The 72,089-nt window shown below is 35.0% G+C and overlaps 2 protein-coding genes across 2 annotated transcripts in view; both read right to left on the minus strand.

The window, feature by feature from the left end:
- Window positions 1-43,769: 43,769 nt before the first annotated feature.
- On the minus strand, window positions 43,770-47,977 carry LOC141485469 (uncharacterized). Its single transcript, XM_074182247.1, has 2 exons — window positions 44,584-47,977; window positions 43,770-44,520 (listed from the first exon to the last, which is right to left on the minus strand). The coding sequence occupies exons 1-2, from the start codon at window positions 44,733-44,735 to the stop codon at window positions 43,773-43,775; spliced, it is 900 nt and encodes a 299-aa protein (XP_074038348.1). The 5' UTR covers window positions 44,736-47,977; the 3' UTR covers window positions 43,770-43,772.
- Window positions 47,978-67,435: 19,458 nt separating this feature from the next.
- The window catches only part of CysRS (cysteine--tRNA ligase, cytoplasmic), a 19,219-nt gene continuing 14,565 nt past the window's right edge, over window positions 67,436-72,089 (minus strand). The window contains exons 11-12 of the mRNA XM_074181927.1: window positions 67,762-67,973; window positions 67,436-67,706 (exon numbers count right to left, since the gene is read on the minus strand). Coding sequence (XP_074038028.1) covers window positions 67,569-67,706; window positions 67,762-67,973 — 350 coding nt within the window. The 3' untranslated portion in view covers window positions 67,436-67,568. The remainder of the gene's footprint in view (window positions 67,707-67,761; window positions 67,974-72,089) is intronic.

Genomic DNA, 72,089 nt, shown 5'->3' on the forward strand with positions numbered 1-72,089 from the left:
AATGATGTGGTGTGGTCATTGGTTGATGATCTATTTAAAAAAAATCTGTTTAAAATCTGTGTTTCCGTTAATCAGCTGTCGCCCCCATACGAACAACAGCTATCAGAAGTTGAGAAACTTGTGCGAGCTAAGGACTAACGAGGTCTTACCTTTCAACGTGTGATTCCTAACACGGTTGCAGAATCATTCCAGCTTCAACCAGATAAATTCTCTCGAGAAAAATATCTGGTCGAGGCGGACATCGAACCCACGTCCTTCCTTGGTTGATGATGCCGCCTTCCTCTTCCGAATGTATCGAAGCTTGGAGTACAGAGCCTGACCAGCGCAACTTTAGCATTTTATCTATTGTAAAGGTCCTGGTCCCTCTACTTTGGTTCTCTTTGTGAATATTACTATGGATCAGCTCATGTCAAGCCCTTCTTTCTTGGTTCACACATGGAAGTACCAAAATTAATTCAAGTACCAGTTACTCTCTTATGAAAATAGTTATATCCTATTATAAATACGTATGAGGTAAGACGTTTAAATCAGAAGTGTTATACGAACCACATAACTCTCGCTTCAAAAATATTTTAGAGATTTTACGTCCTGTTGAGAGAAACATAATTTTTTGAGACAGTTAATCACCTCTCCATAGCATATCGGAAGGTAGGAATCTCATAAACCGGAAAAGCAGTTTTAAACAAAAACAAGAATCAGAAAAATAGCGGTGACAAACATTTTTTATGTTCTGGTATCGAAAAATGTAATTCATAATCCATTATATCCCACATTCACAAAGTTCAAGAACTCCCTCCTCGTGACTTTCCACCACATATCAACTGTTACTATTGGTATCCTCAATGCCTTGTACAGAATCCACTGTTTCGAAATCAATTTTCACAATAATCATCCCTGCATCAAGCAATACAGGAATATCACTTTACCAAGAACGGTCCTCTTAGCATCCAAGCGCGAGAAATGTCGGATTGAACTTTCAATAACCGTTAGTGAAGTTACGGAAAGCTCAATATTAATATTACCGACTTTGGGAAGTCTATAAATCTTGGATTACTAGACACCTACCCAAAATGAACTAGAATTAAAAACTTGAATAACAACCCAAATAGATACACAATAATTTTCCAAAAAGTGGGCAAACATCCCTTGTAATTTTAAACGTATTTTTATCTGGTATTCCTTTTATTACTTTTTTTCGAAAATTTGCATTCAAAATGATTTTTTGCTGATAAAAATAGTTATTTAATAAAATTGTTATTTTTTACGAAAAACAGCGAAAACTTCAAAACAAAATATCTGTGAAAAGTTACCTTTTGACAAAAATATCATTTTTACAGGAAAATGGCGGGGAAATATATTTTATTGCTACAAAATATTATACGAAGAAAAATAGAAACCTATAGCGCCCTTTTGAAGTAGGAGCAAAACTAATATCAAATTTGAATTTCTCTCATGTCCAAAAAACTTCAATTCATGAGTGAATATTGACATTACTTTAAAAATTATACAAAAAAACGACAATGACTAATTTTACATTGAATTGATAGATGTAAATAGGAAATCATTATAAAAAATGAGAATTCAAACTTTATATGTTTTTATATACCTAATTTTTTTTTCAAAATACCTAAGGAATCGTCCTGTGTTATTTCGAAACGTCCATTCTTCCCTTTTTGTACCTATATTAAGTTAGATACCAAACAACTTTTTAATATTGAATTACCTAATAATATACCTAATATATATATATATATATATATATATATATATATATATATATATATATATATATATATATATATGTATATATATATGTATATATATATATATATATATATATATACATATATTCATATATTCATAACATATATTCTCGATTTTGTTTGCATTTTGTATTTTTATGAACTTCCATTTTCTTTCATATCTTATAATATACACTAATTTGACACACAGCTATTTTTTTCTTAAGTAAATTAATTTCAATTTCATAATAATTCCAGCTGGATTCTCGCATGGGTAATCACGTTTTAATCCATATTTATATTTTTATACATCTTCAGAACAAAAGCATTTAGTCTACATAATGTGAGATATAAAAATTTTTCTCAAGTTAAATAACTCATCCGAAGCGAAAAAGTCCTAATAAGATTAAAAGCGAAGTGAAAAAATTTAAGAAGGCGCAAAGAAAGCCTAGCTTGTGCGACGTAATTAATTAGGGAGACATTAAGTAATCCATTACGAAAATGTTAACCGGTAAAGTGCAGTGCTTTCAGAATTAAATCCACTGTTCTACAAAAAGGACCGTGAAATACCGGAATGGCAGCTCTGGAAACATTAAGTCCTCAAAAACCGCACCCTCTATTCAATCCAGGCGTTTTATGTAATTTCAAATATATTCCACCTTTCAGTTAGAATCTCTTTTTAGTGGAAAATAATGTCAGTCTCGCGACTAACTCATGATATAATCAACGATTTCAATGGAAACGATTCCGAAAACAGTAGAAAATATTTATTTTTTTCTATACCCGTACTCTAACAATACACTTATACGACCATAATCCGTTTCATAATGATATCCATTATGATACAGATTTTTCATAACGATACAGATTATCAACCAATAGAAACCCATAATTTTTCAATCAAGAATCCTCTTCCTTTGTTTGTCCTAGATTCTAACCTAAGTAACTAATTGCTTTATTTGTCAAAATCAGTTTTCATATTACCTACCTATATTATCAAAATGTCTGAAAACAGCGATATAGAAGGAATATCATCGACTCCAATATTTTTAAATGATCAGATTAATTACAGTTGTTATATTCAATACAAACATAATTAGATTCTTTACAGTTTTCATATATCCATGATAATACCATTAAGTTTGTGTTTTTTTAAAAAAATATGAGTTAATTACTGTAAATGTGTTCAATACAAATATAATATTTATAGTATTTCATTATTTATCGGGTTTAGAAAAAATAGCGTATGCAACTCTCATGTAATGGTTATTAATACACTCGCATATACCATACAAAACTCGCCTTCGGCTCGTTTCGTATCCCGGTTAATGCTCGTGTCTTAATAACCATCATTATATGATCGTTGCATAATATACTGGTTGCATATATGGCTGGCCACTCCAACGATATTTCTAACTGCTTTTTTCTGGGGTTTGAGTACTCTATCGACTTCCTGGGATACTCCCCGTACTATGATTCCATATGTCACTACAGACTGAAAGTGTGCAAAATATATTATCATCAATATAGATTTTTCAACGGTCTTCCTGAGTTGGTACAGGAGATAACACTTTGGAGCTAGTTTTTTGCACACTTCATTTATATGGGAAGTCCATGTACAGCGTTCATTCACATGTAGCCCAAGGAACTTCATAGAAGGTGCTTGAGTGATAGATATGTCGTTGGATTTTAGCAACAAGCTGTGGTCGAGTTTATTATTTGAGTGACTAAATCTTATGAACGTTGTCCTCTCCATGTTGTCTGCATACATTATACAACTTTCATTAGAAATGTCATTCACGTATATCAGATATAACAAAGGACCTAAATCATTTATTGTTTTCAACGAAGTGTGATTGTTTGCTTGAATATTCTGCATCCTGTTTTGTCAGATAACTGTTTAGCCAATCATATACCTCTCCTCTGAAATCGTACAGTTCTAGTTTTTTTAAAAAAAATCATGGTTGACAAGATCGAATATCTTGCTTGGATACAAAAAGGTGCAAACCACTTTATTAACTTTGTCTAACTTCTCCGAAAGTCATTTTACAAGCGTCACCATTGCATTTGAGGTTGATTTGCCTTTTTGGAACCCATATTGATTCGAGTTCGTTAAATCAAACCTATCCATAAATTCTGTTATTTCATTGGCAACATATTTTTTAAAAACCTTAGCAAAGGGACTCAATAGCGCAATTGGTTTGAAATTTTGAACATCTGTGACTCTTCCCGATTTGTAAATCGGAATAATTTTTGCCACTTTGAGGCATGATAAAAAAGTACCTTCTTTAAGAGAACAATTTGCATACTTTTTTATTAAATTTGTTGTTATATGATCATCTCCCTGTAAGTGGGAGATCTTTAGATTTAGGATAATGTTTAATATTTCTGATTTAGTTGGTGGAATCAAGAAGAATGTTTCAGGTAATCTATTTTTCAGCGTTTCATTGTTATATTCGTTGTTGAAGAAGGGTTTCTTTCTTGTAGTTGGTTTACCTATTTTCCAAGCTGCTTTTGTTCTATTTTTTGACGTATTTATTAAGTGAGTGTTATAATTAAATTTGGCTTTTTCGATTATGTTTCCAGTTTATCTTTCGCTTTAGAGGAAAGGCAGTTTCAATGTAAAAAATTATATTTCTGGAAAAAAATTCAAATTTGTCACTTACATTATCTAGAGATGAATAAAGATCTTCCCACGTTTCTTTCTCCAACAACTAGATGAAGTTTACAATATTATTTTCATTCTGTAGGTCTCTATAGTATATTTCATTGGCTGTGTGTATGTGTTCTGAGAAGTGCATCGACAGTTTGAACAAAATGATTACTGAAGTGATTGTTAATTACTCTGGCATCGGTTACCTTATATAGGGCCATTGTCATTAGCACATATGTTGTCCAAATATGCCTTGTCTCTAATTGGATCTATGATTAACTTATTAAAACAGTATGACTCGAGCAAATCTCCTAATAAAGTCAAGTTTACAGATTCCACAAGAAAATTCACATTAAAATCACCACAAATCAGTACCTTATGTTTGTTAAACTTTTTAGTAATTGTTTGTAGTATTATATATACCTCTCATTTTGTTGCGAAAATATCAAATTTGCTTTTTGCTGTTCTATTACAACTATTATAATAACACTGGGTATTTGGTTAATTTGCATAATTGAGGTTATATTCGTAATTAGTAGGATATGGCTTTTAACATATTTGCTTGAGTTGTATTAAAAATAGTTTTTTAAACTTGTAGTTACTCCGGAAATTTTATGAATATTTACTATTCTAAGTTCAGTTCAGAAATGATTCTTCGGTGTGAACAACGCAACTTGCATAGTTGCCACTTACAAAGTTATAAATTTTTTCATTGATCCAATCGTTGTGTCTCTGAAATGTATTCCTCTTTCTCAGCTCTATAGTCAACTTAAATCTTTTTTAATTGATTTTAATATTTTTTCCTAATTTCTAGTTAATTTAGGTAACTTTCTGAATTCATTTGAAATTCTGTTGAAGACTCACGAGTTCGCCTCCGTTACAAAAAAATCATTCATGTCTTGTTTTTATTTTTAGTTTATTGGTAAATCGAAGAAAAAGCCAGTTCTTTTATGACTATGTCCATTTTTTACCTCAAAATTAGGATGTCCAAATCTGGCGCTCCTGTCAACCTTGAAAATAACTCAAAGTTATAATACACTACTAAACAATCGTGAATTACTTTATGACTGTTCTGTCATAATTCGAAATGGCACAGAAGCTCTGAATTATATCGAATTTCCGAATATTGGTTCGCCACTTCGCAACGGTAACCTAGTAATTTATAGTCCTCAGCCTACCGGGCACACCTCACCATCTTTTCGACGTTTTTATACTTTTTCCGTGTTTGCCTTTCAACAGCTGTTTTAAATATTTGAATACGAATAATCCTAAATGACCTGCATTTCAGTCAGTTCCGTTATGTTCGTGCATTTTGGCCCATCTGTGATCCATTTAAATAATGCAGTTTTCAGAGAAATGAATTATCATCAGTCCCCTATATTGTAGGAAATACTACGTATTTTTACTGTTTTCTATTGTTTTGTGTGAATTAATGATCTGTGAGAAATCAAGGCAGTGGTGTTCATCTAAAACGATGCCTTATCCTTTCAAAACATAAACAATTCACTACATGGTGTTCTTGTATTAAAGGACTCCAAAAAAATTCGCGATGGCATGTGTTTATCTTTTAAGGATAGTGTAGTGTACCTAATTCAAAATTTAAAATAATGGTCACATATAATGTGGTCATAGAAAAGCTATTTAGACGGATACGATATTACAAAATAAATTCAAGTGGCTTTTCAAACAGACACGCGTGATAAAGAAAGGTTACAAATGCGTTGGTTTTGTTTTACATAGTGTTTGATTGTAAAACTGTAAGAAAGCTCCATAACGTTTCATAACAACCAACAAAAGAGATCAAATCTCCTTGTTTTTCTTGTTTTTTCTTCATTTGTACAGAGTGTTCCGACCAAACATTGCAGCATCCGAATTGAAATGCATGCCACTACAAAAACTTACATTGAAATTTAATTGTAAAAAATGCAGGAACTATGAATATGTTTAAAGTTTGCAATACATTATAAAAGATAAGAAAGAAATGATAAATGATAAGGATGAAATTATAAAAATGTTACAAGATAAACTCAACAACTACGAAACAGAAGGTACCCATACCACAGTATCTACTTACTCCGAGGCTATACAACGAAGCTTCAACACATTTTCTACCACAACTCTGAAAAATGTTCCTGATATAATAATGAAACCTGAGACTACCCTAGATACGGAAAAAACTAAGGAGGAAATAATAAATAAAATCAATCCATCCAATTTAAAAATTGGCATTAGAAGTATGAAATCCCTGACATCTGACCCAATTGTTATCAAATGCAGATACAAGATAGAATCTGAAATTCTGGAAAAGGAAGTTAAAAATAAAACGAAGAATAGGTATAATATTGAAACATCAAAAATTAAGAAACCAAGGATTAAAATACCAATGTGTCAACAAAATCTATCGAAAGAAGAACTTGAAACCTCAATTTTACAACAAAACGAAGCCCTAAACGAAAACAAGACAACATTTATTAAAAAAGGAAGAGATAACCAGTCAACAATCTATGGAGAATGCTCACCTGCGACTGAAATAGATATTTATCGATTGGGAACGCTATTCAGTTTTTGAAGATCTTACAGTTCCTCGCTGTTTCCAGATAAGGGGTCTATCATAAATAACAAAATTGTCCTAATAAACTGATCTGTCCTTAATGTAACGGAGAGCATGAACAAAAATACTGTCCAAAAATAAAAAAAAAATCAGTCAATTGTATCAAATCTAATGATAAGTACAAACTGAAAAATAATGTTAATCATCATTAGACAGACATTAATTGTCCAACTCTACAGTTCCGTATCAACCTGACAAAAAAGTAAAATTGACTACAGTAGTTAATAGTAATAGTGGATCAAGATACTATCTTAGAAAATTTAAGATTACTAGAACAAGACCATCTGGGCGTATACGTAGAACATGAAAATTTTGTATTATCAAAACATATACTGCTCAACATTACACACTTTAATATCTGAAGTGCTAACAAAAACTTTGATGAGTTCAAGGAACTCATTGAAACATATAATTTAACTTGTAACGTTTTTGTTTCAAGTGAATGCTTTAGAAATGTATCTTTGAATAACCTCAATATACCAGGTTATGCAACAATACATAATGATGGTGATTTTAATAGAAACGATGATGTTTTGATTTTAATCAAATCAAACCTTAACTACAATATTTCCGATCACAAATTGACTATATGTGGTGTCTCACTAAGTGTCAAAAATTGAACAATTAATAATGTATCCTGTAAAATAATTGCCCTATACCGGGCTAACCCAACTAACCTGGTCTCGTTTATCAATGAACTTGGTTTATATCTGGACCAAAACCAGACCAACAAAAGGGATGTTTTTATTGGTGACATTAATATTAATTTATTGAATGAAAACGATATTTACGTAAATAAATATCTTCCTGTGGAATATATGGATTTATGCCATACATACTGAATCCTACAAGAATTACTCCTGAAACTAAATCATGCGTTGATCAAATTTTCCTTAAAAAACCTACCAATGACAAAAAATTTATTTATACTTCATATATTCTTTAGTACAACATTATAGATCATTATCCAGTATCACTAAATGTTGAGTACAATTTCGAAAAAACAAAAAAAGCTGAAAACTGAGAAAACTTTACACCAAAAATCGACTTTAAAAAATTAGGGAACCTATTAAAAAATGAGACTTGGGATTGAGTGAAAGGGACCCTCAACTCGGAACTGATCTCTTCTTAAATACATTTAATAATGCTATTGAAAACTCTACAAGTATACAATTATGGCACAAACAACACATAAAAATAAAACCATGAATAACTAAAGGCTTAATTGTATCAATTAGAAACAGGGACAAATTGAAGAATCAACTAAACAAACACTTCACATACGAATTGGAACAAGAATACAAAACTTATTGAAATAAACTAAATAAACTACCAAATAAAAAAAACTATTATTTTAAACATATTAAAAACAGTAAAATAAATCTTTAAAAAACCGTATCAACTAAAATCAGAATCTACCAATGAGAAAAACAATAACAAAAATATCTTACAGATTGCTGATGAAAATGGTGTTATATTTAGTGATAACAAATTAATGGCAAACTATTGTAATACTTATTTCAGTAATGTCGGCTTAAAAATGGTTGAAGATATTGATACTACATTAACAATGAATGAAAATATTGAAATAAATTTCAATTCCATGTTTTTCAACCAAATCTTCTATAATCACACCAATCCATTAGTAATTACAGACCTATCAGCATAATAAACAGTTTTGATAAGATCTTTGAGAAATGTCAAAAAACTCGATTAGTAGAATTTCTGGACAAAAAATAAAATAATACATGATTATCAGTATGGTTTTCGTGCTGATATAGCTACTACTAATGCTATGTATAATGTTGTGAGGAATATAACACAGGGACTTGATAAAAACCAAAAATGTATTGCAGTGTTTCTAGATTTGGCAAAGGTATCTGACAATGTTGATCATGAAATACTTCTTAACGTATTGGAGCGCTTTGGTGTGCGTGGGGCAATGTTGGATGTCTTTCGCAATTATTTGACTGATCAGGAACGATACATTAAGTGAAACCATGACCATAAGAACAGATGTCCTCTAAAGAACCGTTCTTTGTTTGAAAGTAAAAGCAAGAATTATATCATACGCTTAGATACGGTTGTTATTTTCAACAAAAATACATGATCTGAAACCAAAAATTCTGTCCAGTCAAGCATGGAAATGATTCACAAATGGTTGAGTATGTATCGTCTTTCATGAATCGCTAGTAAAACCCACTATCTTGCTTTCTCTATAACATTAGCAAACATACCTAATTTATCTTACATTAAAGTTCCAGGTATGGAGGAGAAAATCAAAGAAATGAAGGAGGTCAACTATTTGGGCATAATTATTGACAATAATTTGAAATGGAACAATCATGTTGACTATCTGACGAAAAAAGTGAGGAAGCTAATATATAAATTTCACCAGCTACAAAAGTTTATATAGAAAAATATACTCATATCAATTTACAAATCTCTAGCTGAATCACTTTTTCGTTATAGTATTCTGGTGTGTGGAGCAATGTATAGGAGTCCCTTGCAAAAACTGAACGTAATACAGAGCTATATTCTGAAAATAATCTTGAAGAAAGAAAGATCATATCACACTAATCTTATATATTCAGAAGATCTTAGTAATATTCGAACATTATACTTTCATAGTTTATGTATGTATATCTTCAAAAACAAAATAATATTTAATTATGTTCCCACAGTTTATATTACTAGAAGTACGACAAACAAATTACTCCCCACTCCCAAATTCAATAAAAATATTTTTCATCGCTTTTTAACTTACACACTACCAAAAATTTGTAATATTCTACCCCTAAGGATAGAACGTATTGAAAATTATAAAACCTTCTCTATAGAATCAAAAAAATTCATCTTCGAAAATTACTTTGAATTTATCAAAATATTATAACATCAATAGATACACTGCCACTAAATTGTTTCCTCACTCTCTGTACACAACTGTAATTATATATTAATTTGTTTTGCTTTGTAGCATAACACAAGTGTCAAGTCACTTAGATGCTATTTTATATACAATATTTAGATTATGTACTGCAATCACTGTCTTTATATCTGTCTCATCATTAGTGTTTTATTTTTATTTAGTTTGTATTTTGTGTATCAACTAAATAAAATAAAATTTTAATTTTTTTTTTTAAATTCAGAGTAAGTGAATTTTATATCGTAATTATAAATTTCAACTTGAAACTGGGAATGGCTCTGTCAAATTTTACAGTTGTGAATGGAATACTTACTAAATTTATTTTACAGAATTATTACTAAATTGCTAACGAGTTAATCCAAAATCGTAATATGGGACTTTCACTATTAGTGACTTTCAAAACAAAAATCCATTTAGAACAAATAATGCACAAATTGAAGCCGTATGGGCATTCCTTCATCTCCCCAATGGTATTTTTTGTATCAGAAGAACATTGATGGGTCAGTTCTATTGATTCAGTCACAAATGATGCCTTTACCTGGGGTAATGAAATAATCTGATATTACAACAAATCATCTCTTCTTCATTGGGCACATGCATTCACTGGATATGATATTATCCGCTTTTTGAAATAAAAAAGAAGAACATTCAACAACATTCGTGAGTTATATGTCAGTTTGAAGAGAGTCGAGAGTCCTAGGGTGAAATTTTCACCTCTCATACACTTTACATATGACGTATGATCAGGGCCGTAGAGAAAAGAAAAACTAGGGGGGAAAGGAATCCAAATTTTCCCAACCCCACCAGCAAAATTTCCCAACTTTTGAAAAAATTAAAGCCAAGGAATTAGTTACTACTATAATATATCAATTTTCTTACTCAGCTATCCAAAGATTGGCTGAATGCTTATGCCCGTTAGGGTATGCACAAACAAAAATAAATTTTTGGTTATTATAAAAATTATAATGGGAATTATGTTACTTTGGACCAAGGTCCTTGGACTTCCACCATATCCACCATGTATAGGAATATTCAATACAAATGAAAGGAAACAATACTTAAATGATATTGTGCTTATTGTTTTCTTCTATTATTTTTTCTATCTTCACGGCCCGAAATTTCCCAACCTTTCCAAGTCGAATAAACAGCGAAAAGTTGGGAATTTTGTAAAATTGTCACTTCAAAATTTGTGGACTGTTCAACTGTTCTCTTACTTGAGAGAAATTAAACATTTTTGAAGTTTTCAAACAACTCAAAATTTCAAAGTATGGGATCTCCAAGTTATGCATGTTGGGAAATCCCAACCTTCTCCCGGTTCTTTCCCTTTTCTTATTACCTCTCCCTTTCTTTTCTCTCATTTTTATTTTTTACATTTTCATTAATTTTTTTACTTATTTGTTTCCATCTTCACGGCCCAAAATTTCCAAGTCGAAAAAGCAGGGGGGAAGGCTACCCCCATCCCCCCATGACGACGGCCCTGCGTATGATAATAATCCAAAGGTACTACTTTATAGCATACCAACAGGGATCAAAGCTACAGTCAAAATTTTTCTCGTAGTAAGTATACGAAGTTTAATCTGTATGTTTAAAATCTGTTTTTTCCGTTAATCAGCTTTCACCTTTCACCCCCATATGAACGACAACTCTCGGAAGTAGAGAAACTTGTGCGAGCTAAGGACTAACGAGGTCTTACCTTTTAACGTGTGATTCCTAACACAACGAAAATGAAATTATATTCATCGATAACCCTTTATGATTCGGGAATTTTTACATGACATACTACTGCTATTACACAACAACTATCTGATAAAGCAAGATACTCTGCTGAAGCATAATACTTCAAAATGTCTGAAGTGTAAAGATCAACTAGTTTCAGCTTGAACTGAATAGTTGAAGCTTGTGCTATTGAGTTTATTCCAGCAAAAACTTAATTTGGTGTGAATGAAGGACAACAAATGCTTGAATATAAGTATATTAATGAAAACCAATTTCAAAATGGCCCAGTTCATGAATACGATCTGATTATTGTGTCGACTATCTCACATACAAATTGTCCATATTGTCAACTGAAACGAATTTCGATTGGATTTCCCAACCTGTACATAATTAATTACAACTGAATATCAGTTTCGTTATGAAACCATCCCAATATTATGACGAATATATGGATGCTCAGTGATCAGGATCAGTGTACGATTGATGTATATTGAAGAGATCACAAGGGCGACGATATATCTCCTCACGAAGACGACATCTATAGAATCGACAGAGATTTCAATCATCGAATATCAGAGATAAACGTGGCTCTCCAAAGCGGTCAGCTGCAAAGTCAAGAGTTGACAACGACCGCTGACGAGATTCGTTTTCCGTTTTTCATTGTAGCTCTCACTTTGATTTGTACAAATCAAAACACAACAAGACCACACATTCAATATATTAAACAAAAGCATACACATTCCTAGAGAAGATCTAACACAAAGAAGAGTACCTAATGCAGTACAAATACAGGCAAATTTACCTAAAGTACCTGAAATACCTGAGTTGAGACGTTCTGACCGTATAAAAAGGCAGACGACAGGATGACAAGTTCAGTTTGAGAAGTGCCTAGAAGATGACAGTACGACCAGCTGTCGAAAGCGCTCGCAGATAATTAATAGAATATATATATATATATATATATATATATATATATATATATATATATATATATATATATATATATATACATCGGAAAAGTCTAGGGATATTTTTATAACATACTAAATATCATAAAAATAAATGCATGAGGTCGTTTAATTTCGATTGAATTGGTACACTCGACCACCCTGTAGATTTCTTTGGGTTGAACAAAGCCTGCAAAAACGGTAACTAATCTTTTATCAAATTTTTTACAAACTGTAGGTTCTCGGCTAAAATGAATAATCTGAAAGTGTCGAGTTTGTACATTCTATGCAGTTCTTGCTCAGAAATTAAACTGGAAATATTGTGCTTTAACATGGAACGCCATCACTTACCATTGTCTGAGATGAATAGAGCTGTAGGGCTTCTTCAGGGTGCCATGCGACGAAATGATGTAGCTCTTCGTTTGGGGGTCTCCCAAAGTGTTATCAGTCGATTGTGGCGGCGTTTCCGTGAATCTGGCAGTCCAGCCGAACAACATCCAGGGCGAGGACGCGCTACAACTGCAGTTCAAGACCGATTTTTGGTCTTAACCAGCACCTTAACAGCACCTGAGTTGGTTAACGTGTTGCAGCAGACGCACCAAGTAACCATTGGTCGTGATACTGTCAGAAATCGACTGCATGAAGCAGATCTCCACAACAGAAGGCCACTTAGATGTCCACCTTTGTCGAGAGGCAATCGCGGTAGAAGATTAGAGTGGTGTCAAGAACATCAAAACTGGGATGCAAATGATTGGGCCACAGTTTTGTTTACAGACGAATCCAGATTTGGATTTCATCGAGATTCTCGTCGAGTAAGACTGTGGAGACGACCTGGAAATAATGAACGTTTGAGACACGTCCAGGAAGTCCACACATACAGAGGTGGTACTGTAATGCTATGGGGCGGAATCATGATCGGCGGCAGAACCGATCTCGTTTTTCCAGATCGCTTCCTCACAGCTCGACAGTACCTCGACACCATTCTTCTACCTATCGTTCGTCCGTTTGCTGGTGTTGTTGGTGAAAACTTCCACTTAATGCGCACGATAATGCTCGTCCACATGTCGCGCGTCTAGTGACTGACTGGCTCACCAACGAAGGAGTTGATGTATTGCCATGGCCAGCACAATCACCAGACCTGAATCCCATCGAGCATGTGTGGGACATGCTTCAACGAAGAATTACTCCGCATATGGGAAACATTCACACAACGTTTCAATTGAGAGAGCTTTTAATCGCTGAATGGGCAAATGTACCTCAACAAGACATTGACAATCTCATTTTGTCGATGCACGATAGATGTAGGGCCGTAATGAACCAGCGTGGAGGCCATACTTTGTACTGATTCCAATTTTTTTGTATTATGATTTTTTTTCGGGGTGCCAAAGAAGAGCCATATTTTTTTTTTAGTTTTCTTCATATGCGCACTCAGTATTTTTGACCATTTAATAAATTTTGTTGTAAGTTACATTCGTTTAATAATCACCCGTCAACTTTTTTTTCCCTGAAGCGATCTAAAAAAAAATTGTTGCCATATATATATATATATATATATATATATATATATATATATATATATATATATATATATATATATATATATATAGGAAGGGTAGTCGTTGCTGACTATATATATATATGACAGTAACTTGTCGTATTCAATAATTTTCCCTCTAAAAATGGAGCTCAACGTTTCGATGGCTAAAATCTACCTACGTAGGTAAAATTTGCAGTCTTTTCTTCGCTGATTCGCTTTATTTCTAAACTTTCACAGATTTCAGAAGAGTTTGGTAATGTGAAATATGTCAATGTTGTTGATTGACTTTTGAAACATTCGATGTAATACAAAGTGCTTTCAGTCTATTAACAAGATCAATTATGAAATTATGGAAACTATCGGCTATAGAAAATTATTTTTTTAAACATATTTGACCCAAAATTGTTTACATCACAACGTATCACCTGCCAAACACTTTTAAAAAGAAATCTGTTTTCTGTTAACCAGCTGTCACTCCCCTACGAAAGACAACTCTCCAAAGTCGAAACTTGTGCGACCTAGGGACTAACAAGGTCTTACCTTTTAACGTGTGACTCCTAACGGGAATTGGATGATAGGAAGCGAAAATCGATCGTCTAGCCTCGCGGTTCGAACCACCGGTTCACACAGCGGTCGATTGAGTGAGTGGAGCAAATCACCCACGTTAACCCGGCCGGCTACCGTCCTACCTATAATGTGACTGAAATCTCCAGCAAATGTGAATCTGCTTCCGACTAACAAAAAGCAACTTTGAAAGAAATCATTTTACTGCACTACTGGAATCGAAGTTTATTAATGTATATGAAAAACATAAAGCCTGTTACTGAATTCAAAATAGGAATGAAACATATTACATTTTTTATGACAATCAATAGAATGTTTTTGCAATGGCACCCACAAAATCAATTTTAAATTGAGAGGGAAATATTTTTTGGAGAGAATAATTTTAAGGAAAGAAATGTTTTGGCATTCTACTTTACCATCTTCATATAAAAAATGTGGGAATAATCCAAATAAATTAATAGATTTCAAAATAAACTCATAAAAAACATGTGTAGATCATGCAAAGAAGTAACTTTCAGACAAAACTGGAAGAAAGAACCGTCTCGAAACAACTACTTCCATACAAACATTGAATTATACACGAAAGAAAAAATACTTTCATATGAACATTAAATTATACAAAAAACACTTTTTCCTATTCAGTTTGTATTCCAAACATGCGTTATAATTGAAACAAGATTCCTATGGCTGGGATATAAGCGAATGAAAATCATTACCTACTATCATCGATGACATGAGTAGATATAACTCATTCGTTTGTTTGAAGGTGGCTGACAATGTTTTATGGTGAATTTCATTAGTTCGGACTTCCATTGTCTAATGTGAAATAATATGGTTTGAAATTTCTGAAATAATGAATGAAAATAAAAATAAAAATAATAGCTGAAAATAACAATTATTTCAAGCAAAAAGCCCTAAAAAGAAATCAAAATTAAAAAAAAATAAGCAAAAAATTAAACACTGAATAATTAGAATGAAATGAAAATGAAAAGATTCCAAGCCAAGATACTTCAAAACGTTTCGATTGTCAGTATCCACAATCGTCTTTGGATGATGACTTTTTATTTTTAATTGTTCAATTTCCAATTTTTCACTTAGCTTTTAACTTCATTGTAATTTCTTTTCAGGTTTTTTTGCTTGACAAAATTGTTATTTTCAGGTTATCTTTTTAATGAAGAAAGTGGAATTGAAACTTTCTATATTTTTTACCACTTTTATTTGTAAGTAACGTTACTGCAGTTTCGTCCTATAAGGACATTTTAAAACTTATACATTAAACTAACAATGATTGATTACATTAGTCCTTATATAACACCACTGTAGGTAATAATAAAGGTACTTAGCTTGATTGAGTACTTTAATTTTGTTTACTAGTGACAATGTGGATATGCTAATTTGAAAATCGGTGAGTAAACTGAATCGATTCGATCGTTTAACAGGTTGCACCCGTAATGTGTATGCTTGTGAATTTCCAAGGATTCAGTTTGCAACCCTTCCTTGCATAGTGCAAAATTTCCGGATCGTTTAGATTCGGGAACTTGTGGTTGCATGGAATGGTTTGAAAACGTCGAATCATTTTTACCTAGTCTGAAGAACCTTTCATGTTCAGCATACCGTTTTTGGAAATTTCGACCACATAAACACTATTACACTCCGGACACTTGAGTTTATAAACTCCAGATTTCTCCAACTTGTCCACTTTATCTTTGTGGCATTGAAAAGGAAATCAGATAACCTGGCATGTGGTCTGAATGCCGCTTCCACATTTTATTTTTTTGAATAAATCCGCAATGATATCTGTTCTTTTACTAAAATATGTTTGATCTGGATGTATATATTAATCCGTGAGTGAATTTACAACTTTGTTTTCTGACTAACTTCTGGATTGTATCTGCGTTGGAACCATTATTATGGCCTATCTCTGTAATTATATCAATTTCCCACCTACAGTTGTGTTATATAGGGGCTAATGTAATCAATCATTGTTAGTTTAATGTAAGTTTGAAAATGTTCTTATAGGACGAAACTGCAGTAACGTTAGTTACAAATTAAAGTAGTAAAAAATATAGAAAGTTTCAATTATCTTTTCTTCATTATGATTTCCTACCACGTATTAACGGCTACATCCATCAATTTATTTTCTTTTTAATCTTAATTTTCATTTATTATATCAGATTTCAAATCATATTATGGACAATGGAAGTCCAAACCAATGAAATCAACCCATTCGTGACATGATGTCGTAAGTAACTCTATGAATGAATTGAGTGCTTCATCTTGCAATGTTATCAGGATTGGTGCTGAAGAAGCAATAAGACAAGTGACTTATTCCGAAACATCGGATGTCCGCCATTGAGGATGACTATGTTCCATGTGAGTGATATCTTACCCCTTTCATATACTATAGTGTGCCCTTTTTTTAAGGACAAAACACAAGCACTCCAGGAAAATTTTTAAGGCGATCTTAAAGCGGTGCCTGAGCTAAAATAATGAATCACATTGGATTTGAATAGCTGGAGATTAAATCCATTTAGAAAAACGTTCTCAGAATGTTTATTTCACATAAACGCAGTTCTCCAAACGAAAGAATTCTTATACAGTGAAGTTCGAGGTGTACTGAGATGAACCTCAAAACGATGAGCAGCCACAGTCCGTGTGAATCGATATACGATTCAATTCCAAAACGAATGTTTGAAGTACAAACTGAATAGAAAAGGTGTTTTTGTTCCAATGTTCATTTAAAAGTAGTTGTTTCGAAAGTTTTTTCTTTTGTGTAATTCAATGTTTATATGAAATTAGTTGTTTCGAAAGGGCTTTTTCATTCAATATGTGTCTTTATATGATCTATACATATTTGTAAAGAGTTTATTTTGAAATTCATTGTTTTCTTTCTTTCTTTGAAAGATTCCTACATTTTTTGTATAAAGATGGAGAAGTAGAAAGCCCATCAATTTCAACTCATTTGATAATTTCAATTTCCATTGAAAATACCTTCAATTTCTTGTTTAAACACGTATTTCTTGGAATTTATTAAAGTTATTTTTATTACAACTAAGACTTTATAATTTTGAATATGTTGGTAATTTTTTATTCATGTGCCTATTTAATTCTCTTCTGAGACTAAAAAGAAGAACAATTTAATGAAAAGATCGGCAGTAATCTTCTCAATACACACTCTAAAAATATTTGCACATAATATCAGCAGCCACTATATCTCTTTATTTGCCTTGTTCTTCTAAAAATACCGTTTGTTAAGAGTCTCAATAGTACAGCACACCCCAAGGCAGGTGAGCCATGTGGCACATGCGAGTTTTTTTTCAGTAAAAAAGCCCTCGAAAGTGATTAAAGGGGATGCTATTCCAGTTTTCAGAGTTTTTTAGGGTACCACAACGAAATATCTGCAAATATTAGGCTCAAAATATCTTAGAAACTACTGTATTCATATTTGGAAACATTTCATGGTGACAGATTTAAAAAGAGATTCTGCGATTTTTAATACGAGGGAACTGGAAACTCGTGCCCAAGATTATTCCGTGGTTTACAGTCAGATAATTTTTGTGTTGCTACCTAAGGATAATAAATTCTCATTGTCAGGGGTTTTTTAAGTGTAATTGCTTCTGTATTGGTGATTTATGAACTATTACTAACTTAGGGGTGGTTTATGAGTATTTATCTGTGTTTATGAGTAGTACGAAAACTATACAGTGTGATTTGAAACTGTATATTCAAAAAACAACGCCGACATCAATGTAACATTAATTTTGGTGAGAAATTTATTTTGTAAAATAATTTTGACTATTTATTTAAAAAAATATCACTACCGATTTTCGTCTTGATAACAAATAATCCTAAAAACTCTTCCCTACTGTACTGAGATATGAACACTAAGATTCAACGGATCAACTCTTTTCTTTGGATTCATTATTCAAATAACAAGAAAAATACTGCAAGAAATAAATTCTACAATATCTTTATTGCAATCAATCAATGCTGTTATATAAAGTTATCACTGATAACCTGGAAGCAACTGACTTGAAGTACAATTTGAAAACTACAGTTTAACTTAACCAAATATTTTCCTACTATGCAAAAACTATATCAAAAATTGGCTGGTACTTGATGAAAACGTATTCAAGTAACAATTTATTGTTTTACAGTTTACGAAACTGCAACACGTGTTTCACTGTACAATTAGTATGAACAGGTTTCTTACTGATTCGGCCGTTACTTGATGAAGATCCATAGAAATTTTACAAACTACATCAAACGATTTTCAAAAAAATATATCACATGTTTCGCTATCACAGTAGATTTTTTGTAGTGAATGTAATTTATATACTCCTGATTTCTGCAATTTGGATGTTTTGTCTTTATTATTTTTGACTAATTTTCCCAAAGTATTACCTACCTGTTATATATGCAATTTAAATATCTCGTTTCTTCAAAAATGAATCCATTTTTTCTGCTGTTTGTCCAAAATATGTTAGTCTTATAATTTTGATTATCTGACTTATCAGTAGGAAAAACCTCCCGAATTTCTTTCAAATTGCTTTTGCGGCAGTGGCGGCGCAAGACCTAAATTTAATGTGGGCGAGGTACATTACGCGAGGCCCTCTGATGGTGCATGAAGAAGGATTTATGAAATTAAAGAAACATTTGAAATTGGTCAATTTTCTATTCATTAAAAAACACTTTCCAGAATTTTCATTAATGTACTTTTTTGGGACATTGAACAACAAAATTAAAAAACAAAACCCGACTCAAAACAAAATCACTGACACGGCAGCTATTTTCTCATTGAGATCTTCAAACTGAGCCCAAACACGTCACGTCTGCTATAAGTTGCCGAGGAGTTGGTATTTTGCAGACTGTTCTGGTTGCAGCATCAAGTCAAAGTAAAAATGTCATTGTACATACTCTTGAAAATGTCGAATTTTTATCTCGATCAAATCTAAAGAAATGAACTTTAAACGTTCAAGCCAGTCTCTAATATACCTACACAGTATGTTGAATGGACTGACGCCTATCAGAAAACAACTACTCCCCTGGCTCATACCACGAAGGGCGTTGGATTATATCCGACAGGCGTCAGTGCAGGAATCTTCACAGAAAATTTCCTGCATATGCAATTGACAATTCAACTGAAAGAATGGACCTTCAATTTTGGAACGGGCACACTTGCAGACCGGTTTCAGCCTCATTAACCATTCATCAGTGCAAGATAGTGACCATCATCGACCTGAAGTCAATGATATTCCATAATTAAAAATCGGAATTCTTTCAGAGTATTTCATTCCTCTTCCTAAGTTGGAGCGAAACAACAAAATGTCACTCCATCTAGTGGACGAGATACTAACCAACTGCATATTCGTAATTTGCCCGATTCCTCTGAATAAGGAAGAAAAACTCTCTTATTAGTCAGTGGGCTATGCTTGAAGACTGGCAGTCAACAAATCTAAAGAAATGAACTTTAAACGTTCAAGCCAGTCTCTAATATACCTAACATAGTATATAGGTTGAATGGACTGACGCCTATCAGAAAACAACTACTCGCCTGGCTCATACCACGAAGGGCGTTGGATTATATCCGACAATTGCATATGCAGGAAATTTTCTGTGAAGATTCCTGCACTGACGCCTGTCGGATATAATCCAAAGCCCTTCGTGGTATGAGCCAGGGATGCAGTTGTTTTCTGATAGGCGTTAGTCCATTCAACCTATGGTGTAGATATATTAGAGACTGACTTGAACGTTTAAAGTTCATTTCTTTAGATTTGTTGACTGCCAGTCTTCAAGCATAGCCCACTGACTAATAAGAAAGTTTATCTCGATCACTCAAGTGGATGTTGCCATTTTCATAAAACATATCTAAGAACCATCCCGAGAAAATTAGGTATTGAATAAAAAAACCGCAGCAAAATCAGTCTACTTGTATAGGAGCTACAGTTCTAGAGACAGACACACAGGTATAATTCAAACTCATAACACCCCGCTTTCACGTCGAGAGTTAAAAGTAAAAAAAAAGAATGAATTGAAGAAACAAAAATTTTCTACTTTTGGTTTTACTGAACTTCCAAATTATCGGTTAGTAATTTATCTTTGATGCTATATCTGCTTCAATGGATGAAACTGCCAAAGCTGGAAGTCTTTTTGGATTTTCCATAGGTATTTTTCTATTTCACTCTCGGATTTGAGGCGCGAGGCCCTTTTGCACCGCGAGGCCGTGGGCGGTTGCCCACACCGCCCACGCCTTACGCCGCCTCTGCTTTTGCGTAGACTTTTTTGGAAAGTCTTTTCTTTATTATTTCAGCTTTAAATCCATTGTTTACCGCAATTCAGTTAATGATATTGAGTTGTTCATTAAAATTATCTATTGAAAGAGGAACATCGACTAATCTATGGATCGTGCTATTATAAGATGCTATTTTGTGTTGGTACGGATGGGTAGTAAGAATCGTAATGAAAACTAATTGAAAAATATTGTTTGTTGTTTATTCTACTAATTGTCAAGTCCAAGAAATTGATTGAGTTTAAATTGTCTGCTTGCACTTCAATAGTGAATTTAATGTTTTCATGAATTTCGTAAATATCTCTATGAAAAATGTCCAATTGTCTCTCAGTAACTATGAAACATACCAAAACATCATCCACATATCTATGCCAATACAAGAAATACTTAAACGAATGATGTTTAAGGTTATTCAAGAACATTTCTACAAGTAAGGGACTCAACGGATTTCCATTAATTAAACGTTTTGAAGAGGAATACATATTGTTGAATTGAAAATAATTTTTTTTGAGACATAACGACAAAAAGTCAATGATTTCATTTTTTCTGTCGTTTGTCGATTCTCTGTTGAGTAATAGGGGCAATTGTGTCGTCGAACCACACCATCACTTCTGAATTTTGACTGAATTAAATGTTATTCATTAAACGCGGTTTCTCACAAAGCATATTCAATATACACACATCGGAAAAGTCTAGGGATATTTTTAAAAATGGCAATAATTTTTTTAGATCGCTTTAGGGAAAAAAAAGTTGACGGGTGATTATTAAACGAATGTAACTTACAACAAAATTTATTAAATGGTCAAAAATACTGAGTGCGCATATAAGCAAAACTAAAAAAAAATATGGCTCTTCTTTGGCACCCCGAAAAAAAATCATAATACAAAAAAAATTGGAATCAGTACAAAGTATGGCCTCCACGCTGGTTTATTACGGCCCTACATCTATCGTGCATCGACAAAATGAGATTGTCAATGTCTTGTTGAGGTACATTTGCCCATTTAGCGATTAAAAGCTCTCTCAATTGAAATGTTGTGTGAATGTTCCCCATATGCGTAATTCTTCGTTGAAGCATGTCCCACACATGCTCGATGGGATTCAGGTCCGGTGATTGTGCTGGCCATGGCAATACATCAACTCCTTCGTTGGTGAGCCAGTCAGTCACTAGACGCGCGACATGTGGACGAGCATTATCGTGCATTAGGTGGAAGTTTTCACCAACAGCACCAGCAAACGGACGGACGATAGGTAGAAGAATGGTGTCGAGGTACTGTCGAGCTGTGAGGGAGCGATTTGGAAAAACGAGATCGGTTCTGCCACCGATCATGATTCCGCCCCATAGCATTACTGTACCACCTCTGTATGTGTGGACTTCCTGGACGTGTCTCAAACATTCATTATTTCCAGGTCGTCTCCACAGTCTAACTCGACGAGAATCTGGATGAAATCCAAATCTGGATTCGTCTGTAAACAAAACTGTGGCCCAATCATTTGCATCCCAGTTTTGATGTTCTTGACACCACTCTAATCTTCTACCGCGATTGCCTCTCGACAAAGGTGGACATCTAAGTGGCCTTCTGTTGTGGAGATCTGCTTCATGCAGTCGATTTCTGACAGTATCACGACCAATAGTTACCTGGTGCGTCAGCTGCAACACGTTAACCAACTCAGGTGCTGTGATTGTCGGTTGTCTTCTTGCAGTTAAGACCAAAAATCGGTCTTGAACTGCAGTTGTAGCGCGATCTCGCCCTGGATGTTGTTCGGCTGGACTGCCAGTTTCACGGAAACGCCGCCACAATCGACTGATAACACTTTGGGAGACCCCCAAACGAAGAGCTACATCATTTTGTCGCATGCCACCTTGAAGAAGCCCTACAGCTCCATTCATCTCAGCATTCATGGCGTTCCATGTTAAAGCACAATATTTCCAGTTTAATTGCTGAGCAAAAACTGCATAGAATGTACAAACTCGACACTTTCAGATTATTCATTTAAGCCGAAAACTTACAGTTTGTAAAAAACTTGATAAAAGATTAGTTACCGTTTTTGCTGGCTTTGTTCAACCCATAAAAATCTACAGGGTGGTCAAGTGTACCAATTTAATCGAAATTAAACGACCTCATGCATTTATTTTTATGATATTCAGTATGTTATAAAAATATCCCTAGACTTTTCCGATGTGTGTATTTTTGCACTAGCGGAAACTGGAAATTAGTTTATTACATGTCTTTTCAATAAGTTTGTGACATTCCTTTTCCAATGTTTATATTTTTAATGAGTTCATACCTAAACTCAGATGCGATTATTTGTCATTGAAGTTGGTAGATCACATGATTCCAATTGTAAAATTATAATATAGCACTTATTAGGTGTCATATAGAGCTCTTATATATTAAGACAAGTGTTGCGGTTTGGTAAAGTTATCAGTGGAAATTTCACAATGAACTGCTACTTGAATATATTTTTCATTCACTTTGAAGTACTTTACGCCTTTACTTCACTTATTGGTGAATGTATTCTTTCACAGTCACCAGTACAATGATTATTCGGTAAAAAACCCAAAAAACAGTTTTATGGAAAAAAAATTTGAAGAACGTTCGACAAACATTCGAATCACCTATTGAATCTGCATTTTCCCAATATAATACACATTCCCCTACCGATATTCCAAAAAATATATAGGGGAGTGATTGACATATCGTGTTAATAAGTTGAATAGGTCTAAATTATTTCGTTGGCATTAAATATGTAGGAATTGTTACGTTTTTGTATTTGTAATACAATAGTTTCATCAGCACTAGAAGACTGACAACATTGACAGATCTTGTTACCAAATCAAGATCATATAACAAATCCATTCATTACCATTCGTAATTTTATGGTTATAATATGTTGTGTAGAGCTTTTGTAAAAATGATGCAATAATGTCGATTATGAATTTCATTGTTGGTGGTTCCTTCTGTCGGTTACAACATTCTGTTAAAATTGTTGAAATAAGAAATAAAGACAACAACAGAGATAGAAGATAAGAGTGATATTTCTTTTATATAATAATACCCTTCTCACGTGTGAAAGTGGTTTTGCTACTTTCAAACAACCCTACTAATTTTGAAAGGTAGCAGAAAAATACTTCATTGATAGTCTTCATTGATAGTCTAGAATTGCTTGAAGAAGTAAAACATATTTGAATTGACTGAAACAGGTAGTGTGAAATATAAAGTTATTAGAGGTTGTTGAATCTACGAATAATTCTACATTCCAAAAGAATCTAGTTGTACAGTTTTTGCTTTCATTGAACAGAGATCTTTAGTTAGGGTTGATTTTGGGAAAGAAAAAAGTTAATTTTTAGTATTCCTCAAACCATTCCTAATTATATTTCTCATAAATCACCACATTTTTGTGAAATGAAATAGAGATAGAGATAGAGTTTTATTTAACCATATTACCTATAAATACATTTATGGCAGGTCACAGTACATAAAGAGAAACATTGCAATAAAACAAATAACACAGTAAAATTATTATTTGGAAATAATTATTGGCTGACCAAATAATCATTTGATGCTAAAAAAATATATATTATGGGTTTTTTAATGAACTTGCTTGGTTCAAATATTCCATTATATTGTAGAAACATTTCTCGAGGAGAAACTTTTTGATGACGGCTTTGAATTTGTTAAATTCCAATGATTTCACTGATTTATCGAGAGTATTATACAAATTTAGGTTCAGAGAATTTTTATTGCTAACAGCTAGTCTATGCCGATGGGGATTCAACATCTCTGCAGATCTTGTGTTATACTGATGTATATCGGAGTGTTTTTTGAATTTGTTTATGTTTTTATGTATCTCTAACAAAACGATGTATATGTATAATGAAGGCACTGGCATGATACCAAGCTGAAAAAAGTGTTGATGACAGTGATCTTTGTATCCTATATTTGCTAAAATGCGAATGCCTTTTTTCTGATATCGAAATACCATTATGGCATTACTTGAGTTGCCCCAAAGAAAAATACCATATGAGAGTATAGAATGAAATGAAGAGAAGTAAGATATTTTGAATACGTTTAAATTGGTAACTGGTTTGAGTTGTCTTAAAACAAATAAAACTTTAGAGAGCTTTCGAAGTACATAATCTACTTGGCTGGACCAGTTTAACCGATCGTCGATGATTATACCAAGAAAAGATACATTTTCTCCTTTCTGATAGAGTAGATTTGAAGAGACAATTAAGTTCTGTGTTTTACTTTCATTTGATTTGAGTTTATTCTTTGTGAACCAGCTTTTGACTAAGTTTTTGTTCTCGTCAACAGTAGGAATCAAATCGATGTGTGAATCGATCCGATTCCACAAGAGTGGTGTCATCGGCAAATAAAATACATTTTGTTGGTGTAATACTTTGACATAAGTCGTTTATGTACACAATAAATAAAAAAGGTCCAAGTACTGAACCCTGAGGTACTCCATGTTGTATCGGTTTGATGTCGAATTTGATATTATTGAGATCAACACACTAATATCTGTTTTCAAGATAAGAGCTGAGGAGACTCAAAATGGTACCTCTTAAACCATAATGACTCAGTTTTTCAATGAGTAATGCATGTGGAACACAATCAAACGCTTTGGTCAAGTCGCATAAAGTCAAGGAAGTGTGCTTGCACTGATCAAGACCCTCCACTATGTGATTCACCATCTTGTAAACAGCCTGAGTTGTGGATTTGTTTTTCCGAAATCCATATTGGGATTCACTAAAATACAACCTCGTTTCAAAGTAGGAGTATAATCGCTCTTTTAATAATGAAAAAAGAAATGAAAATTTCTATGTTGTTTATCACTTTTATTTGTAACTAACGTTACTGCAGTTTCGTACTATATGGACATTTTCAAACTTAAACAATGTTTATTTATTGTTTAAGTTTGAAAACAATAAATGTTTATTTATTGTTTGAGTTTGAAAATGAAACTGCAGTAACGTTAGTTACAAATAAAAGTGGTAAAAAACATAGAAATTTTCATTTCTCTTTTCATTATTAAAAGAGCGATTATACTCCTACTTTGAAACGAGGTTGTATTACCTTTTTAAACAAAAGAATAACTCTGGATATTTTGAGTATGTCTGGAAAAACGCCTTCCTTGAAGATTTGATTAATGAGGTTCGTTAATGGCATGACTATTTGTCCAGCAATAGCTTTCATTAAATAGCCATTCAGATCATGTATGTCACGTGAACTAGAATTTCCCAAGTTATTGATAATACTCAGTACTTCCTGTGGGCATACTGGTTCTAAAAAGAATGAATCTACAGGGGAAGGAAAATTCCTGAAGTCATAGTCTCCTTCAGAAACTACTTGTGGAAGAGATTTTATCGTATCTACAGCTACAGTACAAAAGTGATCATTGAAATCATTTCCAGAAAATTCTGTTTTAGTTTGACCCTCACTGTATATTTTATTTCTTTCTGAGTTGATTATATCCCAGCAAGCTTTTGAAGTATTTGAAGAATTTTTAATATATTCGTCGTAGGCGTGTTTATAAGCTTCAATATCTTGCGGGCTGCCTGACACTTCGGAAATAATTTTAACAGCTTCGAGAAAGCTTCTCATTGATTTAAGTTTGTCATTGTACCAACTGATTTTCAAACTACCATTTTCATGGTGTTTTGATTTTTTCAACATGGGAAATGATTCTCGCATAAAATTTTGTAGATTATTGATAAAATTTTCAGTTTGTAGCTGTATGGTGATTAGCACACTGAATCACGTTCCAATCTACTACTGATAGTGATGCTTTCAAATTACTCAAGCCTTGTTGTGTGAAGCACATTCTGGGTATTTCACATTGTTCTGTATCCATTGGTGGTTCTATGGTCAGAGATAAAAATTGGCCTTTGTAGTCAGACAGATACGGCCCCAGAACACCTACATTAGAAATTTGGCTGGTAAGATTTGTTACGATGTTGTCAATACAAGTTTTGATAATCTAGTAATTCTGGTATAGTCTGAAATTATTATATCCAATCCAAATGATTGAAGCATACATTTCAAATTAAATAGTGACGTTGAATTCACAAGAAAATCTATATTGAAATCCCCAAGCAGGACAACTTTTTTGTTTTGTTTCAATAAACTGGTCAATAAACCTTCCAGATTATTGATAAATATATTCAACTCACCTGAGCATGACTTGTAAAGAGTAATTATGTAAATATTCGAGTGATTCAAATACACTCCACAAAATTCTGAGTGTAGTTCATCATTAAAATTTTCCAAATTCAAAACGGTCACATTTAAATTATCTCTACAATATATTGCAACGCTTCCATGTTAATGTGAGTCTCTACAAAAACTAGACGTCAAATTATAATTTGGTATATTAATCGTAGTTAAATTGTCTAATGTTTGCCAATGCTCTGATAAACAGACTACATCAAAGTTGGAATAAACCAAAAAAGCGCATAAATCATGCACCTTATTTGGAACACATTGAATATTTATATGGAATATCTGTAAATTGTTTTCAACAATAGTATCAACATCTTCAGTTTTCATGATTGTGGATCCGCCTCCTCTTGTACCTGTGGCGACATCCTCCTTTTCCAAAAAAACCTGGATACTAAGGCTCCACTAGGCCATATTTCTTGTCTCCATGCTTTTGAAAAGTTCTTTTGTTTTATGATTACCTTCATAGAAGCATATAGTTCAGTATATTTAGATGTGATTTTCACAAATCACTTCTGTAAAATTTTTTACAAGAATTTTCTTTAGGTCCTCAGGCGTTGTGGATGTATCCAGCCTCGTTACATGCAGTGAAGTATATTTGGCGACTGTGCTAATTCCAGTATTTTCATCATTTCGCCCCACAACAAATCGTCAGTTTTTTCGAGGTTTCTGTCTTGGTAAAACTCTTATCCACTCACCTTCTTCCTTGTTTGTAAGATTCTGAATCTCCTTCATTTTATTTGTTGACAGAGCATCTAAAATTGCTGTTTTAACTTCGCCAGAGCTAAAAGTCCTTTGTTGTGGAATATTTTCTGACTGTATGAAAGACTTTGCACTTGCGCTAGTTGAGGGATAAATTTGTAATGTTTCTGTGTTAGTGGTGTCCTGTAATATAACAGATTTTTGTTCTCCCATCATAGATATGCCTGCCCTCTGTGGTTCGGTAGAAGGAGGTTGATTGAACGTTTTCGCTATTTTAATTTTATTCTGTGGTATATTATTTAATTTTCTGCCATCCATAGATTGACTAGTTCTGGTTTCACTTCCTTGTTGCCAATTTTTTTCCAGGTTTTTAACTTTTTCTAGCAATAATTCGTTGTTTTGCTTCAACACATTGTTTTTGTCACTAACTTCATTCAAAAGTTATTTTAAATACAAAATTTCCATTTCACGTCTCTGTAAAGAAGAATCTACGTAAAAAAGTGCAGGTGAATCAGTTCCTACAGTAATCTCACTTTCACAGCACACTATTATATTATCAAATAACACAACCATTTTCTTGTTTTCAGCACAGCTTTTGTGATATACTGATAGACAATTTTTGCATACCAATACTTCACATGACTTACCACAACAACACTTCATTTTTGATTTCTCTAAATTTTCATTTTCTTTATCTCTATCATCGATAACGACCGAATCACCCGCCATCTTGATTGATACAATCAATCAATTGATTGATACAATATTTGCGACCATCAGAATTTTTTCTTTTATGAAAAGTCGTTTACATGAATCTCGTGATCCAACTTTGCATAAATAACAAACACCAGGCTTCTGCAAAACAAACACCGACCAGCTGAAGATGTTGGCTGCAGAATCCCTAAAATACAATAGGTACCGTATCTCAAGGCAGTCTCAGTCAAAGAATGCTAGACAATATTTTCTGTGGTTGAATTTAGCTCATTTGAGACAATTCCGAGTGTACAACAACCCCGACGCCAATTTTTTTAGACAAGGTAGATGCTGTTCAAATATTTTGAATGTTCTTTGTTTTCTGAACTACTGCCCTTTTAGAATGTTGAAGTATGAAAAATTACAATATTCACACCATTTGATTGCATTCTCCAAGTTCTTGGCAATATTTTTTGTATTATGCGAAAGATGGTTCAATTCGCAGAAATAGTGAAACTTCCCAGATTTAGAATCACCCCGAGATCGTTATATAGTGATCATTGAGATACACCCAAGAATATGACTCTACTCTGTGAAAGTTTTTCCTCTTCTATTTCAACAACTAGTAGGTTCGATTGTGTGAAATACTTGGCGCCAGACACACAGCTCACTTTTCTTGAACATATGCCAAATCGTAATCAAAGCCGATAAAACCGTGGTTGCACTAGCAAAGCTGATGCCGAATATAGATGGCCTCAGGGCATCGAAACGATTAGTCATATCCAGCGTGCTGCACTCCCAGATGCCGTACGGTTCACCTTGCTGGTACACATCCATCACATACACAAATCTTCCTCTCAAACTCACCCAAATATAGAGAAAGCGATAAGGATATGCAGCGCATACCGAACATAGCGGCAATTCCTCCAATCTACAGCTAGCGAGAGGAGAGATCGATATTCAGGTTTACCGAGATCGAATGCAAAAGTTAACCTAATGCACACCTGGCAACAGATATACAGGTCTGGATCAAGAGACCTTCTGGTGAAGTGGAATATTTCCTTTCCCAGGCACCTTCGGGAAAGTGATTTCGGGAGGGTTGTATAACATGGCAAAAAAGAAGGACTGCAAAACGGGAAGAATTTTCTGTGCAGAGAAGTAGGAGATTTGAGCCGGTTCTAAGCCTCCCCCCACCACTATGACGTATTAATTGCTTTTTTATTGGTTGTTGTTTGGTGAAGTCAAGGTGATGTGACCTTGAAGGGTGTGGTGTATGGATCGTTCAGAAATTTTTTCCCGGTTCTAATCCTCCCCCCACCAATATGACGTGTTATTTGCTTTTTTTGTTGTGCAATGAAGTCAAGGCGTTGTGACCTTGAAGTGTCTGGTGCATGGATCGTTCAGATTTTTTTTTCATATGAGATTTTGTGTGTGTATGTGTGTGTAAGAGAATGCACGGTACAGGGTTTCATCATGTGCTTGTTTGTCTATGTACAAACATACGTCTGCATACTTCGAAGATCCTCCAAGTAATGAATGCTCCATCGGTGTGAGGGCACCAAGTTAGTAGTGGAGTGACGTCACAGCAATAACCGTTCAACGGCTAGAGAGCGACATGTTCACTCCACGACGTGTGGCAGAGTAATGCGTATTCATCGGTCTGCTCTCACCTCCCTCGATGTAGTGAAGGATGTGACGTAACGCCCCAGACTCGCCATCAATGGTGACACGCAGGCGGGCGAGGACTGTGCTAACGTCTGTCCTCTCCGAGAGCGCAACGACAATTGCTTGTTCGTATCGCTCTCGAAGCAGTGAATGATGTGACGTAACGCATCACCCTACCCTCGCTATTGATGGTGACACGCAGGCGGGCGAGGACTGTGCAAACGTCTGCCCTCTCCGAGAGCGCAACGACCACTGCTTGCTCGTGCCGGCAACTGTTATCGCATCAAATTGGGAGATGGGCTTGGCTGTGACGTCAGGCATCTCTAGTGGATAGCAACTAGCAATGTGAACCTTTCACGGTTTCATGGTGGGGGTGACTCGCACTGTTTAATATAAAAGAAATGCCTGGCACACTATGAAATCAGTAGACGAATATATCTGCAGCAGTTAGCAATTGGTAGAGTGTTATTCAGTTCGTAATAGAAGGAAGACGGTGAGTGTATTTGTCTGTTGGAAATTGTTTATATTTTCATATATATTATCATCATGTCCGTTTCAAAAGTAGACTTGAATAAAATTAATAATTTGATTGTACAGGAGGTTGAAATACTAGATCAAAAGGCCTTATCATCATTGCCAATTGATGAAGTGTACATAATTAAAAATATGTCAACTTATTCTACACGATTTGGTAAATCAATTTTATTAACTTTGCAAGATGTGAGCAATGATAAATTATTTAAAACATGGCTACCAAAACGTATTTCGTTGCAATTCAGTGATGACGATATATCTTGTATCAACTCATCAGGTGGTAAATATACGATGGTGTATTTAGGACAGAGCCAACAAAGTTTTGCTGGCATGAAAACGCGATCTCTAGTTAAATTCAATATGATTGAATAATAATTGTAATAATTTATAGTGAATTTCTTTAGATCATAGCTTACAAAGTTTTTTGGTGTGAAAACGCTAACTCTAGTCAAATTCAATATGATTGAATAATAATAGTAATTATAATGAATTTCTTATTGTTTTATTAATATTCATATATTAGATGATAATTATATGGAAATATAAACATTACTAACTTAGTTGAATACACCCACTTTGTAACTACAAGTAAAATGGGAATGTGAGTATTATATCACTGAAAAATTGGAGGTTGCTTATTGTTTTTTTTTATTCGATTTCAGTTCCACCATTTAAAGATGTGGATGCAGTACGCAAGTCAAGATTGGGTCGATGTTGTAGATCTCAAATCATCGGTTCAACATTTGTCGTCTAAATTGAAGGTGTTGGGTGATGGAGCCGAACATGCAAGCAATTATGATATGAGTGTATGCTATGATGAAAAACAAATCGAATTATGCCTTCGTGATGCTGAGAAGTATTGGAGTGGTGCAGAAGTTTGTAACAAATTTTTGGATAATGAATTGGAATTGTGGCAACTTTGTGAGGTTATGATTGAACTGAACCTAAGAAGATTCCTGTATAGCCTCCAACCATACTTGCCAGAATGGATTATTCATCACTTTGAATTGAATGATGAAAATCGAGAGGAAATTGAAGATGGTCGCGAAATGAGGAAGAAGTTATTTTAGATAGTCTGTATGTTCCTGTAAATCATAAATAATGTCAAATAAAAAACTTTGTATTATTTTCATGTTTTATTTATTTAAATCTCATGAAATACAATAGAAAATGATTACAAAACGATAAATATGATATAAAATACAATACATGATATAAGTCAGTTACAAATAAAAAAAAGATCATAAAACAGTATATGATAGAGTGAAAAAAAGTGTCAATATCTGCTATGAACTGAACCATCCAATGCATTGTATGTTAAAACTGTATCATGCAAAATTAATGCATATACTTTAGTGGAAACTTGGTCTTCCTCGTCTCAAACTCAATCTTTATATCAATAGTTGATTATTTTGTTGCATTCGGTTGATGGGAACAATCGATGACGAATAGTGGATACTCTCTAAATTGCCCAATGTCCATCAGAGGTTCACTCATATCTTCATCATAATAACTTCGCTGGAAACTCTCAAAAGCATAATAAGCAGGAGCATCAAGTTTTTTATCGAAATTCAAATTCCAACGCTCATATGGATAAACTTCAGAATTCAAGTATACTCGAATACTATTGATATCAGCAGTTGTGAATTTTGTAATATCCTGTGTTCTATCTTCAGATGTGGTAGTACTTTGGAATGCGATGATGACAAAACGAGGAGTTTCCAATGCATTAGTTGTTTTGATGGCCCATATGTCTGAAGAAGTCCCACGTAATGATGGTAGTTCATAGAGGTCCCACATACGATACGCCAACTTGATTTTGGCATTCAGACCGCTTTTGTTTATTCTACTCAAAAGTTTGAGCTTGTGTTTATCATCTGGTACAATATGTCTTATTTTCCATTCGATTTTATTTATTTCCAAATCAGCATCAACCTCACCTATATACGAGTTTTTGAATGATCGAGCGATAATCAAAATCAATTCCTGTTTGGCATTCAAGATACTTTTGTTGTAATCTTCAGCAAAACTCATCAAATATTTCAGTGGTAGTTTTCCACTAAAAACATGACTGTTTGTACCCAAGATATCTTGCTTCAATTGTGAAAGTCCCCAACCAGATGTCAATAATGTGTTAGCATGAGATTGTCCAAATGATATCATGGTTTTCATTGTAGATGTTATCCCAGGTTTTCTAACAACAGCCACTTGTTCACCACCCATTTCATAACGAATTTCGTCGAAGAGAAATGCAATTGCATTATTCGAGAGATAGCATGTTTTCGCTACATCTTTGGGGGTGAATTTACCTTCTATGTAAATGAAGCTGTCGGTAATATCTAGTATAACATCTTGATTATTGATTGCAATTCTGATTTCATCCGAATTCCTGAATAGCGGTGATCCATAGGGCTTATATGTGTGCTCATGTAAACTTATGAGAGAATGATCGAGCACTGGTTCATTGAATATATTCAACTTTTCACTGTTTGTTTCGAGCACCATTGTTATTTTCTCACTTTCAATCCAATCGATTTCAAAAATTTAAGATCACTCACAGACAGAGCGTTATGTGCTAACTGTTTAGCATACACTTGTGGAATGAGCTTCTTTTTATGCACACTTTTCTTTTTATGCACACCTTTCTTTTTGATAGTGCAACTCGTTTGGGATTGTTCAATGCGATTTTGTCTATTGTAAATGAAACCCATAACAACAGTTATTCGATTTTCTTCAATTCCAAAATAATGAAAATCTCTTCTTCACTTCCAAAATCGATAAGGTTATTTTTTTCATCCAAAATACGCACTGTAATGTTGTGAATCAATTGACGACCTTCTGGACTGACAGGGATATATATAATACTGTTGGGTTCTTTAGTAAGATTGTAGCCAGGTTCAACATCAATATCGAATGAGAAAAGAATGTGAGATTCTTCACCATTTATATATGAACCAGATATTATATTGCAATCTAAGCGGATAAGTCTCACAGTTGTAATGTTTATTGGTAATGATGATTCATGTATCTGATTTGGTGGAAATATTCCATGAGCGAACCCCATCATTTCTGCTATAGAATTTGGATGTGTCAGATCAATTTCATATTTGGATCGCATTTCACATTTGAATGTATTATTATTGGCGTGTAGCTAGAAAATATCATCTGCAACGACATCATTTGGTTTTTTATCATGAAACAATCTGAACATGATATGTTTCTAAAAGGATTTGGAAAAGCTGATACACTTATTTGAATTAATGAATCGAAGAGGTTTTGTATTAAAGTGTATAATATATTATACACTTTAATACAAAACCTCTTCGATTCATTGATATGTTTCTGTATGACGGCATTGATCTCTTCTATTTCGTAAGCACCACATGGAATTTCAATTGTCAACTATTGGGGTATCGATGAGTTGTCATTACTGATTCTAAAACTAACTAAGTTATTAGTTTCAGTTATATTATTGCTTGTATTGCATCCATAGAATCCCAAAAGTCCTAATCCATAACGACTGTTCCTATCCAATTCAATTGGTGGAAAAAAATCCGCACTCAAGACACTTGTCCCGACAGCTTGTAGCTCGAACTTTCGTGACATGACTGATGAATATTTTGAAACACATTTCAATTTATTATTGTACACAGCAACAGCACATTTGAAACAATTTACACTTTTTGGAAGGTGTTGTATTGTAATAAGTATCATTTTTATTGATACCAATATTCACATCCTCTATATTACAAATACAACACATAGATTTTCGAGGTATAGGACCATCATTAACATCCGAATCTGAATTTTGATCGTGGTGGTGCTCATAACAATATCTATGTTTCATTATATCGATGTCATCTTGCAGATGCTTAGGCAACTTTTCCCAAACATATGCAATCTCATGTGCAACACATGCAAGTATCACTTCCTTAGGCATATTTGCAAGCATCACTTTATCCATTTTTTTCAAGGTACCATATTTTGAAAACATTCTAAGTGAAAACCCCATTCCCTTGATAGCCTTCCGATCCAGTTTTGGTGTTGAATCCATTTTTATTTGGAAAATTATTTAGAGAGAAACTGCAAGCACAAGTGACTGTATTGAATTTCTGTTGTCGATCATAGTTATATTTGATTTTTACATTCGAACATTTTCGAAAGAATCGAGTCAATTCCAATGGTGGGGGTAGATCTCCAAAACTATCGAAATATGTGACTTCTTTCCCACATTTTTTATATGCCACCCAATGTGTTCCTGGTCCACTTATTCCATCTAAATTAACAATAGCTGTCTCGTTTTGTTTTGGACCTGAAGATGGTAATCTATCACGCATAAAAACACCACGAAAATGTGGAATTTTCATTTTTTGTGCATAATAACTGAGATCGAGATCAGTAAGAGGCCTCTGAGGTAGGGGTTCAATCAGTTTTTTGTTTTGTTTGTGGCTTTGTATGGTTTTAAATATAGTCCTAAACCTTTACGGTATGGTTTGAGATATATTCCACATCCGCGTTTGCCTAATGCTACAGCCTCCATGGTTTTATTGTGACGATTGGCTTCCATTAAAGCCGCTCTGCTGGCTTTTGCCGAATTCACGGCCTTGGTAATACCAGCAGCGGCTCCCGCCAAACTTCCTAGTGCGGATAGTCCAGCAAAAATTGGTATCAATGGTAAAAGTCCACCGATCTTGGGAACAGGAATTATGCGTGGTGTGCGGATTTTCTTCTTTCCACCGGCAGCTTTAAGGTATTTACGTGCCGCCTGCAATGCCACAGTGATAGCTTTTTTGCTATTATTCGTCACAAATTGATTCCCACCAGCTTTCTTCAATACATTTCGCACTTTATGGACTATCCCAGCACCAAATGCAACTTTTTTAATATTATTTTTCTTCGATTGTTTCCTCTTACATTTTTTCTTATTGGTACTACAACCCATGCCCATATGTCTTTTCGCTTTGATAATGTTGGTGACAAGTAATGCAGCTGCTCTTTCCCCAATACTCGCGTCCTTCGATTTAACCCTATCCCAAGCGCTGTATTCAAGTTCTTTGTCGGCTAAATGTCTTGCTGCAAGATCAGATGGATGCTTAGAATATTGAATATCGTGTTTTTTGCATTCAATATCTAATTTATTTATTCCAGGATCGTTACGAGCTAAACGTTGTTTCAATTTTGTACCCGGTCCACAGTATTGATATCCTCCGGTAGATGTAATTCGAAAGGAAGTTTGTTTATTAAATCATTAACAAAACCACAACCTCTTTTAATTTTACGATCACTTTCAATACGTCCGTATCGTTTGATGGTACACATTGAAATGAATAAGCTAATAACATTTATATAGTCTCCAACCACGGCACGATGCGCATTGTAAAACAGAAAGAAAAGTTTGCTGTAGATAATCTAGATGAGAAATTTGGGTGTGGATTGAATGGACAAAGAGTATTCAGACATGGTCCACTACTTCCATCATCAGTTCGAGGACTCATTATAGGACCTTCAAATTGTGGAAAGACGAATGCAATGATATTACTATTAACACATCCACAAGGATTGAGATTTAGAAATGTGTATCTCTATTCGAAATCACTCAATCAACCTAAATATCAGTACTTGCGAAGTGTTTTGGAACCTATAAAAGGATGAGGTTTTTATACATTCAGCAATAATGCAGAAATAGTGGAACCCTCCGACGCTAAGCCTAATTCTGTTTTCATTTTCGATGATGTGATATGTGAAAAGCAAGATATTATTAGATCATATTTCTGTATGGGACGTCATAAGGATATTGATTGTTTTTATCTAGCACAGACATATTCACGGGTACCCAAACAGTTAGTGCGTGACAATACCAATTTCATTATAATGTTCAAACAAGATGAGACGAATTTACATCACATTTATTCAGATCATGTTTCACCCGATGTAACATTCAAACAATTCCAATTGATGTGTGTTAAATGCTGGGAGGATCAATATGGATTTCTAGTAATTGATAAGGATAGAAAAATAGATGAAGGTAGATATCGCAAAGGATTCGATAGTTTTATATACCCATGATCTTGTTTTTGAAACTTATTCGATCACTGAATATTGTAGAGGTCACTTCATCAACGAATTGAGTTATAATTTAAAAAGGGCATTATGAATACAAAAAACGATTCTGAACATAAAAACAATGAAATGAATTTGAAACGTCAACTAGTAGAGACAACAGAAGCTGTCAGACAGAAATTCAACTCTATCAAGAATGATAATATTGAAAATCGTACGACACTTGAAAGATTGTATGAGCCCATAATGAAACCATTGAATGTTTTATCATCAAACGCCACTTCTAAATCAGCAGTGTTATCACCAAATCGTGGATCTGTTCAATCTACTTCAAATTATCCCATGAGTACTCCAATAGGAAGAAAACAATCTTTTGATGGTGTATCATCTGTGAATAGTGACACGAGCACACTTCAAGACGATATGAGAACAACTCTATTCGAAACACCATCATCGTCCCACATCGATTCCTCGGATCCTGACATCTCACCTGTTATGAATGAAAGTGGTGAAGATGTTTTGATGAAACATTTGAATAATGTAAAATCTAGAAATCCAGCATATGATGGAACATTTGGCTACGTATGGATCCAATTACACAAAAGCTGAAAATGGGAAGTCTAGTGGTACATTTCAAAGATGGAAACATTTCATTTTGGGATGCTAATAAAGTGAAAAAATATGAATGCGCAGGTAGTCCAGAATTGTATGATATGATCTTTTTGAAGAATCCACAAGATGTTGATAATGAAGAAACTCGTCAAGTATATTCCAAAATATTGAAAATAACGAATGCTCCATATAAACAATATCATCTGAAGAATGGTTTTAAAAATACAAATTCTAAAAAATTTCGTGAAGTTATCAAACCACTATTAGACTCACGACAATATCCAATAAGGAGTAGAAGTAAAATTGGTGGAGCACTCAAACGAGTGAAAATGGAGAAAACATAATTCTAAACCTGCGAATTATGTGTACTGGAATTCACCGAAAGAGTTAGTTGCTCGCCTACGACTATTGGTAGCTTCAAAGTCAGCTGGACATACCGGACATGATAATGAAATAATTTCAATAATTGAAGAATTACGTGAAGAAGGTATAATATATTAATATATATCCACAAGTAATGATCACTGTCACATCATCATTCAATGCAGTAACATTATCACTTTTCTTCTCTTTAATCATATTGAAATAGAATGACTAATGAAGTAAGTGATATCAAACGACAAGTTGTTAATGAATTACATAGACCTGCAAGACGTAATTTTCGTAGAAGAATAACTACCATCAAAGGTTTTGCAGATCTATGGCAAATAGATCTAGCTGAACTACAACCTTATGCAAAAAGTAATGAAGGATACCGATATATACTTGTAGTAATTGATTGTTACTCAAAATATCTATGGACTGTGCCAGTTAAAGATAAAACAGGTAGTACAATAACTAATGCAATGAAATATGTACTGAAGGAAGCCAAATTTTCCCCTAAACATATACAAAGCGATCAAGGAAAGAATTTTTTAATAGAAGCTTCTCATCTCTCATGCGAGAATATAATATCAATCATTATTCAACATTCAGCACAAAGAAGGCAGCTATAGCAGAAAGAGTGATTCGTACAATAAAGGCATGGCTCTACAAGGAATTTTCGATGAGAGGTCACCACAAATGGCTTGATATTCTTCCAATTATAACTAGTAGATATAATAATAAAGTTCATCGTACAATAGGTATGGCACCCATCAATGTTGATTCAACAACAAAATTGAAATTCAAGGGTATCAATGGAATTGGAGGAAGACAAAGTAAACCCAAATTCCAATTGAATGATATTGTACGTATAAGTAAATACAAAAATATTTTTGAAAAGTCTTACACTGCGAATTTTACCACGGAGCTATTCAAGATTGTTAAAATTAATAAAACCATCCCAACGACTTATAATCTTGAAGATATGAATGAACAGCCGATTAGAGGATGTTTTTACGAAGAAGAGTTATTACGAACCGAGAATCCTGACGTATATCTGATTGAGAAGGTGTTGAAGAGAAGAAAAAATAAAGTATACGTAAAGTGGTTAGGTCTTCCTAGCGAACAAAATTCTTGGATTGATGAATCAAATATGGTTTAAATGTATCTAATAGTGACTTTTATGAATAAAGTAATATTAAAGTTCATTATTGTTTTCATTTCAATTATAAGTATGTGAATTGAAAAATATTGCAGCGGTAAACATTGCCCCAGCCATTCGCAATGTTCTGTGTATACCAAACCAAATTAATTGTATACTCCATTCCCGCTTATATTTTTCAACTCACGATATTGAAAACACATTATCATTCCCAAAACTAATCGCCGTCACTTTGAAATGCAGTATCCAACTCTTTTTGCCAATTATCTCTCACTGATAATGCCGTCTCATAAAGCTTAGTCGACTCCTCAAGATCAGCCTGAGCTTGCATTCTCGAACGTTGATGGAATTGCTTATCTTTACCAATTTTTGAACGGAGTTCATCAGCATCTTTAGACATTCTAGCCAATTCAACCTTCGCTAATGCAATCTTGGTATCTAATGCTTCAAGAGTTTTATTATTAGCATTAATAGCTCGCTCACTCTTTTCAAGTTCAGCAATAGTCATCTGTGCCTTTACAAGACGGCATTTTGCTTTCCTTTTCATTTCCCCAAACCGATGGAGGGGACTGAAAGAAGATAGCGGTTCAGCTTTCAAATCACTCTTCATTTCTTTAGGAGTACCTTTTGGCTTCCTCTTCGATCTGTCACTTTTCGTTGCGGGTTTTTTCTGTCGCACAACACTTTTGGATTCTTTCTTTTCTTTAAAGTCAGTGACAATCGATGAAGATGCCTTAGTAACCTTCCTCTTGATTGTTCTAGATTTCTTATCAACACCAAGAGGAAGGGTAGATGAAGAGTGTTTGAGTGATGATAATTGCGAAACGATCGGATTTTCAATAATAATTTGCTCATTTGGTTCTGGCACATCTGCAAAGTTAACGAAGTCGTTAATATCAAAATCATTTATCGAATCTTGACTCGATAAATGTAATACTGGAATATTTTCAAAATCAGTCTGATCGATATCAACAAGTGGTGAACCATCTTCAGCAATCAATAGCGGCATAGAGCTCATGATTATTAAGGTCTGAGGAATGATATGTGATAGCAATAGAATGTGGATAGGAAAGGTGATGATGTTACTGAGACCTCACCATTTATAGAAGAAAATAAACTAGCGCATGCGCTCTTTCATCAACTGGCACATGCGCTCTCTCACTAAACTATTCACGCATGTAACAATCTTTGTCATTTAAGAGGAAAACTTTGTGTTGCATGCATGTATTTTTAAATGTTAGAAAATAATACAAATAAATTCAAAATATATATATATATATATATATATATATATATATATATATATATATATATATATATATATATATATATATTAATAATAGAGGACAATAACGATAATAAAAAATATAAAATGAAAAATGTTAATATGTCTCTGTGGATGTGGAACGTTCTTTGACTCTATTCCTCAATAGTTGTTGCTCGTGCGTCAAACACCAACATTGAAAAAATGGATTCTCCTATTGGAGTAGAGTTGACCAACCTTCTCACACAGATCCCAAGTACTTCTACATGCATTGCATACATGATTCCAACAATTCATGGAATATGTATCACAACGCAAACAACGTTGCAGTGGAGCTGGAACGGCAGCACAGGTACCACAAATATTTCTACAGATACCTATATTGTTAAATATTATAGGTTCGGAACACTTCAGACACTGTAACTGTTGTTGACGATAATCCGATTTTGTTCGCTTCGGTGGATGAGAAGGAGGCGATAGTTGAATCCGCAACACGCAATCACTACACATACCAGTACCTGGATTGATTGAATCCTTAGGTCTACTTATTTGACAAAAGTAGCACACAATAGCCCCTGCAATCATCATTGGGTAGACACACACTTTTGGTTTTTCATTCCACTCTTTTGGAAACGGCATTTTACTAATTCGATTAGAAATATTAAGAGATGACTTACAGAAACTCTGAATGCTCTCTCCTATACCTACGATCTCTATTTATACAAATCACCATCATGTGAAAGTATAGTGGGATAACTTCTCCTACTCTTCCACCCTAAACGAGTCAAGTGGGAGTCGCATCACTACCTATATAAGTCGACTTGCAAACCTAGAGTTCATTCATTCACTCTGCAACTGTGAGAAAACGTTAAGATGAATACTCAAAAAATAGTTGCTGCATTAAACAGAATATCTGCTATTGATACAAATAATTGGATAGAAGAGACAGATGATGAGGATGTCAACATTCCACTAGAGGAAGTGATACTTGAAGAAGGTGTTGGAGTTGAAGAAGGTGTTGGAGTCGATGAAGTGGAGATTGACCTTGAAGTCAACGAAGTTGAAATTGAGGCTGAGAGCGATGAAGATGAAGACATGGTCGTTGAGCTAGTCGTGGATGGTGAAGGTGAAGATGAAGGGGTTGTAGCAGACTCATCTGAAGGTGATAGCGCTTTGAGAATCGGTCACCGAATGCTCAACATCACCGATACCTTAGAAGATCCTGCCGATTTATATTGCGTGATGAATGCGCATGTGCAGATCGAAACGATTGATGGCAGCATAAAAAAGTTATGTTAGTGCTGTTTCCGATTTTATTCAATAAGGAACAATAACGGTGGCTGGTATCAACACGTTAATATCCACGATACGGTCTCTATGATGGAGATGGGTCAATATTGGTGTGAGGCATGTGAAAGACCGCTTACGAATTTCACGAGAGTATCAGCTTGCGTAATATGCAATAATGTGAAACCTGTGGCAGAATAACCCTGGACCTATTGGTCAAAAAAAAAACAACAGCCCTTTTCAGGGCTACATTATTCACACAAACAGTAGTTAGTTGTATTAGTATTCATAGATTATATGACAAATGAATACTTTGACTAATAAAAAGTCTAAGTTGGAAATTTGTTAGTCTTTGAATATCTATACATTATATGACAAATAAATTACTACTTTGACTGAAAAGTCGATATTTGGAATTTGATAGTCATTGAATATCTATGCATATGATGAGTACTACTTTAAATGAAAGTTGAAGTTGGCATTTTGTCAATCATTGTATGCATATAATGATGAATACTTTTACATACATACATTTTGTTTGAGACTATAATGTTAACAATGGTATGAACCTGTTTCTGTTTGAAAGTATAATGATAGCTCTGAAAAGAGCTATTTTTTTTATTGTTTCAGTCTTCAATTGTAGCCCTGAAAAGGGCTGTTTTTTTTTATTAATCCATGCAATGGTATGGACTAACGCTCCTCATCATCATCAGAAACAATGATGATTGTATCATCATCTGTATCTGATATACTAATGGCATCATCATTAGCATAATTATCTAGCTCGTTATCCTCTAGATCGTCTAACTCATTGACATCCATCTCTAACTCTGCCTCTACTTCCTCTTGCATACCTTCTTCCATACGTGCCGGGAAATCATCAGGTAGATCATAGATACGTTGCAGCATTTGTGCAAAATTTATACTGAAATGATCGAACGTTGAATCTATTCCATGTACCTGGATGGGGCCTGTACTCGTCATAGAATACTCTGGTACACTCATCGGTTCGGTGGTGGAATCAGCACTCGACATTGTGGAAGAATGATATAGAACTGGGATTGATGCTTTATTTATATTGGAAAAAAAAGGAGGGGGTGAAGTGTAAATGTAGAACAATTCAGTGTTTGAAATTCGAAAGCAATAAGAATGACAATTTTCTTGAAATTCTAAGTGATTATTATTATGAGAAACTCTGAGTGATTATTATAAAAAAACTAATAAGGGAGAGGGAAAAAGACACTGCCCCAACCTCGCAGTGCCTCGTGTACACCAACCAAAAAGTGTGTACTCCGTGGAAGGAAAGGAAAGGAATAGAAAGGATGGGAGAAACGAGGAAACGATTACATATCATCGTCTGAATTCAGGACTTCATCAATCAGGATAGGGGATGGTGGATGACTATCATCGGACTCATTGTCAGCGTCACCGTCATCATCGTCATCGCTGTCGTCGTCGTCTGTGTTTCCGGATTGTGTATCCCATTCGTAATCATTCCGCCAATCATAGGGATCTGGATAATCCCCATCAGACAGGTCCGCTTGATCGGTTCCAGTAACGTGAAGCACTTGTATCCGATCATCATAAATTATGTTATCATAATTCATCGAGTGAGGTGCCGTCGTGGAGGTAACGAAACCTTCATGGATAGAAGCCCAGTAAGGATGTTGATGCGCTGGGTCACTGTACGGCTCAGTAGTTGAATCAGGTTCCATGTTGAAGGTGGCTGATCAACTGAATATTCCAACAGATAATTCCTACTTTTATACTTTTGAAAGGGAGTGGGGGAGGAGTGGGGAGGAGAGGGGATTAAGTGGGAATGAATTTCAAAAATGACATGAGCTATATTCCATGAAAGAGAAAATTGAAAATACTATATGAATTATATGAAATATACTTATTGATTTCATTATGAAACATATTTTCTTCCCAAGAGATTATTTACAATAGATTAGAGAACACAAAAATTGATGTGAGGTATTTGCATAGAAGAACTTGTAATTGAAATAAAAAAAAGGAAATAATAATAAGACGAAGTGAAGAAAAATGCTCCAACCATCGCATTGTTCAATGTGTACCAAACCAAAACAATGTACACCCTTAATTTCACTTCTTTTTTTTTATTTTATTTTTATTTCCTAAAATTACAAACATAAACTTAAAACTATCTTAATTAAATATTCCTAACTAACCTAAAACTAATCTTACTACATTTACACTTAATCTATGGGAAAGTTTTTATAAAAGTCACTAACTTTTTATAAGTCTCTATCGAAGAGGTATCTGCTTCACACTTTTTCTCCAGAGATGCATACTTCCGATCTAGTTCGGCCATTTCTTTTTCTACTTCCCTCCGTCGGTTAACAATTTCAGCCATTTCGCGCTTCCTTTTAACCAACGCGGCCTCACTAGCTCGAGAAGCATGTTCTGCTTCCTTACATCTCTGTAGAAAACTGTCCAACATTTCACTAACCTCTCCGATAGGCTGTCGCACTTGTGGCACTAACACTTCAGGATTCGTCACCGGTGTTGCCAGCATCGGCGAAAGCGGCACCACCGACGGAGTGAATACGATGGGAGCCTCCTCCGATGGGGACAATACGAGTGGTGGCTCCTCCGGAGAAGGCGCCCTAGGTTGTTCCACTACTGCTGCGGGTGGTGTGGAGGACCTTAAGCTGTTTGGAGCGGTCGACCAACTACCTGCATAAGGATTAGTCCTATTGCAAGTAGCTCGGTACTTAGAAATAGGACCAACCATCGCTGCAGGTCGTTGGCAAACCTTCTTCACAGGCCTGACTTCCTCCTCCTCCTCGAATAAGTCAGGGCTAGCAGATCTGCACCTAACTCGCGAACGCGAAGTGGTTGCCTGGTCACCCGGCACCGCTCCCGAAGATGCTGCCTCCTCCTGGTCAGCGGACACCGGCAGAATAGACGCCACAGCATTATTCACCTCCTGTGTATTGGTTGCCATTCTGAAAAAGAAGAAATAATACAAAGTTAGTTGATATGAAAAATAACATTCTCAATTTACTTACTCAAATATCAAGTTGGTCGTTGGAAGGTACTGCCTTGTTGTGGAGTGGACTGCTCTCGATGAGATGACTTCTCGAACTGAATGTTGTGGAGTGCTCTCCGGAGGGTATCGACTTCGATGCGTGAGTGGTGGGAAAATGGTGGGAGCGCACATGCGCGTTGAGGGTAGGGGTGTACATGCGCAAATGTTGGGAGTCGGGGGGGGGGGCGGGGCTTCGGGGAGGGGCGGGGCGGGGCTTCGGAAAGGGGGCGGGGCTTCGAGAAGGGGCAAAAAACGCGCCCCGGATGCAAGTGGTGGATGTTGAGCGCCCCAGGCCGCGAAGCGGCCTGCTGAGCGATCGCTTCACGATCGCGAAGCGATCGCTTCGCGATCGCCTATTAACCTAACGTAAGTATGCAGCTAACCTAACGTAACTGTTAACCTAACCTAACGAGGGAATACTAACCTAACACCTAACCTAACGTAACTATGCAGCTAACCTAACGTAACTATGCAGCTAACCTAACGTAACTATTAACCTAACCTAACGAGGGAATACATTCACCATGTTGGTTCCATTAATACATCATCAGTTGGTTTTGGTTTTGGTTGTATTATTCTATGATTTGGATTAATGTTCAGTCCTGGATATCCCAGTCCACCTGATGATGATGGCCTGACTTTATAGTTTCTCTCCAAAACTTCTTTATGGTTTTTCTCCAATACTTCAACTCTCTGTTCCAGTACATCATACTTTTTCATTGTAGTCCCTGTTATGTTTGACATAGCATCAAATTTTTTATTTGTAGACGCTGTTATGTCAGACATTTTTATGTCTACATCACTTGTAAGTTTGTCAAATTTACGAGTGAAAGTTATCCGAGCCTCTGCAATTTTATCGTCAAATGCTTGCCGGGCGTCCCGAGCAATATTGCCTATTGTGGATTGTATTGCAGCCTGTAGGGCTAGAAGTATAACCTCCTTTGTTCCGTTAATTTTCCCCTCAAGATATGATACAGTTACACAATCACTCTTGTCAATTGGTTTGCTTATATTTTTCAATATTTTTCTTTGCATGTCATAATGACCATCTTTTGTTAATTTAAAACCAATCCCGGGAGGACCTCGAATGACATTACCACCCAATTTTCTTTTTCTACCAAACTTATCGATTGTTTTAGACATTGTGCACTCTACGATGATTCTTTTCAAACTGATATTTCTTTCATTTACATTATGCTATATACTTTACAGTAATTGGTTAGGAAAATAGAAATGAAACAAATAATATTTTTATCATTTTTTATTCATCTAAGTAAATTGGTAAAAGTGATACATATACAATACATAATACAATAATCACAAATAATCACAAATAAGAATGTTCCGGTTTGAAGGAATAAGCAATAATACTTCGAATTATAATTCAATTATTCATCTCTACAGTCAACAAATTGATTAGTTGGTCTAAGGCGCTCTCTTGAGAAAAAGAATGAACGATTTCAGACACCCAACGAATGTTATCATTAGGATCATTTCGATAAAATTCTATATCGCTATGACCCTATGGAAGAGTTCGAGTGGTATTCGGAATGATGAATCTCTTGTCGTCATGATACGATAAAGCGACTTTATTTTTCAATTCAGTGTAAATATCATGCAATACGCTTCTGAACGAGTTCATCTTCCTGAATATCATACCTCCCTCTTCAATGATTTTTTCATAGTCTTCACATGTCAATTCATTCTTTATAACAGATCGTTTCACACCTTTGACCTTCTTCAGTTCACCATCAACAGATTTCACGTAATACGCTTTAGCACCTGTACCGTAAAAGCTGATTATTGGATCATTTGGGAATTCATCTTTGAAATTACCCAGAACTGACTTTGTCACTGGAATATTGAATTGGTTTCCTATTTTATAATTAGATGTATCGAACTTATTTATATTATTTTTGATAAATTCATAGAAATTGTCTGTATTTACTTTGAGAATAAGGGAGTCGGTATCAGTGTAGAGTAAGGACGCATTTTCTCCAAATTGTTGATTGATACATCCATAGAAGAAATCATACATAACTGTTTTAGATAATTCTAGAATGGAAAATCCTAAATATAGTGGTTTATCATAATAAACTTTTACTCTAGCCAATTGAATGGCAACAAAATTTTCTGTAAAAATAGAGCATTTTTTAAAATTTGGTCGCGATATGAGACAACTAGCACCTATAGTTCTTTTTATATTTTCCCAATGTGTAATGAGTCTAACATCAATTCTATTGTCTACGTTTTCCATTGTTTTTCCATAGACTGCATTATTCATTAGTTTGTAGAAATCTTTTTCAGATTTGTTATTAGACCTATTACGCATTTCAGTATTCAAATCTATATAAGGCTTCATCCAACATGATTGCTTAAACCTCAATACTCTATGTGTGTTCATCACTATCAAACCATGATTGACAGCTTGCTGTAAGTTTCTATAGTGAACAATATATTTTCTTTTGTCGTTTAAATTTGGAATTAATTTGGGAACTTTCGATTTTGCATATGGAGGTATCAAACGTTCAACTAAGAATGGTAAATCGGAATGTTTATCATGAAGTTCTTGGGGATAATGTATATCCACTTCCAATACATATCCATAAGGACTATCAATATCCACATTCATTATATCAAGATTGAGAATTTCATGAGGTGCTAACCATGAAAATTCACCTGTTGGTAATGGTTGCGACATGCTGTGACCATATAGATTTGTTGCATCCAAATATGAAATGAATGAAGATGGTTCATTTGGATTATAATCCGGTAAAAATGTATTGTTTGCTTTATGTTTCCTTTCACTACATTGACTTATTCCACCACGAATACCTTTTTGAAAGAAGTGAACCATATCAATATCAGTTAGCAATTCCAATTCAATATTAGTATATTTCAACATGGCATCCCACGATAATCCGGGTGCAGTGAAGTATTGTGCCGGATCCAATTTATATTTATCAACAGATATATTTCTAAAGTTTTCAAAAATGTCACATAATAGTAACACATCTGACTTTAAATATAAATCAGAGTATTCACCCAAATCCTGACATTCGAATAAATTCCAAACAAGTTGAGCTCTCCCATAATCATTATCTGATATATGTTCACAATTGAGTTTATCATAAAATTGATTTTTGGTTGGAAGTCTTGGATGATTCAGTTTTTCGATGTCATCAACAAAACTATAGGGTAATAAACCTTTCTTTCTCATCAAATTGAAATTTTCAATTTGTGGGAAATGTTTGCGCATCTCGATACACTGATCAGATGTTAAATTTGCACCTAAATTCTCCAAAGAACTAGGCATGAATCTGAAACTATCAATGAATCTCATTTTCAAATAATTCTTCTTCACCCTACCATCTTTATCCGTATAGGAGTGTGTAAAGAGTGTGTAAAGAGTATAGGAGATGTAAAGATATATATTTCTCATTAGTTTGTGGGATGACATCCACTTTATCTTTGTTTTTATACAATTCCTTTATGAATAAATGACAATCATATCCACTGAGATTGTGAAAAATTATAGGAATGAAATTTGGCAATTTAAAATTCAAATTACGAGATGAATGAGCAGCAGGGGACCTTTTTTTTCCTGTGAGGTGACAAAGATCCCTCACTTTGACTTCGCCATCATTAAATTGTTTGGAACAAATGCCACAATTTGTGGCAGAAGCAAACTGTTCCTCTTCCTCAGGAGTTTGTACATCCATAGGAATAGGAAACCTGAGATGATTTTCATAAATATTTTTCAAATCATCTTCGATTTTGCTAACGAATTTCTGGGCTGCATCCACACCCCTATACGAAACAAATTTTGATAAATCATCATTGTATGAACATTTAATCAAATAAGCAAATGAATAAGGCTCATGTTTGAATGTCTTGATCGAATACGAGTATTCAGGATTTGGTTTAGTGGTTTAAATCGGCTTCAGCACTGATTCAAAATCGGCATACACTACAAATGGTACCTTCATTTGTTTCTCAAAGTTTTCAAAAGTTAGTATATTTTCAGGTACCGTTTTCCCATATTTATTGACTTTGAAATTGGTTGATGGTGTTGTAGTACTCAAGTGATTATAATCATTTATCTTATGACGTAATAGTAATTGTTCATTAGAAAAATATAATAAACAGCCATCACAAAAATATTTCTTATGTTCATGAGCCGATAATTGGCTTGAAACTAATCTTGAAAGATCTTTGATCCAACAATAATGATTATTACCGAAATCATCTGTGATAAGTAACAAATTGACATGTCTTCTAAGTCTTCTCTGAGAGTAACGTAATGGTCCAATTATTTCATACATTATTTTACCCTTCTCGAATTTACTTTCTAAACCGTACACATTAACTGAAATATCATTCTTGTTCTCAAATTTCACAATATCTTTCAACTTTACCGGAAAATTCATACCTGTTACATCTATGACTGTACTGAAATGTGGATACGATGAAACTTCTGATGTTCTATCGATTGCAGGATGTAGTGCTGAAGTGATAGCCCATGCAAAACAATGCTGATCTTCATTACGGACATTAATCACGGCCTTCCTACGCTCGATACATTCAGGCAGCTTCACATATGAACATCCACTGAGCGGGCTGTATTTATTAATGTTCAACTCCAGAAACATGATTTTTTCACAAGTCCAACCTTAAATACAAAACAATATTACTAATCCATCCAATTAAAACTTGGTAGAAATGTTTACCTGAATCACGTTCCTGGAATTCTGTAGTTTGAGCGATAATCCCATTTCGAAATCCATCAAATAAGGAATTCAAATCAGTAGATTGATCAACTGTTCTATTCTGTGAATTAAATGATTTGGTTTCCTTCAGGTCTTGTGTTTGTAGAATATAACTCCCAAATACTTCCATATTCACTTTGATGATTTTGTGAACCCTGATGGCCGATTCCAATAATTCTATAACTTTCTGCCTGATTTCATTAAAGAATAACATATAATCGGTGGAAACAATGGAACTCTGCACTCTGTATGTCGCAATCCGACGTTTGAAGGCGCTCTTTATAATTTGAACACCATCACTGAATTGAACACATGTATTATTCTTATGTTGTAGAGTTCTATTGTGAGAATTCACTTGAGTCAATGGAATCATCACATTACAACAATTACATGTGTACATAGGTGCTGCAGCGTCATCTAATCTCACTCGTTTCACTGATGGACCTCCTTGGCAACTCTGGAGCTGATGACGACGAAGGTTGTCACTACGGGTAAAAGATTTACCACATTCACAAGAATACATTTTCTATGATATGTTCTCACTAACTCACTCGATGGAAACTGACATAACCAACACTCGCCCGCTTCTTAAATACCATAATCCACGTCGCCTGCGCATCACCGTAGAGAGTGAGGGTAGGTAAGGACACATCGATGCATCCACTAGAGATGCCTGACGTCACAGCCAAGCCCATCTCCCAATTTGATGCGATAACAGTTGCCGGCACGAGCAAGCAGTGGTCGTTGCGCTCTCGGAGAGGGCAGACGTTTGCACAGTCCTCGCCCGCCTGCGTGTCACCATCAATAGCGAGGGTAGGGTGATGCGTTACGTCACATCATTCACTGCTTCGAGAGCGATACGAACAAGCAATTGTCGTTGCGCTCTCGGAGAGGACAGACGTTAGCACAGTCCTCGCCCGCCTGCGTGTCACCATTGATGGCGAGTCTGGGGCGTTACGTCACATCCTTCACTACATCGAGGGAGGTGAGAGCAGACCGATGAATACGCATTACTCTGCCACACGTCGTGGAGTGAACATGTCGCTCTCTAGCCGTTGAACGGTTATTGCTGTGACGTCACTCCACTACTAACTTGGTGCCCTCACACCGATGGAGCATTCATTACTTGGAGGATCTTCGAAGTATGCAGACGTATGTTTGTACATAGACAAACAAGCACATGATGAAACCCTGTACCGTGCATTCTCTTACACACACACACACACACACACATACGCACACAAAATCTCATATGAAAAAAAAAAATGAACGATCCATGCACCAGACACTTCAAGGTCACAACGCCTTGACTTCATTGCACAACAAAAAAAGCAAATAACACGTCATATTGGTGGGGGGAGGATTAGAATCGGGAAAAAATTTATGAACGATCCATACACCACACCCTTCAAGGTCACATCACCTTGACTTCACCAAACAACAACCAATAAAAAAGCAATTAATACGTCATAGTGGTGGGGGGAGGCTTAGAACCGGCTCAAATCTCCTACTCAGAGAACATGATACAAAGTCTTCAGGGTGGGAAAAACCGTAAAATTGTGCCGCCTATAACACAGTACGATCTATCATCGAAACCAAAGAAGTGGAGGAGAAATGATTAAAAGTACCGAAGTATTGCGAAAGCGGTTCCAATACTTGGATCTCAGAGAGGAAAAGTTTCAGGTGGTAAAAATCCACCACTACCGTAGTCATTCTGAAGATTTTCTCTCCTCTGACAAAAAAAAGTATATTAAGCTTACCACAGGTTTCAAGACCTAATATTGCTAGAGTATTTGAATTTACTATGCAGAAATTAATATCATTAAGCTGTTCATTTGTATAGCATGAAATAATAACTTTACCAATAACTTATTGAAAAACTTTCCAAACACCAAATCAAAAATTACGATCTCTTGACGTGCGTTTCGCTAACCAAGTTAGCGCCCTCAAGAAATCATTTTGACTATCATAATAATCTCCTGTCCTGAAGACGCTAACTTGGTTAGCGAAACGCGCATCGATGGACATTAATTGTTGTTCTGGTGTTGGGAATGTGTTTTCAATAGATTCATTTTACGCCAGAGGTTCCAGAACGAACTATCAAATTTACCAATAACGTTCAGTTTACTAGTCTTAAAAGACTGTAACTTTGCATCAGTTTCATCAAAACCAAACTCTAGGAATTTCTTTAAAGGTAATATACTTGCCACAGCCCCGGTATCAATCTTAAAATAAGCTAACCTTCCATTTATTTGTATTTGAGTAATTCATTTCTTAACTGTCGAATTCATTCTCCTGCTGATATTGCCTATGAAAAAATTTCATCATCCACTATACAGTCAATTTTACTACTATCTTCTTTTTCCTGGACTTTCCCAAGTGTCTGCTTTTTCTTCTTCTTGCACACCTTCTCGAAGTGGTTGTTGACTTTGCAAAACTGAAGTGTTCTCCAAATGCTGGGCAGTTATTTATGTTAGAGTTTTGCCACATATACTTCAATTCTTAATGGTTTAGGAACTAAACTATTCTTGATTTGGTCAGCATTTTTATTTAGTAATGCCTTCTTAGTTTGAACTGAATTCACCTGTTCTGTTTTACCATGACTTCGCTCTTTGACTTTGCCGACTCAATGATTTTGCATAGTATCTCTGCCCGGTCCAAGGTAATATTGTCTTCTTCCAGAAGTCTTTCTCTAACGACATTTCCCTTATACCACAGATCATCATCGTTGCGATGTTAACCTTTCTAATTTACATTTATCTGCTTATTGTTTGAGTTTGGTAACGAAATTTTTTGTTGACTGACCTGGTTCCTGTTTATAGCTGAAGAATTTGTAGCGCTCAAACGCATCGTTTTCTTTTCCTTTGAAATGAGATTCGAAATTCTGTAAAAGCACCGACAGTTTGTTTCTCTCATTATCTGCTATTTTAAATGTAGAAAACATTTTAAAGCCCTCTTCTCCTATGTAGTGAAGTAATTGGGCACATTTTCTTTGGGCTTCTTGGAGACCTCTACATCAATTAAATAATTTTGTAAACGAATTTTGTATTAGCTACCAATATGGTAATATAATTACTTTTCTGAAATACCTGACTGCGCTGTGTAACTTGTTTGGTCATCTTCCAATTAGGATCGGTGAGATTACCTTTTAAAAGAATGATATATACCATTAATTACAACTAGGTTCGATTGTACTCCTTTATTAACCATCTTTCGACTCTGACTTCTGACATTACATAATTGACAGAAGATACCTGACATTTTCTACTACTAATACAGAAATCGAATAAGTTGAGAAACACTACACTGAAGCCACAGCAATCGAGTTTTGATGGAAGCGTTTCAGGACTTTAACAATCAAATGCGGCTAAAACCTCTCCATTCTTGAAATTGAACATATCAAAATAAAATCAATTACCTCTGACGATTGTGACATTAATCGCTGCTCTCACACAGGCGCCGCTCTCAGAGCGCCTTAAGGATTTTCTGTAGTGCTTCTGTTTTGTCCTTAAAAAAAGGCCTTTGAATACCGAACGACAATGACTAGTTTCAGACAAGAAGGAAATTATCCAAGGGCAAAATACCTCACTTATACTATTTAGGATTTTTCAAAGAAATTCCATCAATTTTTGTTTTTTATAACCAATAATAATACTTTCACCTGTGTGACAGTACCATCCATACGGAAATTAACGGAAATATCTGCATGTTCCAATTAATCTATTAGATCTCATTACCTGTGGCTTTAATATTTATGTTAAATTATGCGCTGTAGTGCAGTAAAAGTCATTGAAAGTGTTGGTTTTGGTAATGAATTTAATTTTTCTCCTAAAGAGTTGTCCGATTATTTTTGATCTTATTTTCAGCTATTTTTGTAATATATTTCTTTGGCACAATGAAATACATGTCTATAAATTCATCGATAGTCATTGAAATATGATATTATGAATTGTTGGGAATCACATGTTACAAGGTAAGACCTTGTTAGTCCTTGGCTCGCAAAAGTTTCGGCTTACAAACCTAATTGTGGTAGTGTGTTTTGTCGGTATTTGTTGACATTTAGATTTGAATCAATAAAGAAGTCATTGTAACTTCTGTCAATTCTACACTTCTCATTACAATTGTAATTCCTCAATGGAAACTTGAAAAAAATAGTTAAGTACATGGGACCTACGGCTGGTCTTAACAGAGCTGTCTAGGTGTTTGTTTGAAGGTGATTGACAATGTTCCATAATGAATTTCATTAGTTCGAACTTCCATTGTTTGATATTATATAAAATGATTTGAAATCCCTGAAAGAACTAATAAAAAAAGAATTAAAAAAATAGCTGAAAATAACAATTATATTGAGCAAATAATAAAAAATAAAAAAAACCTGAAATGAAATAACAATGAAATAAAATACAAGTAAAAATAGATCAATTGAACAAAAAATTAAAAAAATTAAGAGATTCCTAGCCAAATTACTTCACGCCGTTTCACAATGAAGAAGGAAGTCCACAACGAATTGATATTCTTAGACGTATTGGTGAAGAGGACCGACACTAAGTGGGAAATAACTGTATACTGAAAACCCACTCACACGAGACAGTATCTGAACTACGAATCCAACCACCATCAATCGACTAAAAGAGGAATCATCAAGACTCTATTAGACCGTGCTTTCGGGATCTGTATTACGAAGAAAGGTCTCGAGAAAGAACTAGACTTCATCAAAAATGATCTTCAATGGAATGGCTACTCCAAAGCGATGGTGGAACAGACTGAGGATAAGAAGAATTGGGTCAAAGGACAACATCAGAACCTGCTTCAGGTAGCAGCCTAACGAAAAAGGCCACCAAACGCGGACTGCGATTCACAGAATTGCATTTACCGGATACCCTGTGACAATAAGAGGCCATTGAAAGTTCGCATTACCGAGCACAAGAAACACACACAGCGAGGGGAAACCAGCGAATCAGGAATAGCAGAGCATGTTTGGACCCATCAACATAACATCGAGTGGTCCCAAGCTGAGATCATACACAGGGAGGAACATTGGTTAAGGATGAAATTCAAAGAAGGCGCATACATGTTTTCCACCAATGTAGTTAGCCAAGCTAGCGTAGAGAAACCCATAATCAAGCAAAAAATGCCCAACTCCCGCCAAACGGTCATCTCCCGCTAAGCCGTTGAAGCTGGAAAAGGAAAGCGGAGATAAGTGAAAGTACTCTAATAACCCATAAATAGTCATATCTCGAAGGAATCAGTCCAGTCATCACCCGAAGACGATTGTGGATACTAACAATCGAAACGTCGTGAAGTAATTTGGCTTGGAATCTCTTAATTTTTTATTTTTTGTTTGATTGTTCTATTTTTGCTTGTATTTTATTTCACTATGATTTCATTTCAAGGTTTCTTTGCTAAATATAATTGTTATTTTCAGCTATTCCTTTTTTTTCATTCTTCTTTTTTATTAGTTCTTTCAGGGATTTTAAATCATTTTAGGTAATATTAGACAATGGAAGTCCGAACTAATGAAATTTGTCTAGGTGTTGTTGGATCACGTATACTTTATTTTTGAGCTCACAGAGCTGTCTAGGTGTTGGATCAAGTATGCTTTGTAACGGACTGCCATTGAGGCGTCATTCAATATTAATATTCGTGAATTGAGTTTTTTGTCGCGCAGTTGACGTTTTCGTACTTAACGACAGATGAGTTCAACAATGCATTCTTGGTTCAGCTTGGCACAACTAATGAGACCAAAGGCGAGTCTAAATAATGTTATTTAGTGCTAGATCGTGAATGCTTTGTTTTTGGGCTTTGGTTTCATCTGATGGAATTTCGAGTCTCTAACTTCCAACTAAAAGTGGATTATTTTATAAAACTAATAAGTCTTGAATGTTATTTTCGTATTTGAAAATCGACTATATTTTTAAAATACTCTCAAATTTATTTGTCATTTCAAGGAAAAAGTCCTGACGATTCATTTTTTATGATTTTATATTTAAAAGACTTGATTTTGTAAATGTGTAATATTTTGTAATGTTGATTACGGAATCTGATAAATATTGTTCAAATCTTTATTATTACATTCAGAACGTTTATTGGAGATCCATATCATATCTCATTATATATACCTACAAGGTTTCTTGTACATATAATTTTTATTGTTTCAGAAACAAATCTGACTGGAAAATGCTTCAGAGTTTTCATATCATTTTTCCACAAACTAGATAACTGAATTGTACGAAGACACTAAAGGGCCTTAGCATTTTAATTTTATAATAATCGACAGTTCAAACTGTGGCTGTTCAACCGACAATTTAAACTATCGATTATGGCTAATCGACAGTTCAATGTCTTTCTATATATGAATTTTATCCAACAACCTGTGCAAGACAAAACAACCAACCATTCATTTCTGAAATCAGTACATATAGGAAATCGAGGATCCATCTGGCGGACAATATCCGAAATATTACTTTTCGTTCAGTTCAGTCTTTCCCAACATTTCTCTTAACCGTTCGTTGTTTGAAGATAAGCCAAATTCAAACCATCGCGAAATACTCGTACACAGGACGACATATTTGTTCTTTTTACTAAGATTAATTACCAATGGAGTTTTATTGAGTAGTATGTACCAGTTGGTAGATAGTGTAATCTTTGTATATAAACTATAGTAATTATTCACGGAACCTACTTTGAGGCTAGGTATTGTCATGGTATTGATATTTCCTCTCAGCAAGATATTGCTCTGATAAAGTTCCATACTTCATCGAAGTATAGAATATAAAGGGTCTTTTTGGCGGTCTTAATTTTAACTTTACAACTGTTTAAAAATTTGTTTTAATGCGAAAACGTGAAAGTGAATACCTACCAACTAAACTTTTTAATATCGATGACCGTTGAAAAAAAGATTTGAAATGAAAGTTGTCAGATATATTTTGTTTATCACTCGTTTGTTTTCATATAGTCAATTCAACTGAATTTCATCGTCTTGGAGAAGTGAGCTAAGCCACACAACAGCTGTTTGTAGAAAAAATATATTAATTTATTTATATTAATTAATTTATTTATTAAATTAGTTTAATTTAATGAATAGACATGAATGAATAATTATTAAGTAAAACTTTACTGCCATTTTTCTACAAAGAGCAGTTGTATGACTTAGCTCACTTCTCTTCCAAGAAGACAATTTATGATTTTTTTTTAAATTCCATCAACAAATTCCATAACAAAAAAGGTTTAACGGAACCTCACATCAAATCGATATTGACTGTCGATATGGTAAAACAACCGAAAACTTGAAACGTTCGAAATGACACCTGCAGATTTTTAAAATATATGAATTTTCATCAATATTCGTTCCATGGCGTGAAGGCATAAAACTGAACTCGTTTGAAAAAATCAAAAGTTCAACTTGATTTATGTCGCAATGATTTCTTTAATGTCGGAACTTGTATTTTTCCGTAGAGTTCCCCAATTGGAGTTCCAGTATAATTAAAACGTGACGTCCTTGCCGCAAGCTTCGGAAGAAGCAAAAAGAATAAATAAAAAGGATAATGGCTCTCTTTTATAAAAGGAAGTAAAAAGGGCTGCGAGGCATCTCACGCGCAATTTAGCATTTTTAATTAGTAGCGAGGAGGGTGGCGAAGATTTATTTCCGGCAGTTCGCGAAGATACGACCTTAAAAAACAATGGAAGAACGTACACATAAATTTTATCCCTTCGGATCAGAAAAAATGATTTCTATATAAATTTTATTTTTTGATTCCAAAGTGCAGTCCATGTTTTCAAACATTCGAAGGTATTATCTAGATATATTTTGTAAACAAGTTTGAATCATTTTGTAGCTATTGTTTGCTCGCGATGAATAGAATTCAAAAAAAGGGTATGTGTCTTTTAATGGGGGTTCACTTTGAAATGTATTTGTTTTGTCACAATTAATTCACAGTACCTACAGAATATAAACATATGGTATGAAGCTTATGGTTCGGGACCTACACATTATTTGAGTTGAAAACGAGCCACCCTGAATAACTTTTGAAACAATGATTTAAAGGAAAAATAAAAAACAGGTCAACAATTATACAGGAGGCCACAAATTGAAATATTCGTTCTAGAGACAAATATGGAATCAAAATCTGATGACTGAACAATGAGAAGAAGAACATTTTCTATAGTGAATGATCAAAAACGTTTCCACCAACTTCCATAAAATGGTACAAACAAGCTTCCATTGCCGCCCTCGGATGGTTGAGAATCTTGGTTCTTATTTCTCTGCAATGCCTCATGATAGTCTCTTTCAAATCTTCTAATGTTGTTGATTCTATCTCATACACTTTAGACTTCAAATGACCTCATAGAAAAAATCTACAAGAGTGAGATCCTGAGACCTTGGTGGCCATTCAGTAGGACCTCTTTGCCAATCCGGCGACGAGGAAAATAATCATCCAAAATTGTCGCACTGGAGCTGCATAATGAGGAAGTGCACCATCCCTCTGAAAAACTAATTCGTTTTCGAATAAATTTATATTCTCTTCAATTGCCCTATTGATGCACGGTATTATTCGATTCTCCAACATATCCAAATATTTATCATTAGTCAAATTATCATCGATAAAAAAAGTCCTATGATGTGGTCACCTAAAATTCCTGCCCAAAAATTCAGTTCTTGAGGTCGTTGAGTATGAACTTCATGGTATAAATGAGGATTCGTATCACTTCAATATCGACAATTTTGCTAATTCACCTCTCCATTCAAAGTAGGTAAACGTAGGTACATTCATCCGAAAAACAAATTTCATACAAGAAATTCTGATGCAAGTTGATCCGTTCAGTGAGACTTTCACAAAACTCGATACGTCTATCGAAATCATCTTCGTTGAATTCATGAACTAGTCTTATCTTATATGGATGAAATTTGTACTTATGAAGGATCCTGAACACATTTGTACAACTGACTCCTTATTCTCGAGATAACTCAGTAAGAAAAGAGAAATGAAAATTTCTATGTTTTTTACCACTTTTAATTGTAATTAACGTTACTGCAGTTTCGTCCTATATGGACATTCTCAAACTAATACAATAATAAAAGAGTTTATTGTATTAGTTTGAGAATGTCCATATAGAACGAAACTGCAGTAACGTTAGTTACAATTAAAAGTGGTAAAAAACATAGAAATTTTCATTTCTCTTTTCTTTATGATCTCCTACCACGTAGTAACGGCTACATCCATCAATTTATTAACTCAGTAAGAGATTGCGAATATTCTATTAGTCCAACGAGCCTTAAAACTGTAGTACAAATAGCTTCATCGTTGACCACTTCTGAACGGTTATGCTTTTTATTGTTAACAGATCCAGTTTTCATAAATTTATTCAATAATTCCGAAACGTATTTGTGTCGTACATTTCTTCCTGGATAATTATCATTGAACATACGGGCAGTACTATTTCCATTCTGGTAGTACAAACTCACTATTTCAATCCGTTCACGAAGCGTATAAACCAATGCTTCTCAAGAATTCACAAAAACAGAAACACCAATTGTAACTTCACCTGGTAGGTAATCGTTATTGTAGAATGAGACAAATACAAAATAAAGAGAATATCGAATTCAAACTTAACTTGGCAAAATAATAAGACTTCTTCAAAGTATATTTCACATAAACACCTATGAAACCCAGGTAACAGATTGTACAGAAGTTCATTCAGGGTGACTGTTCATCATGGAACATTTGATAACGCAAAATAATTGATCCATTAAAAAAAATGATGACATGATCTGGGGGTGCGATAGGGAAAGTTACATCAAATGTGAATATGTCAAAATGTGTCCCCCCCGTATACTATTGTTGAGGTGTTTTTTATTTTTCCTGAAAACTATTGTTCCAAAAGTTATTCACGGTGGCTCGCTTTCAATTCAAATAATGTGTAGCTCCCGAACCATAAGCTTGGAAACATATGTTTTATACTTTGTTGAAATCTGCTCATCATGGAGCATCTGATAATGCGAAACAATATAGGGTGATCCATTTAGAAAAAATTGGTGACATGCTCTGACATGCATATATATAATCATACAGCGTGACTCACTGTCGATGGTAGGTTAGACGTTTACGGTAAACGCAACGCAGGATTTTTCTGAAAATTCCACTTCCTACATTTCCTTAGCTGTTCTATCGATCTAAAATATTTTCAGCATCGAGGCGTTGCCACTTCTATCAAACAGTCCTAACAACTTTTTTTAATAGAGCACCCCGTATGTTAACATATTTTTGGAATCGCTCTTTTATTATAATACTTTTTTGTTAATAATGTCTTAAACCTATCGAGATAAAAAATTATTTGTGCTAAATATTGTCCAAAACAGCCCTAATTGAACTAGTTATCGACAGTGTTTCAAAACATCTTCCAAAATGAATGCAAATATCGATTATTCAAGTTCTTATAAAATTATTTATTACACATGAACAAAGTGATCAATTCAATGTCAGAACTTGCAGAAAATTCAACCAAATTTATCCTGAATTAACACCAACGAGAGAAAGTTTGTAATTTCCTTAACTATGGCTCAAAGTTTCCAGGGAAAAACTACCAAAAATCAGGCATGTTTAAGTAAAAGGAAGTTTTTCTGGGCTATAACATGTAGAAGTACAGAAAATAACAGAATTAGGATGATTAAAATAACAAAATTGTAAACAAAATATCACATTTTTACAATAAATGCTGAAAATGTTGTCCATTATATTCTACATATTTTTGAATGTTCTTTTGTACGCGACTTGTGGTTGTTTTTTTCAATTTCATTGGGATCCAGATCTTCAATACATCGCACTATTTGTCGTTGCAGTTTTTCTTTGGTAGGCACTGGAGTACTGTACACCCTTTCTTTTGAAACACCCCATGAAAAATTCAAGTGACGTGAGATCGGGTGATCTCGGTGGCCAATCCCACGGCCCTAAATGCCCAAACCAACGATCGTCAAACATTTCGTAAAGTTTCCCAGAAACTTCCTGGGTGGAATGACCTGGCCCTCCGTGCAGTTGAAACAACGAATTCCTATATTCTTCTAAAGGCAAATTTTCGAGAAAATCGGTAACGGTCGTCCTTTATATTTGGAGATATCTCTTTGCATTTAGTGCATGAATAAGAAAGCTGATTTTATTGTTCTGCAAAATACAGTACACATTCAGGTCACATGAATATTATGATCAGAACAAAAATGTTTATTCCTTCTATTGAAAATGCCATCTCTCGTAAATTTGGATTCGTCGCTCCAAATTATTTTTGACAAAATATCCCAATCTTCCTGTATATGTATTAAAATGGATTCGCAAAACTGTACTCTACGCTTAGAAGTCGTTGTACTGAAGCATGCGATATACCCAAATCTTTTTCAGCAATGCGAATGGAAGCTTGTCTTCTGAATATGCATAAAAATATGCCAAAATGTTAACAATATTGTCCTCATTTAAAGTAACAGGTTTTGGTAATGGTGAAGACACGTTTAACTTTGAGCCATAGAGTTAAGGAAATTATTTTGTCATCTCACACACTTCCTCTCGTTTATTGGTGTTAATTCAGGATACATTTGGTTGAATTTTCTGCAAGTTCTGGCAATGATTTGATCACACTGTTCTTGTATAATAATTAATTTCATAAAAACTTCGTTTGAATAATCGATATTTGCATTCATTTTGGAAGATGTTTTGAAGCACCGTCGATAACTATTTGTAAATTATTAAAAGTAATCAAACCTAACACCGACCGTGAGTCACGCTGTATAGGATATTTCTGAATCAGAGGCAATGACTTGGCTTCATGGGATACATCATTAGGTCTGTAGATACATACAATATTTATGCTGACAGTTTCCTTGGTAAGGCTGACATGTAAGGCCTCCACGCCTTGGATCACGGCAATATCTTGTTGAACTGCAAAATCGGTTATGATCTCATTGCATAAATATATACACACTCCACCACCGACACGATTTAATCTGTCCGCTCTGTAAATACTTCAGCCTCTTATGTTAACCAATGAATCTGGGTCGGTTGGTTTAAGCCATGTTTCGGTTAGGAGTATTATGTTAGGTTTAGCAGATAATGAGTCTAAGTTAGTGTAAAGAAGTTTCCAGCATAAATACGGCAGTTGTTGGTTGTTGTTAGAGGATTTTGTGTCCGAAAGTTGATGGAGGTTATTTTGGAAATGCCATGTATATATTAAATGGTGAGATTTTCTTCTCCATTTGCTTTCCTCGCGTCAAGTTCCCCGCGCAGGTCCTTCAGTAGCTGAACTTGGGAGGGAGTTTGGTCACTTATGATGGACAGTTTCGAAGTGTAAACTTTCTCGACTAAACATTTCTTATTCCTCAAAATAGTTCGAGCATCGTGTTCATTTCGCATTACCAACTTAATCATGCGGAGGTACTTGTTTGTAGGGTTGGGTTTGCCTACTAGAAAATTGGTGATTGGGTTAGCTGGACAGTTTACAGTATTCAGTACCTCTGTCACTACAGATTTATCGTGCTCTTTCTTAGCATTTGTGTCTCCTATTGCTTCAGGGACCCCTCTAATAAACACGTTTTTCGCTCGATTCAGTCTGTCCAGTACCTCTTGGATAACAACATAAGAGGACTGCACAGACTTAGCGTTTTCGACAGCAGTAAGCTTTTCATTTAATGTCTCGATTTTCAACTTAACATCTTCAAGCTCTCTACGCATATCGTTTTTAAATGACTCTATCAGGCCTTCAAACATTTAATTCGACGACAAGTGATACGATCGTCTTGCGGCAGGTCCGTACAAGCAACGTAAATCATTCGCTTGCAGCCGTCGCAACGAAGTTTCGTGCCCGTGCTATCCGAAGGTAATACTCGGGTACTACTGCCTTCGTACAGTTCGCGCATGCTGTGCTGTCAGGCATGGCTGATAAGGTGTTGTTTCTTATCAAAGGTTAATAATAATCACAAGTTTATGGGTGGTTTTTTGAAGACTGAACAATAAAGCACTATCTAGTTTTTACACAGCACTGTTCACTTGTAAATAAGAGTTTAAATCAGTAGTAATTTCACGAATTTTCAGAGAGCAAACAAAAGTACGTGTACACTCTAGAGTGTCTATGTTACGCTAGTTGCACACACACCGATTTTGGACGGCCGACTTTGTACCGGTCGTCCAAATTCCAATAGTGAACCACATGTGGGAACGGGACCTGGCACACACTCTGACCGGTGATCGTCGCCGGTAAAATACCGATGAGCAGCCGTCCACTGCCACTGTATCGCCCACAGTAGCGGGCGATCGGCGTCGATCACCGATAAGCATGTGTGCCAGATCCCGTTCCCACATGTGGTTCACTATTGGAATTTGGACGACCGGTATAAAATCGGCCGTCCACAATCGGTGTGTGTGCAATTAGCCTTAGGCTATGGTGAAAGCTGGTCAAGCTCGAAAGTATTCTACCCAAAATCGCTTCACATTACCTGTCTGACCCACGGATTACATCAAGATGTGGAAGAGATCAGAAACGTGTTGGAGATAGTCAAAAAATAGTTTTTTCTACAAAAAAAGTTGTTTTTAAAAGCACCATAGCGAGTACAGGCATATAAAGAGCAACTACCAAACGAAGCACTACTCCCAGAATCAATATCAACATGTTGGGGAACTTGGTTAAAGCTTAATTGTTTTGTGCTGAGAAATTCAAACACATAAAAAAATAGTTGAAAAATTAGACAAATCAGACGCCATTGCAATCAATTCAAGCCATCTGGCATTTGAGGATCCTTCAATCAAAAAAAAAATATTGCTCTTATTGCAATACATTTCCGCAATATACCCGATGCAATTGAGAAACTAGGAACTAAAAACCTTTCCCTGTGCAAGTCTTTGGAAGTATTAGAAAAAATTATTGAACAGAGTAACGCCCTTCCGAATTCACTATCGCAAAAGTTTCTTTGCAAATTAAATGCAGTTTTATATAAAAACCCCGGTCATGAAGGAATAAAGAAAACTGACGCATTTATCAACGGCACCGAACAAACTATATCTGGAAAGGTATATGCAGAAATGGCGCCAAATTTCATGTTCTGTTCGGTAACGTCAGTTGATGTTGAAAGGTCATTTTCAGCCTGTACATTAATATTAAGTATAATGCTTGTGTATAATTTTTCTACACCCGTACTCTAACAATACACTTATATGACCATAATCCGTTTCATAATGATATCTATTATGATACAGATTTTTCATAACGATACAGATTATCAACCAATAGAAACCCATAATTTTTCAATCAAGAATCCTGTTCCTTTGTTCGTCCTAGATTCTAACCTAAGTAACTAATTGCTTTATTTGTCAAAATCAGTTTTCATATTACCTACCTATATTATCAAAATGTCTGAAAACAGCGATATAGAAGGAATACCATCGACTCCAATATTTTTAAAAGATCAGATTAATTACAGTTGTTATATTCAATATAATTAGAATCTTTATAGTTTTCATATATCCATGATAATACCATTAAGTTTGTGTAAAAAATATGAGTTAATTACTGTAAATGTGTTCAATACAAATATAATATTTATAGTTTTTCATTATTTATCGGGTTTAGAAAAAATAGCGCATGCAACTCTCATGTAATGGTTTTAATACACTCGCATATACCATACAAAACTCGCCTTCGGCTCGTTTCGTATCCCGGTTAATGTTCGTGTCTTAATAACCATCATTACATGATCGTTGCATAATATACTATTATAGTTTATTATATAATAATAATTTAATGTGAAAATTAACGTAAATTCGTATAATAACGGGTTTTTTTGATTGTGCATATTTCGCTTTTTTTAGTGCATTTTTGCATATATATTTCGACATTTTGATAGAGCATATAATCTGATGTCTACCTATAAGGTACTGTTAACATTCTTCGGCATGTGCCAGGCTCTACAAAATAGTCTCGAAGGAACCTCAGGTCTCAATAAATAACCTGAAAACCAATAAGGGGGAGTATACAAAAACCGTAGAAGAGACTATTAGAGAGCTTTTCCGGGTACACTTTCCTGGGTCAGAAATTACAAATCTAATACCAGAGTCCTAGGCCAATTCAGAACTGGAGACCCCGAAAAGGGCATTCAGGGAGCAAATGACAAAGAAGGTGATAGGTTGGAGAAAATTAAATGGACTGTAAACTCATTTCAACCCTATAAGTCGTCGAGACCTGATGGCATATACCTACCCAGTAATGCTTCAAAAAGGACCGGAAGTTCTTTTCAAAAAATTGTGTAAAATTCTTAGGACAAATTTAGCACTGGGACACATACCAAAAATTTGGAGACTGATCAGGGCCACCTTCATTCCGAAACCTGGGAAAATCAGACAGGACTCGGCGGAGACCTTGAGACCAATCAGTCTCATGTCATATAGTCATATGCGTTGAAAACGCTAGAAAAATTACTTGACAGGCATATCAGGGACGTATCACTGGCTATCAGACCATTACATCGAGACCAATATGCATACAGGTCAGGTATGTCAACAAAAACGGCTCTATGTCGGGTAACAGAAAAAGTAGAACATACCTACTTACAAAAACAAGGAAGTACTTTTAGCTGCTTTCTTGGACATTGAGGGCGCATTTGACAATACGTCGTTACAATCAATCATCCAGGCGTCGAGAAGAGGGATCGACAAGACAAGCTGTAGGTGGATAGACTGCATGCTTAGGGGAAGATTGGTATATACAAACAGGGGGGGTTCTATCCCGTCTGTTATGGAACCTTGTAATGGACGAGCTATTATGTCTCTTGGACCACAATGGGTATAAAGCACTGGGCTATGCAGACGACTTAGTCATCTTAGTCCAGGGAAAATACAATAATGTAGTGAAGGAATGCATGCAGCAGGCCCTGAATATTATAACAAGATGGACGGAAGAAAATGGGCTTAACATAAGCCCATCCAAATCGACTATAGTAGCGTTCACCAAGAGAACTAAAACGGAGGGTTTCGGACCTCTAAAACTTCGAGGTGAAGAAATACAAGTGTCGGGGAAGGTTAAATATCTGGGAGTAATCCTAGATTCCAAACTGAACCGGAACCAATACTTGGACAGGATAAAGAGGAAAGCGGAGGTAGCACTGACGCTCGCCAGACACACCTATGGAAAAACATGGGGGGCTAAAACCAGACATGGTATATTAGCTATACACGATGGTGGTTAAACCCATGATAACATACGCATCTCTGGTCTGGTGGCCAAAGATGAAGCAGGCGACCACCATCAACAAACTAGGCAAGGTGCAAAGACTTGCATGTTTGTGAATGACGGAAGCAATGAGAACTACCCCAGAGGCTGCATTGGAGACACTCCTGAAACTACCTCCCTTACACCTTGTGATAATGGGGGAGGCCAGGATGGGCCAATTCAGACTGGCAAACTCACTGTAAAAGATCGGACCGAACAGAAATTTCGGAACGAGTGGAGCACATATTGAATATGTGCACGGACCACATGACACCGAAGTACACCTTTAACACAAACTTCACGGCCAAAATCATAAGCTGTGAAGAGTGGAAGACCATTAGTCATCCCGAAAACATGTTGGGAAAAAACACCTGGTATACAGATGGATCGAAGACCAAACATGGAACGGGAGCTGGAATATACCGAGCGGATAGAAATTTAAACTACAGCTATCCGCTAGGACTATATACATTCGTCTTTCAGGCGGAAGTGTATGCTATGTTGCAGTGTGCAAGGCTTATTAAATTGAGACCTCAAAGAAATGAGCGGATCAATATTTCAACAGACAGCAAGAGCGCACTAGGGGCTCTGACAAATCTGAAGGTGACATCAAAACTGGTCTGGGAATGCCATGAAGAACTGAATGAACTTGCAAACAGGAACAAATTAACTTTGTACTGAGATGATGAATGCGCTAGACGCGGATCATCAACTTCATACATAGGTCGTGAACCAGCTCTGGGGGAACCAAAATCATTGGTACGAAACCAGATTAGGACATGGACCAATAAGAAGCACGAGTACCTGGCAACAAACACAGTAGAACCTTCATTAGGGAACCGTCTGATAAAAGAACCGAAGAACTACTTCAATATAGTAGGGATCGGCTCAGCATAATTACAGGGTTACTAACCGGTCATTGTCCGCTTAGAGGACACCTGAATAAAATTGGGCTGTACAAAGGAGACCTCAGCTGCAGATTATGCAACGAAGAGATAGAAACAGCACGACACATCTTATGCGATTGTGAGGCACTGAATCACAGGAGGCAGGCAATATATGGACGTACGAAATTACGTCCAGAAGAATATGAACAACATCCAACAAGAAACCTGTACAAACTAGTACAGGGAACGAGACTGATTGAATGGGTGTCATGAGAAGATGGGAGAATAAACGCAATAAGCCCAAGAGGCTGCAGTGTTTTCTGAAGACTTGGACTAAATGGACAAGTCAGACAGCTCCCAAGGTACCAAAAAAAAAACATTCTTCAGAATACTAGACGAATCTCTGTTTTAAGGAATAATAACCCCCTCGAAAAACCAAGTCAGAATCTGCTGTTACTCATCTAGCCAAGAATTGAAAATTCTAACCAGGTGACAGTGGATATTTGGTAGTTTATTTTCCACCCAGAAGTGTTTATCCCATCTAGGCTAGGAACAGTGAAGTTCTTAGATCCCAAAGAAGTTAAAGAAACAAACTAAACAAAAGAGAGTGGACATCGATATATTTCCTCAATTACTCAAATGTTATGAGTGCAAACAAATTTTATTTTAAAAAGCAATTTCAATAACTTGGTAAATATTACAAAACCAAAATGAACTATTCAATCTCCAAAAATGTTTTACTCCACTACTGATTTATTTTACTTTTGAATTTTTTAATACAATATCAAGTTTCTTTAGTTTGTGCATAGAATAAAGATATACTATGGTTTGGGCGACTCCCCAGTAAGAATGAAAATCGAAATTTTTATTACATTTGCCAATATATACATAAATTTAGTTTACAGACAACACCATACTAGGTCACGATTAACAAGCTTGATCAATTGTGAAACTAATTTAATATTGTTTAAAAAATGTTTGACAGAACATCTACAAGTATAGAAAATAAATAGAACAGAATACTGTGTACAGCAACATTTTTGACAATATATTCAAATGATTAGTCTTTATTTTTAGTTGATTCCATTTAATGCATTATTTTTTTGAAGATATTCCTGATATTTCTTCTCCTGTAGTTGGTATAATTTTTGTAATTTTTTCAATTGTCCTTTACTGATTTCTTTTCCTTCTATATCATGAGTTGGCAGACCCTAAAATAAACACATTAAATATAAAGTGACAAGTTACAGTGATTAAAATTCTAACAGTCTCATCAAACTTTGAATATTTATCAGTTTCACTTCTGAACATTTTACTAGGTGGTATTTTCTTTTGTTCTTCTTTTGCTGCTGCTGCAGCTGCTAGTTCAGCTTTTTTCTTGTCTTTTTCTGCAGCTTTTTCTACTTCAGCTCTTTTCTTTTCTTCTTTCTCTTTCAACAACGTCTCTCTGTCCACAATTTTCACTGCACTTGGTTCACCTAAAGAAATAATTAATCACAACAGAGATCATAATGAATATCCATGAAAAATTACATAAATGTCAATTTTCAACAAACACATTCATTATCATCATTAAATTACTTGACAATAGATGTATAGTATGAAATTATCTTTTTCCAGCAAAAATAAAAAATAACAGTAGGACGGTAAATAGAACAAATTAGGACAGATTTTACTGAAGTTTTCAATCTCAGAAAACTTTTATCGAAAAGCCACTTTTGTTTTATAGTAATAATTCAATTGTTGAGAAAATGTTTTGACCTTCTGAATTTTTGCACCTTCCATAATTTTTTTAAGGATAATCCACAAGCACTACAAGAAAATCCTTAAGGCGCTTTCAGAGAGGTGCCCGAATAAATCCATTTGGAAAAACGTTCTCAGGAACGCAGTTCTCTAGATGAAAGAGTTCTTGAACAGTGAAGTTCAGGGTGTACTGAGTTGAACCTCAAAACGATGAGTAGCCACAGTCCGTCGCGTATTTCTGATATGTATCGCTCTTAGTGGAATCAAATGTGCTCGTGAAACTATCTAGAAAAGAGACAAATCTCCAACCTTTCTTCAATGTTTCAGGCTATCAAGGTTGCATGTTATGTTCGCGACTCCGATCAGGTAAATGGCTCTTTTCTGGATGGAATCCAGCAGCTTCGGGGTATGTTTGGGGGCAGAGCTCCATACATGAGAACAATACTCCAAAAAAGGTCTGATCTGAGCTTTATGAAGCATCAAAAGTTTCTGTTATGTGTACAGTTTTCTGGTTCGGAAAAGTGTTCCAAGCTTTTGAGAAACAGCCTTTGCAATTCCAGCGACATTATTGTGCCAAGACATATTGGTGTCCATTTTAACCCCCAACATTGTGGCATTGAATTGAACCTGGTTACTTTTACCCAAATTCAAAATTACTTCTAGATTCTCATCTCTCAGATATGCAACCTCATGATGCCTGATTCTTGGTTTTTTCCACAAGTTGTTGATATACAATAAAAAAAGGGTTGGAGACAATATGAATCCTTGGGGAACACCAGCGTTGATGGTGAAAGTATTCGAGAGATATCCATCGACAGCCACTTGCAAAAAACGTTCTTTCAGGAAGCTTTCAGGAAGCACAAAAATGATCCGACAAGCCATAGCATCGAAGTTTGACCAGCAAACCCTCATGCCACACACGGTCAAAGACGTTAGTAATATCAAGTGAACCAGTTGAAAACTTCCAAATATTTGGGGATATGGTGGTTTACGACTTTCTCCATAATTTTTGATATCACTGATAGCAAAGTGACTGCTCTATAGTTATTTGGAAGATTTTTCTTGCCCTTTTTGGGAATAGGCAAACACATTTTTTATAAGACAGGTTGAAAAGTCTGCAAAATACTGGTGCGAGTTCATTTGCGCACTGACAAGACGCTGTCGAAAAGTAATTTCCGGCATTGTGGATTCTTGTGTGGAAATAGTGGGTGGTACTTTCCTAGACAGTCGACTGTGGAGTGGGACACAAATTGTTCAACTAATCAAATCAAATCAAATCAAACTGTACTTTACTGTCCAAGAATAATTATTCTTATTGACAAAGTGAGTAGATAACAATGAAGTGAATATCCACTGTGTCCAATACATATGAGAGAAAAAAAAATATGAAAATATAAAAATATAAAATGTAAAGATGAATAATTATATATACATATATACATATATATATACATACATACATACATATATATATATATATATATATATATATATATATATATATATACACACATATACACACACATATGTATAAATAAAATGTCCATATAAATAAACACAACCATGACAAATAGAATGATGACATTCACTCACATATATTCGAAACTAATTACAAAACAATATCTAGACATGAAGTTGATACCTATATCTTTATGCAAATATAAATGATTAAAAATGGTCATTGTAATATTCCTGCAGGTCATAATACGCTTTTGAAATGAGAAATACTTTTATCTCCTTCCTGTATTTTTTTTATTTCCGATTGCTTTAAAATGTTCAGGCAAATGATTGTACATTTTTTTGCTTTCGTATATTATTGAATTCTTAATTTGAGTCGACCTAGGTATTGGCAGGGAGATATGGCAGTTATTTCTGGTGTGCCTGGGATTTAATGGGTTATCATTCGATGAATGTCGGTTGTGAATCAAGCATACAGTCTCCATAATGAAAAGGCATGTAAGCATAAGAATTTGATGCTTGATGAATAGTGGTCTACAGTGATCCCTTGCTTTGGCCTTGTACAAATAACGGATTGCTCTCTTTTGTAGAATGAACACAGAATTCCATAAGGTTTTCCTACAAAAACCCCAAAAGGGTAGTCCGTATCTAATATGGGATTCTATGAGTGAAAAATATGTGTTTCTGCCAATAGCTGTACCAAGCTCGTTTGTCACTACTCTAATAGCATAACAGCCCGATGCTAGTCTTTTTTTCAAGGACGTTATATGTTCCTCAAACCCTAACTTCTGTCAATGTGTATACCCAGGAATTTAGTGCTCGTTTTATTTTCTACTTGATGTGTTCCTAAGACCAAGTTTTTGAATTCGAATTTGAAGGTAATTATATTAGTTTTTTCCACATTGAAACAAAGATTATTTGAGTTACACCCAGATTCGATTTCGCTGAGTTCATTGGAAATAACTGTTTTTAGAACATCCACATTTTTTCCATGCCATAGGATAGTGGTATCGTCCGCAAATAATGGGAATCTTCCTGTGATTGGTAAATATGTTAGATCATTAAGGTATAATAGAAACAATATTGGTCCGAGTACCGATCCCTGAGAACTCCTGATTTGACAGGAGAATAATCCGAACACTTTCCGGAAATTTTCACAATTTGTTTCCTGTCACTAAGATATGATTCAAACCATTTGTAGACAATACCCCTGAATCCATAATGATGCAGTTTACTCAGCAGTACTCTGTGATTCACGCAATCAAATGCTTTTGAAAAATCACAGAATACCGCTGCAACCACCTCGCCGTGATTCAGGCTGAGATAGACATTTTCAAGAAAAGAAAATATAGCGTCAGTAGTGCTTTTCGAATTTTGAAAACCGAATTGACATTGCCACAATATATTATATTTCTGTAAGAACTTCATCATTCTCTGTTTAACGAGTTTTTCTATGATCTTCGATAGTGTAGACAAAAGGGAAATTGGACGGTAATTTGATGGATCGTCATTTGCACCACCTTTGTGAAGTGGGATTACTAATGCTTCTTTCAAAAAGGATGGAAAAATCCCCAATTCGAAGGACTTATTTATACATTCTGCCAGGATATGTAGTGCAGTATCAGGTAAACTTTCGAATACATTCACGGAGATTTCATCTATTCCTCCCGATTTCTTATTTTTTAATTGTTTGAATGTTTCTCTCAGTTCGTGAATATCAGTTGGCCCCATGAAAAAGTTATATGGAAGTTCATTTTGAAGGTAATTTAAAGGATCAGTATGATTATCCAAGTTTGCGGTGATTTTTTCAGCTATTGTGCAGTAATAATTGTTGAGAAAATCTGGGTCAATATTAATAGGAGGTGATAAAGAATTATTTTTTCCCCTCAAGTCATTTACTATTTCCCAGTGTTCTCTTGGTGTGTTTCGGCTTATTTCGAATCTGGATTTATAGTATTTTTCTTTAGCGCTTTTGATAACATCTCTATAAGTTCTTCTATACTTGTTGAAATATGTCGAGAAAAATTCACTATTATTATATTTCCTGAACATATGCAATGATCTCAAGTTTTTGGCTGATATTCGGATACCGTTGGTAATCCACGGTTTTTTGCATGATTTTTTTAATTTTCGCATCGGGAAACTGTCATTGAAAAGCTGAATCAATTGTCTATGAAACATCGATAGAGCTTCAGTCGGATTAGGACTAATCCTCCAGTGTGTATTCTCACAACTATTTTGGAAATTATTGAAATTTTCCTTGCTATATATTCTGCCATATTTTTTTAGAGCTTTCTTTGTGAGTATTCAATGAGTCGAATTACAGTCGAAGAAGTGCGATGTACTCAATTTGTTGGAAAATACTTTCTTCATGAAGTATAAGTTGTTTTCAT

Source organism: Leptinotarsa decemlineata, unplaced genomic scaffold (assembly GCF_025532065.1).
Source record: "Leptinotarsa decemlineata unplaced genomic scaffold, Ldec_3_MD MMD2_tig00026328_RagTag_RagTag, whole genome shotgun sequence".
Lineage (NCBI taxonomy): Eukaryota > Metazoa > Arthropoda > Insecta > Coleoptera > Chrysomelidae > Leptinotarsa > Leptinotarsa decemlineata.

Coding starts and splice junctions, on each gene's coding strand:
- LOC141485469 (XM_074182247.1), bottom strand. CDS start 44,735: ATGTGCGCTCCCACCATTTTCCCACCACTCACGCATCGAAGTCGATAC. Junction 44,521..44,583: donor ACGACCAACTTGATATTTGA/GTAAGTAAATTG, acceptor CTTCTTTTTCAG/AATGGCAACCAATACACAGG.